The 63517-nt window shown below is 37.2% G+C and overlaps 4 protein-coding genes across 5 annotated transcripts in view; 1 reads left to right on the forward strand and 3 right to left on the reverse strand.

Annotated features, from left to right (window-relative positions):
- Window positions 1-27735, forward strand: part of LOC113226272 (serine/threonine-protein phosphatase alpha-2 isoform) — a 74907-nt gene extending 47172 nt beyond the window's left edge. The window contains exons 5-9 of one of the 2 annotated variants that reach the window (XM_026458836.1): window positions 14945-15141; window positions 18448-18595; window positions 20153-20291; window positions 24592-24623; window positions 27106-27735. In XM_026458836.1, the coding sequence (XP_026314621.1) occupies window positions 14945-15141; window positions 18448-18595; window positions 20153-20291; window positions 24592-24601 (494 nt within the window). In that variant the 3' untranslated portion in view covers window positions 24602-24623; window positions 27106-27735. The remainder of the gene's footprint in view (window positions 1-14944; window positions 15142-18447; window positions 18596-20152; window positions 20292-24591; window positions 24624-27105) is intronic. The other variant, XM_026458837.1, reaches the window with a different exon arrangement.
- Window positions 27736-31655: 3920 nt separating this feature from the next.
- LOC113226262 (putative odorant receptor 85e) lies at window positions 31656-43590 on the reverse strand. Its single transcript, XM_026458826.1, is given in 7 exon segments — window positions 31656-31770; window positions 36982-37137; window positions 38373-38462; window positions 38777-38955; window positions 39867-40139; window positions 41982-42107; window positions 43080-43590. Coding segments are annotated over 7 exon segments (1359 nt in total). The 5' UTR covers window positions 43546-43590; the 3' UTR covers window positions 31656-31701.
- Window positions 43591-47219: 3629 nt separating this feature from the next.
- Window positions 47220-56563, reverse strand: LOC113226265 (coiled-coil domain-containing protein 42 homolog). The gene is made up of 7 exons (XM_026458829.1): window positions 56335-56563; window positions 54409-54610; window positions 53989-54162; window positions 52434-52512; window positions 50761-50900; window positions 48672-48934; window positions 47220-47252 (listed from the first exon to the last, which is right to left on the reverse strand). The coding sequence occupies exons 1-7, from the start codon at window positions 56448-56450 to the stop codon at window positions 47228-47230; spliced, it is 999 nt and encodes a 332-aa protein (XP_026314614.1). The 5' UTR covers window positions 56451-56563; the 3' UTR covers window positions 47220-47227.
- Window positions 56564-58404: 1841 nt separating this feature from the next.
- On the reverse strand, window positions 58405-59178 carry LOC113226273 (peptidyl-tRNA hydrolase 2, mitochondrial-like). Its single transcript, XM_026458838.1, has 2 exons — window positions 58883-59178; window positions 58405-58777 (listed from the first exon to the last, which is right to left on the reverse strand). Exons 1-2 carry the CDS (start codon window positions 59000-59002, stop codon window positions 58412-58414), a joined length of 486 nt encoding a protein of 161 aa, XP_026314623.1. The 5' UTR covers window positions 59003-59178; the 3' UTR covers window positions 58405-58411.
- Between the last annotated feature and the right edge of the window lie 4339 nt (window positions 59179-63517).

Below are 63517 nucleotides of genomic sequence, written 5' to 3' on the forward strand. Positions count from 1 at the left end.
AACCTGCGGGCCAGCATATTCCCGCGGACCGCCAAAGCCCTGCGTTCCCTCTCGACGTCGTTAAAGAAGACGCCACTAGAATTTAAGTTGAAACAAATTGATTACACTGATGTGTTTTGATCTGTTGTTGTATAGATTTAAAGGAAAATAATGTTTGTTTTTTTATTTGATATGATACAATCATCATAAACCGAACATAATTCGCTGACTAAGGAAAGAATGGGAGAGGATCTTGCTGCGAAAAGAGCGTACCTATTTGGGGCACATAGGTTGCCCGTCCGAGATATCGTTGGATCTTTCCAGGTGCTTGAGGCTTCCTTTGGCAACTCCATCCTTGTAGTCGCCAAAGACCTGAACAAGCTAAGTGTGCTCGAAATTCGCTGACCCGAATGTCACTTCGGGTCGCTGAGCTAGCGTGAAGGTAACCAGTATATAAGTTTCTACAGATTGATGTAAGGCTGTTTGAAGTCATGTCCTTTACAATTTATTATCATTGCATTGAATGACATTTCTTTTTAAAACCTTCATAGCAAGACCATAAGATAGTTCCTTTGTCCACTGTTAACTTGGTAAATACGACTAAGCGATTGTCACCTACTTCCTGCCTCCCTTTTATTATAAACCTATTGTCTGGCGTCTATTATTGCTTTGCTGATATTACGTAACTGTTGAAGGGCTTTGTCACATAGTATTGACCGCGTAGCGTCCATAGCGGTACTGGTTGTGTAATTTGTAAAGTTATGTACTATATAGCCCGTTTTGATGAGTTGCTTGATTAGTTATTAGTTGTATGAAAATGATAAAATTTTTGAAGACCTCGATAACTCAACTATTAGCACTACGGACTCTTTTTATGATATATAATGAGAAGTGACTAACTGCCTCTGTGGCCAAATGGTTACCTTGCCGGATTTGTATAGCCTACATTTATTTCTCTTGTGAGTTTGGGTGTAATTTGTGTTTGTCTGTATGTGTGTGCGTTATTATTATTAAAAAAAAGTGATGGCACGACCAAGTCGCCAGGTGGTAAGCGACACACTTGTTTATAGCAGTTGCACTGCCACCACGCCCTTACCCTTCAAAACGGTGTTATGTATGTATGAAGTTTCGGAATACTTTTAATATTGTATTACGAGGGTGATCGTAAACAGTTTGTCTGGCAATAAACTACCCACAAGCAACACGTCCTTTATTTAGCACTCGCCACGAGGATGGGATTCGTACGTTACTGTTGACGGCAGAAATAGTTAAGATGGCAGTACTTCTCTGGACGAACCCTTTCACAAGGAGTTCTTCTGCTACTAAATCCAAATTTGGGAAATGAACTTTGTGAATTAGTTCTGATCTGGATGTTCTGGGTAGTGCTCCGGAGTGAATTCCGTTGCTGTAGTACTCATGGTACAGGGAATTCCATAGTTTGACACCCGGTAACTGTTTTGATCGTCTCATTGTCTAGTACATTATTATTAACTATAACTATTCAGCTGTACACATTAAAAATGCATTTTATGTTGAACAAGCATTAGTATCTCCAAAAAATCGCTAAGGGACTGAGTTGTTTCCTCTATTATACGTCATTGGCGAGCTAGCATTGAATGGAGACTACTGGAAAGTCCAAGAAACACGTCAATATAAACTTGTGCACGTTCCGAACTTTTAACCCGTCATGCGTCGTAAAGACAAACGGTGTTCCTAAAGATTTTGGTAATTTAATTTTATAATAATAATAGCGTATATATATAGCCCCATTGTTGAGCGCAGGCCTCTTTCCACAATGAGAAGGTTTGGACGGTAGTTCCCATGCGCGCCCTATGCGGATTGGGAACTTCACACACATCATTACATTGCTTTTGCAAGACAAGTGCGTTTTTCTTCACAGTTCATAGTATTTTTTCAAATGAAATTTTCGCATATAAATTCTGAAAACTCAAATACCCATGCCCGGGTTCCATGCTTGAGAGGCGGCGGTAGGAAACATTTTTAATCTCTTACAATATTGATTAAGTTTTATTGAATGTCAAAATGTTTCACCACCTTGATATTTGTTATAATTATTAAACAAAGATCGAACACTTAGAAAAAAATCACTTCGATCCAGTAGGATACGACCCAACGTCACCCAGCCAACTGTCCCAGACGCTATGCGAACTAAGCCAGGGAAACGAACCAACGGACCTCACGAATTTTTCCATGTGTTTGCAGATCTTTGTTTTTGGTTTTTAACGACTTTTGCCGTAACGCCGGATATAGTTTTTTAGACTTGTAGTTATAAAGCTTCCTAAAACCTCATTAACTTTCATAGATTTCTCACAGATGGCGCCACGGTACACTAGTTGGCATAGCATCTAGCACGGTATTGCTAAGAGACGTTCGAAGGAGAAACGTATATTTTTTCATAAATTTATTATTTTAAAGAGGTGAGAGGTTAGAGACAGAATTCTAGAGAGGACGCTACTCGCGCTTTAGAACGCGCGCGTGACAGGTTTAGGTATGTTACAATATCAAAAACATCCAGTTAATATGGAATCTTCCCATCTTGACGAGGTCATCCTGTAGGTCGGCATTAAACAAACCGAAGGTATTCGGCGTTAAGTCAATATTTATAAGTGACTGCGTGGCGGAACTAGTTTCGTTTACACGAGATTTGGCTCGACACGTGATTTTTGTCCTCTCGATTACAAGCACAGGAATCTTAGATTTATGCTTCACTGCTACTAAAGATACTTATCCTTTGGCAAGTGTAAAACGTTTTCGCTCTATATTTGCAGAACTAATCTTGTTCAACACTGTCTACTGTATCGCATGTGTTTCTTACAATGCAACTGGTTTAGTAATGGTTTAGTTTATTTAGCATTTCGTGTCAAATAAATCGTGAAGATAAGCAAAGAAACCCTGGAGATTTGAATGCGTATTTTCTGCAATTATTTAGTTGTTTTTATTTTGTGTTTCCGACTTTGCATCGCTTTTAATTCTTATGCAAGGCTAATTTTATCGCCCTTAATTTGAATAAGGCGTTGCTGTCATTAAATAAACTGTTTTTGGTAATAACTGAAAAAAAACCATTTTTCCTCTTTCATATGATAATACTGCTGATCCGGGTTTTTATTAGAAATAGAAAACTCATGATGCGTATTACGAATGTCGTCTTAAAAAGTGACATATTAATTGCAAATAATTCTGTGCAGTTACAGACTACAATAAGTTCAATCGATGTTATTCATAGTTTGCTAACGCAACAAACATAACTTTACATGACACGGCAAGAATCTATAACAACAAATTAACCATACCTTGACGCAACAAATATAACTGACCGATAAACGTATAACAAGAAAGTAACCAAGCGTAGATGTAAATAATAACACGGCAAGAAGAATCTATTATAACAAATTAACCATACCTTGACGCAAGAAATATAACACAGACAGAAAAATCTATAATAAGAAAGTAAACATGCGTGGACGCAAAACACATAGCACAGTAAGAAGAATCTATAGCAAGAAAGCAACAATGCGTCACTATTCCCTTAATGCAATAGCGGTAGGGTAAACACTCATTTCCGTACCCGAACCAAATGTCACGGCCGCTAGGGTCGTACACGGGCGACAACGTTATGGCAAGAGTTAAGACGTGCGACTATAGCAATGTATTAAATGTTTATGAGTTGCATATTCACGTTCGGGTCAACCAGTCCGTATTTACCCATTTATTTCCCATCGCAAGCGCGGCTCTTCAATAAGTAGTTGGCGAGAGATAGCGTTGTCAACGTTAAATAATATTTATTTCATTGGTAAGCAAATCACACTTGAAATCGCCAGATTGAGTATTGATTAAACTCTACTGCTCATTCGTAGGGCAGATTCCCCTGAAACTCCACTTATTGAGAGATTTTTGTAAATAAACATTTCAACATATTTATTTCAAACATCATAATCGAGACAACCTGCAAGAGAACGCGAAGAGTACGCAATAAACCTTTACTGCCTATAAAGATTTTGTTTCACTATAGTTTTAAATCTCGTGTAGGATCTGGAAGCTCATTATAGGAGAGTATGTTAAGATTCCGGTACGTAAAAGCATTGTATGTTGTCATTCAAACGTTTCTTAATTTAGACAAGAAAGTTGTCTAAATTCAGACGGAATCGTACATCACAAGTTCATACACACATTGAAATGACTTTGACGTGTGTCGTGATGAGTCGTTTCCGCGCTTGAAGGCGAATGTCAAGGGTGTACAATTGTGGTTCAAAGTCAGTGCTAAGGTCGGTACTATGTGTATTTGTTAATTTTATGTGTTACTATTTTGATATAGGAACACACGTTCTTCATTGTAAGTTGCATGTATTCTACATTAACTTCTTGTGAACTTACTGAAGCCTTTTTATACCTTTGACAGTGTAAAATAATTTGTAGCAGTAGAGCGCCTTGTGAAAGAGTTCGTCCAGGGAAGTATTGCCACCTTACCCATTTCTGCCGCCAAGCAGTAATGTCAGCATTACTGCGTTCAAATTTTGGAGGGCTAGGGTGCTTGTGAAATTGCTGGCACATGGGATTTGTGAGCTTATTCCTTAGCAAATAAATCTTGTATTTTTGTTTTCCTCCTTTTAGCGTATACCGATCCAACTTTTTTCTTACCTCTTCTCTAACGAACCGTATAGCACTTTCCTTATACTTACTCCATCCATTATCTGGCCGTGACCTTTTTATTGGGTTGTTTTTGCCTGAATTCTCTGGCGACAACTCTTACGGTCTAATGTTATTCTAGGATATTTGCCTGTGTGGGATTTTTTTTAATATCAAGGGTCGGAACAAACAAGTCGTGGACCTGATGGTAAGTTACACGCCTCTCCATAACAGTTGCAGTACCACTCGGAGCTTCAAATCGCAAAGATCTGAAGGGCACTGCCATCTCTGATCTGAAATAGGCAAAGTGGCAGTACTTCCCTCGACGAACTCTTTCACAAGCTCTACTGCTTCTAAAACCACTAAATGCACGACTTGTCTGTCACAAAAAGATAAAATCAGAGATGAAATGTTTGTAATGCGCTATCAACGAATCTACTTTAAAATGGAAGCAACTCCATGAAATATTATAAAGTTAAAGAATTTCGATTTCTCCTTACCACCGCGGCTAATTACGCTTATAATAAACTTCAAAATCTCACAAACTTAATTTTGTTTCAATAAACTTAACTTTACCAATTTCGACCTAAACGCTTTGAATCCGAGCTTAAATATTTCAGGCTATTTATGTACCACCAAGTGCGCACTTTTATCAAATAATCCGCCAACAAGGTGGAATAAACGCAGAAACACATTACACTGACGCCGATCGGAACCGGTTGACACTTCAGAAATCATATAAAATATCCTTCATCACACTGGTGTACGTCCTCTAATATTTATACACGCGATCACCTGTAGTGTTGACAACTCATCTACCATAATTACGATTACGACGTAACCACCAATATTCAGAAGGTAGAATACCTTGTAACATCTATCGTTATCTATGGCTTGCATTTCTTTTTTTGCTAAAATAATTTCAGTCGCCGGTAGCGGCAACCGCAATTTGTATGAAAATAGAATATTTGCTTGTAGTGGCCGGTTGCTTGTATCCAACACAAGACACACATTGCCGTGTTAACCGCCTTATCGCTTTGCCTCTGCTCTTTATAATGATTGATATATTTATACTGACTGGTGTCACGCCGTACAACTGTCAGCATCAAAGAAGTGTATTTCTAATAACACTACATCACACGTGTCGCCTCGTCACGTCATCGAAATTTGTTTGGACTTTATATCTTATTTTCCTTTAGCAATTCAGTCAAATCTGGGTTGGAATCCCGAGAATATGTTTCACATTTTTCCGATAAATCTGTGTGTTTTCTCTCGTACATATACTTGTTTTTATGAATACTATAGTTATTTGTTCCTTGAAAAGACGCTAGGTGGAGCTTTAAGAGATTACTCTATTATGATACATTTGAGGATAATAAGTTTTGATTGTGCTGTGGTACCGTCACAGTCCGGTTTCCCAAGTCGAATATATAACGCACACACGCACGCACACACTCACACACACACACACACACACACACACACACACACGCACACGCACACGCACACACACACACACACTCACACACATTCACACACACTCAACATAGACCCGCACTAGGGAACCCTGTGTCGCGGGTACCATGGGCACACACATAAACTGCCTCTGTGGCCGAACGGTTACCATGCCGGACTGCCACACAGAGATCCCAGGTTCGATTCCCGGGTCGGGAGAAATATTTGTATGGCCTGCATTTATTTCTCTCGTGAGTTTGGGTGGAATACAAAAAAATTACCACATTGTCACTTTACTACTACTTTGTTACAAATGTGTCGCCTTTGCTAGAGTCAAAAGGTATTTGTGTTCAACATTTCATACATATGTATTAAAATCAAGTATTTAATTATATATTAGTCTGTATTGAAGGTTACCACTAATGTTTCATTATATTTTCCCTTGTTAATAACATAATATTTAAAAAAAACTGGTACTGATATAAAGAAATGTGACAGAGTGGTATTAGGTAACCTTTTCTGATTTAAATGACGTGATTATTGTAATAAGAAGGTAGCTAAGAATGACTTTTAGTTTTCTAGTTTTAAGGGTAATAATAATTTTCAAAAAAAGATATCGCTTGGCTTAAAAAAACAAATCAGTGTCGTGACCGAGGTGTCCAATTTTTGTTACCATACACAAAACGTTTCAAATTTTCTGCGTGAATCGAGTAAAACTTTGATGCACAGTTCATTTATGGTATCTGTAATCATTGGACAAAGAGTATATTTTGAACAAATTGTATTTTTTATGAAAACATTTTAAACTAGTATTAGATTGTCGACAGAAAAATAGAACGACCATATACACGCCCCACTGTTATCTTATTTTTCTACTGGACAGTAAAAAAATCAAGTCATTAGTATCCGTTAAAGATTTAACTGCCGTAAGATAACACGTGGCGAACCTATAGCACAATAGACGTGAAAAATTACTTTTTAAGTGTTTGTGTTCATAACACAATGTAGCTGAAAATCCACTTTTTTCACCTAGTCACGCTTTAATAAGCTGTAATTTCTTTGTTGCCTCCTTTCTCACCGAACGCAATTTATTGGACTTTTGTGTTTGAAATTTAGCGGTCACGGAAAATTCACAAATTATATCCGAATATAAAAAACGTTTAAGACTAAGCTTGAAACGCACAAGAGAGCGGATGCGGGTCCGGTGCGTGACGGGTCTAATACCCGGAATTAGACCCGTCGCGCTCCCGACCCGACACGCGCCCGACACTCACCTGCTCTCTGTGTGTTTCACGCTTTAATGTATTTATGTAAACATATGGTCTGTTACCACCTGGTCTATGTTGTAAGTAAGTACCAGAGCATCGAAATTTACTCTGGATAGGTCCAAAACACCTGAACTAATTTCGAAAATCCGAGAACTCTTTTTCTTCTACCACAGAGGCCGTGAAATGTATTAATATAACAGAGTAGCCACCGGCTCAGGGTCAACGTAACCACAAAATGATGGATTAATCGACATAGGATCTGTTCGCAAAATGACCTATAGTAATTGACTTCAGATTGGATATTGTACTCTCTAGAAGACATTTAAACGGCGAAATGGCGAGAGGCCTATGTCCAGCTGTATACTACGTTATGCTGTTGATGATAATGATGGTAGAAGACATCCCTTTTATCATATAAGAATTGCCGAAAAAATTAAGCGCTTAAATCTTTGCTATTTTTAAGGAGTGATTTAATCCATCAATACAAAGAACTTGAGAACTCTTTCTTTATAAAATACATTTAGGGTGTTTTATACATTTGTACGGAACAGTTAATGTCTTTTTTTTGCAATTTCAGAGTTGAGAAATAGATTGTTTACGCAATTGTGATCAGAAATTGGATTGAGTACCTTTGGTATTTGTTGCCGCTAAATTGTTTCTGTTGCTATTTACTATAGAAAAATATAAGTTCGGAATATAATTCACACTATTTTATTATGTGTATTTTAAATACATACTATAATGTCAGGGTCATCTGACAAGAGTTACAACTACACGACTTTTAAAGTAGTCGTAGGTCTACTCAGTAACGTTTGTCACGGTAACCGGCTCTTAGAATTTGTTTAAGTTACTAGGTTTAATTGGTATAATTTAGTTTGAGTGACTGGACGAACAAGACGTACAAGTTATAATCAATCTATAAAAGTTGTATCTGAAATTATCTAGAAGGTACCTATCCTACCTGAAGTCGTTTTTTTCTTTTTTGTAGTTATTGGTGCATTTTAATTAGAAGTTGCCATTTAGACGTCGTAAAAAAATTCCGTTTCCCAAGAACAAAAAATACTAACATTTTACTTCAGCCGTAAACGCGTGAATGTTATATTGAAGTAGTGACGTCAAAGCTTGCGGTCTGCGACGAATCGCTCACGTGGTTCATGTGGTTCACGTGGGACCAATAATTGTACTATTATATAGCGTATACAATATTGAGTGCCTTCTAGTCCTTACGGCAACGAGCAGTTTTACCAAAATGATACACAACACAAACTGACGTCAAAATAAGACGAAAACGTAACCTTTACGAGCTTGAAACTGATTTTGCCCTAAACAATAATCTGCTTTTTTTATAATACCAAGTGACGGGACGAACAAGTCGTTGCGCCTCGTGGCGTGTGACACGCCTATCCATAACAGTTGCAGTACCACTTAGAGCCTTAAATCGCAAAGATCTAAGGGGTACTATCACTTGACTGAGCCCATCACCCTGAGACATAAGTTGATAAATCCCATGTAATCTGTAATCTGACCTATACGGAATAAAGAAATGATCCGACGAAAAAGGAATCTGACGGATGTGTACTAAATCGTAATTTCACCAGGGATTGTATTATCTAAAGTCCTTCACATTTCCTGTAACATAGACCTCGCGTATGAAATGATCTCACATCAGGGGGTCTACTCCCGATCTCCGTCCGACACCCGTCCGAAACAATTACTGTCAAATAAGTAATATTCGACAAAATTAAAAGACAAGTATCAAGTATGAAGCTTCATTCGCATCACGCGTCTTTTCATTTGGTCAAGTATGGCTTATTTGGCAGTAATTAATTAGCAGCACTCTGACCTTTCAAAATCGACAGAAATAGGTAAGGTGGCAGTACTCCCTGGACGAACTCTTTCACAGGCGCTCTGCTGCTCCACTAGTTAGTTGTGTTTGGTTTCCTAACAGAGACATCGCGTCTACCAATTATATGGGTCAACAGACGACAGGGCAGACGCTTGTGTTTGACACGTGAGCACATTAATAGCTTCATTAACAATGGCCGTTGCATTTAACGTAATTGCACTTGCTTGTAACAGAGGTTAGAGTGTGAAATTGCCGTTCTGTTTAGAAGTGAAACAAGAGTTTTACTAAGTAACTTTATTTAATCAAAATGCGATCATGCTATCTTTTACCATCTTACAGGACTACAGCCGTTGTAGCCTAACGGTTTGACCTACAGCGTCACAAGCAGAGGGCCGTGGGTTCGATTCGGAGCTTGTACCTCTTGAGATTTAATTTTTGGAATTTATATGCGAAATATACGAGTAATTTGAAATATTTCACGAACTTTTCGGTGAAGGGAATATCGTGAAGAAACCAGCAAAGCAATTCAATTGTGTTTCACACACATTGGGCCCGCGTGAGAACTACAAGCCCCAGTCCTCTCATTGTAATACTAGACCTCTGCCCTGCAGTGGCAATATAGACTAACTCATTATTATATCTTATTTAACCAAAATCATCATCAGCAATAGGTTGCGAATTGTATAAATATTATCAGCGTACGCCCAAAAAAAACTAGAAAGCTCTATGACAATAAAACTTTGCCCATGGAACCTATAAAGAGCTCGAAACGTTGATTTGTTTGAAAAACGCGATAGAGATCCGAAATTCCTAATCCTATTTTCTATTTGCAATAAAACGTTGTTAGGAGAAATCATTTTATATTACCAGGACAATAAAAACTTTGTTATTGGACCTAAAACACTTCTGTCGGCTCTCAGCCAATAAAGTTTTTTTTCTAAGTGCATTATCGCAGTTCTTTAATCGTTTTAAATTGTGTCGAGCCCTGAAATTGACTACTTTTACAATGTAGCAGGTGGACACGCTTAAATTAGAGCTTTGGGACCCTGTTGGGCGCAGCAAAAATACAAAGAGGGGGCAACATTTAACAAATAAATATGCAATAAAGTATTGAGTACAGAGCACTGCCATTGCGCCGGTCAACCTGAAACATAAGTTGAGGAGTACCATACCTGTAATATCACAAGCACGCTTAGGCTGGTTTCAGAGCAGTGCGGGTTTATCTGCGGACCGTAGTGCTCCGAGCGGAACACGCTTCGCGTGGACTCAGCACGCACGGGTGTGCGTTCATTGTAGGCAATCCCCCGTGAATATCCGCACTAAATTAAATGCTCGATTCAGAACAGTGCGGGTTCTACGCATGCGGATGGCTCGAAATCAGCCTAACCCTTCAAAACCGGGACGCAGTAACGTTATAGGTCAGGTATCGTCTTGAAGCCGTATGCAGCAGCACATAGAAACTTATCATCGAAGTTTCAGTGGCCAAGGGCGATAAGGATATCATTCGGACTGCTGTTTAATCGACCGACAGTAAAAGTCCAAGCTTCAACGCTATTCCAGCACTACTTGTTCATCCCGTCATTTCATATCATAAAAAAAGAACCTCACTGTATTCTGAACGTTAATCTCCTGAAATTTAAAACATACCCAGTTCACAATATGAAGTTCCTTTCTTGCAAACATCGTAACACAAAAAATTTTCTGTGCAGATAATGCGCAGAATTAACAGAAGCAAAACGAACCACCGTAAAAGCTCCAAAATTCAACATCTTTATGACATTAGTTTTTTCAGCCGTATTTCTTTACACGAAACTTATTATAATTTAATTGGTAAAAGATCATTAATGGAAGAATTAGAACTATTAAGTGGGACATTGTTGGCATAGATGAAGTGAGACGGAAAGGTGAAGATCTTACCAGACTATCTTGTGGACATATGCTTTATCACAAAGGGCATTATGATCCGTCATACGGAGGTGTTGGTTTTCTAATTCACAATAGACTTTATAGCTCCATCAAATGCGTTAAAAGCATCTCAACGCGTGTGTGCTACGTCGTAATTAAGCTTAACGATCGATATGCCTTAAAAATAATTATAGGTATTGATATTTGTAAAGTTAATTGGAACAACAATATGCTTGCCGGTAGCAATTTTGTAACATGTGTTTGTATCAGAGACGTATCTAAACGTGTCAAATGTCAATCTCAAAAAGTTTCATACGATATATTAAATTTTCTCACAGTTTACCATTATTAGTCAAAAATTAAAGAGACAAAACTATGTATCAGCAAGGATAATTATCAAAGAAAACAAATATCTTGTAATTGAATATCATGGTGGTCAAACTTCGTGACATTCAATAAACTAAGAATTACAGTTATTAAAGCGAGATTTCTAGTCAGCTGCTGGCAGCTGTAAAGGCACTTGGCTGAGTGAAGAAACAGATTTCTCACAGCCGCTACGGAAAAAAGTGGTTAAAAACCAAAAACAAAGATTTGCAACTAGCATATAGAAAAATTCGTAAGGTCCGTTGGTTTGTTCCGGGGCTTAGTTGGCATAGCACCTGACACGATTTGCTGGAAGACGTTGGTTCGAATCTGAACTGATCGAAGCAATTTTTTCTTAGTGCCTCGATTTTTGTATTAATAATTATAATAAATGTCATGGTGATGATGATGAATTGATTATCATGGTGATTAAATATCGTGACATGCAATAAACGTACAAGTTATAAATATGTATCTTGATACTTTCGAACCCTGGTTATTACTGGTTATGAGACTGATTTAAACAAGTCATAGGGTAGACGACATATTTTGACATCGATTCTCGATTTCACTGATCGTGTCCCATCACCACATGGTTTTGTCCAATCGAATGAAAAACATTAGGATCAGGCCTTGGTACACGTGCTGTAAAACGTGACTAATACACAAATATTTTTGTGTTAACGTTGTAAATTTTTACATAATGGACATGGAGACGCGGTCCATAAACCATGTAGGATGTTTACGAACGAACTAACTGCTACTGTTCAGATTTTTTTATTCTAAACTATTTCGTGTTCTTAGACTTTCGCAATTGTTATACATAAGAAATTAAATTATTTTTGGTATATAAAGCGCGTATACTTGATAAATTGATTGACAGCAGTCATTTTTTTGTTTGACGCCCAATTTCGCTATCACGAAAATAAACGATAAAGGATTTTTGTGGCCTTGTTAACATTTTCATCAATAAAAATCCGTTATAAAATCTCATAACACACCCGCCCGCATGCGCACATCCGCCTTGCAAATTGTATTAAAAATTTAAATCAACTTGGCGCTGAAATTATCATAAGTGCATTTATTCTTGGCCGTGGGCACGTTTGAAATATAAGCTTTGAATAAATTTAATTGCTCTTTAGAGAGACTTTTTGAAAAAAGTATATCGCTGTTTTCAAATTTTGATTGAAATCGGGTGGTGCTGTGTAGGGAGGTATGGACTAGTGTAAGCCATTTATGTAGGTCGATCTTTTTCCTTTCGTTAATAACTAAAGTTCTATCATGATACCTGCCATCTCGAGAATCCCGAGAAAAACGAGACTCGAGACTACTTCAAGCTTTAGGTTTCCATACTACACAATATTTTCGAATTCTTCTTTATGTAAACAAGTTATGAAATCAATTTTTTTTAATTTGTTGTTTAGTTTTTTTTTTGATAAGTTAATAAATAACATAATAATTAAATGTTTTTTTATTTTGTCTGTTATTTGTTCTTAAATAATTTTCTGTAAATGTATTATCTCTTTGTTACAAATTATTTCGATAACATATTTAAATCGATTTTTTTTGTCATTCGATTTTACTTCACTAGAAACTTCAAATCTCAAACGTCACCGTAATCATGCTATGTGACATGCGCTATAGTACCTGTATGATTTTGTCTGAATTTCACATCAAAACTTGTTTGAATGAGGGACAGAACATGCAAATCGAGAGACAACCGGTAATTATGAGATCATGGGTACAGGTCAAATAATCTTCATCTCATTCATGGGTATGCAAATTACACTTGAAATCGTCATATTCCTAAAGAAAAGTGTACACATTTATCATTTAAAATATTTATTTCAAACATTTTAGATCGACACTACCTGCAAGATCTAAACTGTCACATACTACGAATTTTTGTCATCCAAGTACGCAGAAGCTGTATATTATTATCCTTTAGTATAAAGTTTGTGAATTGCAAATTTTGATTATCAACCGCAATGTTATTATAGAAGGTATAATAAGATTGCGTAACTTCCTAGTTACCGTAATAGTGTATTTCATTGACCGTAGGATGGCATCACTTAATCGTGATTGCGATAGTTATCCTGTAGAACAACGCCAAATAACCTACGTCACCAACGCGTTAACAATGTTACATAATAACAACCCCTCATCGACTGTAGAAATATTATGAGTGTGTTAACCTAGTTGACCTTCAACCCTCATTCGCATTAATGCGCTTGTTTACAAAAAAAAGCTAGAACTATTAGCTCAACTTACACCAGGTCTGTTCTTTTGGACTCTCGCCAAACGTCCGTCATGATCATATCTCATTTTTTAGTGTTTCGTACCAAAATTTAAGAAACGTAACTCATCATTTTTACTTTCAATCTGTCGGTTAGTTTATAGCAGCTGGTTTTCTCAGCACAAACTATTTAATAAACCATTTGACTTTGAAAGTTCAAATTTGACATAGTGATGGAAATTAGTCGCCCTATCACCTCATATCTCTCTATCTATTCACAGCCATATATATACATATAGTAATTTTCTAAATGAAAATAATGGAACAGAAAACATTTATTTTGAAACCAAACTACGGAATACTAATTACGAGAATTCGGCTTGTGCAAGCCCTGTTTTTTTGGCTCAATAACTCGCATTATAACGATACGCTTTATTATTACGTTTACTTTTTGTTACTAAAATCGTAGCCCACTGAGATCGGACGTTTGCCAGACAGGTTTCAATCACATCGGAACAGAAACAAAATATAATGGTTTCAAACTTACCTTAATAAACTCATTTTCTGTTGCGGTTTCTGAAAATCGCCAGCGATCTAACCGCATAAAGCAAAAGACAGACGATGACATTGTTATTCTACTTAGTCTTATTTAATCTTTCACGAATAAACAGTGGCCGAAACGGCTCCACTGAGTCGGAAATATTAGTACCACTGGGTAGTCTTTCACCTCGCGTGGTTAACCTGCTACGGGTCTTTTGGTACTTACAGTTTTCCTCGATTTTTTTACGATCGACAGTGTCGTCAGATACAATCGAGGAAATATATAAGCAACAAACGATCTCTCGATTTAGTAGCAGCAGAGCTCGTTATGAAAGAGTTCGTCCAGGGAAGTAACACAACCTTACCTGATTCTGCCGCCAAGCAGTAATGTTAGCATTACTGCGTTCCTTAATTATAATTATATCTTTATAATATCTTTACGATTTAAAACTCTGAGTGACACTGCAACAGTTATGGACAGGCGAGTCGCTTACCACCAGGCGCACGACTTGTTCGTCTCATCACTTGGTTGTTATAAAAAATAATCTATAACGTACTTTTTGTCGATCGACATTGTAGAAATTAAATTTGGCGTGGGCTTGGATTTATGATGTAGGCGTCTAATTTCAAGAAGTTCCTCTAAAATTCGCCTATTTTGTAGTACGATACACGACACAATGCTTTACCAATTTATTCTCATTGTTACAGTGGACGAGAAAATCTTCTGCTGCCACGGCGGACTGTCACCTGACCTACAAGCGATGGAGCAAATCCGGCGGATCATGCGACCGACAGACGTGCCCGACCAGGGATTGCTATGTGATTTGCTCTGGTCCGACCCGGATAAGGACACCGCGGGATGGGGAGAGAACGATCGTGGTGTCAGCTTTACTTTCGGCACTGAGGTTCGTACTTCTATGTCATTTCACGGATATATAAATATCGGCAAATGGGATAAGGAGAGAACGACCGATACGTTGTCAGCTTTATTCTAGACTCGTGAGGTTTTTGCTTGGTGACTGACACGTGTCAAGTTTCGGGCTAATACTCAAACTTTTCTTAGTATCAGTGAATAGTCTATCACTGAAAAAGACAAGAACAAAATAAAATTAAGCTTTATATATTCGTTGCTAACGATTTTTATATTTTATATTATTTCTTGTATTCAAATATACACTGTTTTCTTTGTGTTATTTATCGAGACTATACCAATATCGTGCTGTTTTTATTACCAGAATAGTCGCATATTTTTTGGGAAAATACTCCTCTAGTTTGTTATTATTGGTACAAAAATCGGACAACACAAAGAAAAATTCCGTCGATATGACTGGTCTCGGATCAGTGTCTGTTGCTACACCGGGGCCACCGCTCTTACCAACTGAGCTACTTCGAGTCCAGTCATATAGAAGGAATTTTTCTTTGCGTCCGATCTTTGTATCAAAAATAATGACTAATAAACGTGTTTCGTATATATCTGCTAAAATTTAAAAACGGGAATTAACGCGTTTTCACACCTACATACCTATTTTTCTGACGTTTCGGCCAGGTTGCACTGGCCGTGGTCATTTGCTGACTGTTGATGCGGTGTTACATCTCTATCTCGGAGGTGGGATCTTCATCCACTCTCGCAATATTTCATTAAAATGCCACCACACGCAACACTAACGATATCGTTATTCTGTACCGAAGCCGTATTCTGGTAAACAGTCGATCAGTATCTGCTGTCAATATCTGTCGTGCCACAGTGTCTACTCGTTATTTCCTAGCGACCATTGAAAGTAACAGTTCTTTCGACATTTTTTCAACGCGATGGTTCACATTGAACCGCTACATTTCGGCAAATTTCATTTCTTCCAATCAGATTTCGTCATCCTGCTGTAGAGATTTAACGTGGATACGCCAAATCTAGTTCTTAGGTTTTTGCGATTGTTACACATAGGAAATGAAACTACTTTTTCGGATCTAAATCGCATATTTGACTCACTCAGTCGTGACTATGGGACCTGTAAAGGGTTCAAAACATTGATTTGTTTGAAAAAACAAATATATGCAGACGCCAAAGCTACTCAACTGAACTTCGGTAGGTGTGACTCTACCGTCGCTTAGTTGATGGCATTGTCCGGAACGTTAACAAAACTTAAACGTGTGTTGAAATAAATTGAAAAAAAAATCGGATAACGTCGCCGTGAGTTACTGAACTGTTTATCAGTGAGTAAGAATCGATAATAAATGTGGTGTTGTGACAAATGACGATCGCCGTTCACGATCGGTGACGTATTGACATGTCGTCAGAACGTGTGCTTGGGGTCAATATTCTCGCTTTAATGTAATGGTGTATTGTATGGGCAAACATTCATCATCGATTTGGGACTGAACCTTTATTTTTATTTTATTTATTTTATTTATTTATTAGATTTGCCAACAGAAATACACTATTGTACATGAACAAACAATAACATTACTTAAAATACTCGAGTGTAAACCCAATAATAGGCAAATACAGCATGCACATATCAGAAGCTCGTGTCAAAAGCATTTTTTGTATGTTACATTACAGACAAATTGATGGATAAAACAAAATCAATAACTAAACATGCTAAATTAAACTGTGAAGTTATGGTATTTTTAGTCTGACCATTTATACAATAAAGTTTTATATTTATTTAGTGACAAGGAAAACAAATCTAAGTCAATTAATCTATGTTTACATATTTTAAGAGAATTATTGTACTCTCGGCAAACTCGGTTCAAAATAGCATTGTAGCCAACGTTAGTTCTGAACTTTTTGATTTTAAAAAGACGATAGTTACTTGGTCTGGCGTTGCGACGTGGAATAGAAAACTGGAGTTGTGATAAAAGTTCTGGGCAGTCAATTTGCCCCGAAATCAAACGATGTACAAAAACTTGAACGGCAATCCAACGGCGACGTTGAAGGGTGCACATTTGAAATGAACTTAGTCTGTCCTCATATCCCTTCAATAAGTGCAGCCTTCGTTGGTGGACTGTGAGGAAAAAGAGAAATCGCTTTTGAACGCTTTCTTTGCCTAACCTTTAAAGCTCCGCGCTTTAAGAACACAAGAGTTCTAACCAGTCGTCGCTATTACGACAGCGAAAGCTATCTACTTTCTACGGAAAGCTACTGCCGAGGTCCACATACAGGAGTACGGGATGTAAATGCAATCCGCATCGTGTTCGTGTGAAGCTTATAAAGGATAATTCAATGCACGGCTGCGTCCACTTAAAATATTCTTCACAACAAAATTTAAATATTCATATAATTTCCTTCAATTTCAGTTTGGTAATTGGTTAGTTTAAAGCGCGGCTCGGAAGTGATAATTGTCACGATAATTATTACTATAATAACTTGATATTTATAATATTAATTGGAACAACAAAGTGTATAAGTGTGTGTAGTGTCGCTAGCAAACTCGTGCCCTGTGTTTGGATCCAAAACGTATCCAAACGTGTTAAATGTTAATCTCAAACGCAATTCTAAAGGCGGCTTCCCCAGGCCCGGGGGCTTCACCGGTGCTCGCCCGTGGAGGCCTGTTCGGATCCGACGACGCGAGAGCGCGCGCGGTCTAAAGCTGCTAGCAGATTGACTGCATGTGTGCAGTTAATGCGTGAAGTCGTAAAACGACTTCATGCAGCCGAGACCTCGACGGCATGATGTTGAAAACAACTTCACGTATCAAAGTGCACGCAGTCGATCTCTGCTGCATGAAGTAGGTTTCGACTGCTATTATTATCCGATGCTGCTGTTAAATTATCCGAGACGTCGACTGCATGAAGTTGATTACATCTGTGGTCACATACCTGAATACGCGCCGTGAGAGTCGGCCCAAGGCCGCATGGAGCTAGCCGGTGACGCGAGCCCGCCCGTACAAATCGGCCCGTTTGAAATCACGGGCCATGAGATGCGAGCGTAATAGTTTTCCCCAAAAAATTTTCATTTTCAACTGTTTGTCATTTTTATTCGAAAATTAGATTAAAAAGGCAAAACTATGAATCAGTATGGGTAATTATCGGATATTCCTCTAATGATTGTCACATAAAATATCTTGATTCATTCGAACCCTGGTACAAGGCACATATTTTAACGGTTGATCTCCTAACGCGTATACACTGTGGTATCATCTACTTTGAGATCAAGTAAAAGAATATTTTAGTCACACAAAAAGTAATAATGAAATTTGTCTGTTCGTTTGCAGGTGGTAGGCAAATTTTTGTCGAAACACGAGTTCGACCTGATATGCCGCGCGCACCAGGTCGTCGAGGACGGCTACGAGTTTTTCGCCAAGCGGCAGCTGGTCACGCTTTTCTCCGCGCCCAACTACTGCGGAGAGTTTGACAATGCGGGTATGTACAATAATAACAATGGAGCATATTCGTTTAAACGACATCCCCAAACAATCTATTTGTATCATCATTTATTTTATTGTGAATATCATGATATTTTACTACCACGATATTCATATGTGTTTTATATGAAAATACTCCACTAGTTTATTATTATTGATACATAGAAGAATAGGTAGTAATCTAAACTTCTGTACCATAGTTTTCCCAAAGTGGTCGCTACCGCCCGCCAGTGGGCTCTGAAGAGTCCTAAGGGGGGCAGAAGTCTCGGAAGCAATTGGCGGGCGTTGATGCTATTGATGATTGTTCAGGGGATGCTACCGCATTAGAAAAAAAAACTTGAATATATCTTTTTCTTTGTGATTTTTTTATTAAGTTAATATAAAAAAAACACGTGTTTTCAATGATTTTTTGTGGTGGTTTTTGGGTGGTGGACGCTAAAATTTTTTTTATCGCCTAAGTGGGCGGTGAGCTAAAAAGTTTGGGAACCTATTTTCTATACTAATATTATAAATGCGAAAGTAAGTCTGCTGTTACATTCTCAGGCCTCGTACAGCGTCCGCAGTGCAAACCTTTGGGCCACCGAGGTCGTCGTTATTTCGAAATTCTTCATAATCCCTAAGTATCTATTTTCCATTGATCGTTCTATTGGTTCGTTGATCGTCCCTGTCTATGGACCCGAGAGACTACGGGCTCGACGGCAACACCAGTACCGGCAACTATCTGGGAAATAGGGAGGGTGCTGTACGTGCACCCGAGGTGGCTCATCTAAGGCACTAGCCTTACAGAGAACCGGATGAAGTCCGTGCAAACGTGCTGATTCGGGGCTAGGACCTGAATTAGATGGTCCCTGTGCGGGTTCGCTTGCACAGGTCATAGTGCCCTTCACGTTTAACCAAGAGGTAGATAAGGAGGGGCACTATTAACAAAACTCATGTAGAAAGATATCGTTCTGTTATCACAGGGACTTTGTCTAATTTTATTATTCTCTATCGCGATTAGTTGGCAATGTCGTGATTTACGGAAATTTCACGATAACATAAAACATGAAGAAAATATTTCGAAATGCACGAAGTTTGTTCAATGATTAATATTTAGAAAATGAACATTATCTATCTAGGTATCTAAATCAAAATCCTTTATTGGAATACCTTGTATCTAATCTAATCTATAGTAGCAGTAGAGTTTCTTTTGAAAGAGTTCGTTCACGGAAGTACTGCCACCTTATCAATTCTGTCGCCAAGCGATAATGTAAGCATTACTCCGTTCCGGTTTGGAAGGGTAAGGGTGCTTGCGAAATTACAGGCACATGGGACTTCTCAACTTATGTCTCAGTGTGACGGGCGCAGTGGTAATGCCCGTAAGATCCTTGCAATTTAAAGCTCTGAGTGGCTGTGCATCTGTTATGGATAGGCGTGTCGCTTGGCACCAGGCGCACGACTTGTTCTTCCCGTCATTTGTTATTATAAAAAAAAATACTTTTACATTCAAACTTGTAGTTTAAAAAAGACTATGTATGGATGTGCGTGCTAATTGAGTGTCTGTTGTTACTTCCAGGTGCCCTTATGTCAGTGGACGAGACACTAATGTGCTCCTTCCAAATCCTAAAGCCAGCAGACAAACGCAAGCTGTACTCCGGCCTGAACATGGGCCGGCCCAACACACCGCCCCGGGCGCAGCCCAAAAACAAAAAGAAGTGAGTGGCCGACACACACGACACGCGCAATCGATTGTACATACACGCACACACCTACACCGAGCAATACGGGATTGTCGATTTTATGTGCCAGTGCTGGTATCGTATTTATCGGTTTGCGAGAGCGTCTGTTTAAATCAGTACAGCTAACAGAGCCCGCTTACATTTATACTTTAAATGGTTCCTTATAATAGAGTTGAATTTACAAATCGAAATGTAAAATCCAGCGTTCTGTTGACTGTACTTTTTAACTTTTGCTATGTAACTCAAAAATGTACATGGCCTCTGAGGTCCCCGACACGTCTACGCGTATAATAGAACTGCAACATTTACTTTGCAATTATACTGGCATACCGTAAAAGTTAACCTGGTATGCTAGTATGTTGTGACCCTTATGTACAGGGGCCTTACTCACGAAGCACGAAATCCGTAGTTACGGCCGTTTTCCCACTATAGATGACCTACTGGACTAATTAGTCCAGTCGAAGTCCGTCAACGACAAAACGAGTCTGGGGGTCTACTCTCGATCAACGTCTGACAACCGTCCGAAACTTTATTACTATCAAATAAATAATATTCGACAAAATTAAAAGATAAGTACCAAGTATGAAGCTTCATTCGCATCACGTGTCTTTTAATTTGGTCAAGTATTGCTTATTTGGCAGTAACTGTTTCGGACGGATGTCGGACGGAGATCGAGAGTAGACCCCCTGCTCGAAACTGTCTTATCGCGTTGTCATACATTCTTAGTTCTAACCCCGATCGAAACTCAATCTGCCACAGCATGGCATGGAATGTGTGATAAACCCTTCATAAACCTTCCCGTGACATATTTATTTCAGTTGTTAAAGCTATGGTTGCCACTGTTAAATATTTTTTATTGCGAATAGGGAATCTGTAAGATCCGTGCTAGTCATTCATTCTTTCGTTTATTTGGTATTGAACAGTTGTTATACATTTTGAAGAACAAGGATAACGATATGAAATTGCATATATCTTCTTCGTTTAATTAAAAACAAAAAAAAAATATTAAGCTTCTAGTACTTTCAGTTTTTATGTTTTACTTTATATTGGTTATTATTTACGTACACACATCAAAAAAAGTTTGCGATCACTTCGAAAAACTGAAATCTTTTTTGTTACTGTAGATTATATTATGATTTTTTCTTCTTTTTAGATTCTTTATTTAAAAATAAATTAGAACATAAAACAATGACCCCGTTCAATTGTTTTTTCATATAAAAAGGCTTTCAGTCCTAGCTTACGCTCATTCAGAAATCTGATTTAGTCAATTATAAGCGATTCAAGATATTTTTCGCGGAAAGTTGTGATTGAAAAAATGCCAAGAGGATTATCAGAGGTTTTACGAGCTAGAATAGTAACTTTGAGGGAAGAAGGATACACCACGAGAGTAATAGCACGCAGACTTGCTATATCCCAATCCTGTGTCGTGGCTACGTTGCAGAAGTATCACGGAATGGGGAATTTAGCTGACCGACCCCGCAGCGGTCGCCCAACTGTTTTGACAGCTGCCCAAAAGCGCTATATTAGATTGCTGGCAGCCCGTGATCCAACAATCAACGCCACTAAAATAAAAGCAGAAGTCAGGGCCGCCTCTGGGCTTGAAGTTAGCACGCAGACCGTTCGCAATTGCTTGCACCAGACTGGATTACGAGCACGGAGGTCTTGGCGAGCTCCGCTCAATTCCCGGCAACGTCAACAACGAAGATTGCAGTGGGCTAGACTTCGGCAAAATGAAGAAGGTGAGGACGAAAACATTTGGCAAAACTGTCTCTTCGTTGACGAATCCCGAATCAGCACTCATCCAGATAACCGACGTGTCCGTGTCTGGAGAAGACCAGGCGACCGTGAAAGACAAAGAACTGCCACTGGAACAGTTCAGCAAGGCGGAAAATCGGTGTCCTTTTGGGGTGGCATTATGATTGGAGCTAGAACGCCTTTGATCCCGTATCGGGGCTTCATGACAGCAGACATGTACAAAGCAGTTGCTATTGATGATATCGTCAGACCATTCCGAGTAAACCATGGGCACCAATTTGTACTGGTCGATGATAATGCGCCCGCACATCGAGCTCAACGAGTCAATGCTGCTCTTCAAGAATACGATATCACACGATTAGACTGGCCTGCCGGCTCGCCCGACTTAAACCCAATAGAGCACGCGTGGGATGCTCTTAAACGAGCAGTATGGAACCGTGAGCCACGTCCCCAGACAGTTCCAGAGCTCAGGGAAGCCGCTATTGAAGAATGGGATAGGTTACCCCAGGAAATGCTGGATAACTTGATCCTCAGCATGCCCAGGAGGATCTTCGCATGTATTCGAGCCAGGGGAGGAGTTATTTTATATTGAATTCACACCTTCAATATTAAATTGTTGTTTAAGTTTAATTAAACAGTCTTTTTCTTTCTATGAAATTTCTATCACTATTACATTATGATTAATGGCTCAATTTTTTAAAATAAATAATAAAAAATAGTTTTATATTTTAATTTCAAACAGGGTATTCCTATTTAAAGAAAGCATACAACATAGATTTTTTCTTGATAAAGTTAAATTTAAAGAATTATAGGAGCTTATGCTATTGATCGCAAACTTTTTTTGATGTGTGTATTTCTAATTACTCTCATGGTATTAAAAATGTTCTCACCTTTTTCCAATAATTTATACGTATGTATCAATTTCTTTGATTTTTTTAAATTTCTTTTTATCTCATATGTCGCGCTCAATTTTTACGTTGATAAAACTATTGTGCAAAACTATCAAAATGTTTTAAAATCGGCAGTAACCTTGCGGTGCTCGCCATGTTAGATATTGAGTGTAAAATTTTAAAATGTTTTTCACTCGAATTTCACAGCTAAATGTGGGTATAATAGCTTTATCGCTTCGGCATGCTACGAGGGCTATAGGTCATACGTAGTGGGAAAGCTGCCGTAACATCGGATTTCGTGCTTCCAGCGTAGGGCCCCAGAATATGAAAACAATAAAGTTTTGCAAATGTGCAATCAAAGTGTACAAAAACAATGTCTTCCATATAACTGTTACATCTACCACAGTGTATATGTAAATAATGGCAGCGTTGAAGAATATCGGCCGACTCACCGCCAATACCTTAGTTATTAAGACCCCGAAATTTGTATGGAATTTATAAAAAAGAAATGTTTATTCATCCGGCATTCATTGCCTACTCCTCCCATTAACAGGTGATAAAAGTTCGGGTCTATTCAGTAGCGCACTTTAATAAACCAATTTTATATTACATTAAAACTTTGACGCCAACTAGTACATGAGAATACCACCATCTTGTCTATTTCTACCATAAGACACCATGGCTGTGCATGGTATGGGGTCTACTCCCGTACCCCATCCGATATCCGTCCGAAACAATTTCTGTCAAGTGAGTAATATCCGACCAAATCAAGAGACAATGTGAAGTATGAACCTTTACTCGCATCATGCATCTTTTAATTTAATCGAGTGTTACTTATTTGACAGTAATTCGTACCTCCAATTAACTCTACGCCATCTTTATTTTTTACTAATATTATATATTTATTTACTAATATTATGCTATGCCAATTTTGTGAACAAAAATAAACAAAATAATTGAATACCAATTCAATAAAAAAAATTAATACAATCAATAGCGACATCTCTAGCCGGGGCTGGTAGCTGTAAAGGAATCTAACTGGGTGACAAAATACCATAGAATTCTCATAGATGGTTGAAAAACCAAATACAAAGATACGACGTAACCACATAGAAAAATTCGTAAGATCCGCTTGTTCGTTCCGTGGCTTAGTTGGTTATAGCGCCTGGCACGGTATGCTAGAATACGTCGGTTCGAATCCGGCCGGATCGGAGGAATTTTTTCTGAGTGTCGATCTACATATGTATTAATAATTATAACAAACCAGTGGAGTAATTTCACATAAAAATAATTGAATATCAATTCAATAAAAAATTTAAAAATAAACAAACAAAAAACAAAATTACGAAAAAAACAAAGAGACAAACAAAATAAAACCAGAACTAGTCCAAAAATTAAGTTGGCGTTGTGTTCGTTGGAGGTATCGAATTGTTTCGGACCGATGTTGGACGGAGAACGGTAGTAAACCCCATGGATTGAAAGGCAGAGAGCGAGCGCCACCTGATGCGAGACCTGTAAATCATTATATTCAGCGATAAGAAGCGGCGGTTCATTTAGTTCTTAAAGTGCATTACAGAATCGACTACAAAACCCCTTAACTATCCTAATTTTGAGTTTTTCTACCACTTCAGAGATACATGAAGATGGGCAAACCGCATCAAAGGTAGATGAGTGTGTATTGGTTCACTCGAGTGTGTTTTCCTGTTTGTTATTGTGATTGATAGCGTATATGAAGTAATCTAAACGTCGCGTCATCGAGTAAGGTACACACCACACTTATCGACAACGTCTTTTTCAGCTCTTATTGCATTCTATACCGATAACTGTGGTCACTTAAACCTGACATATTGCTGGACATTGTCCAACGACGCAGCACGAAACAAAAACAATGTGAAACTTATGTGAAGACACTCTTAAGTTTCTCACATGTGGCGCTGACGTTTAAACCCAAAGAAGCTCTGCTACAAGCACATAGTGAAATTTAGAAGATCTGCTTTCTTTTTTCATATTATGATTCTGCCAATACGACCTTTAGCCCTGCTGATCATCTATCTAAAACTAAATTTATAAAACTTTTTGTTTCTTTAATGCCCACTATAAAAAAAAACTTTTTAGTTCATTTTTTATTGTATATTTAGTCTAGACACTACATGGTAGTAGTAATCCAGACAAAATTAGGTTAGGTTTAGGTTTTCACGATTGATACACATAGGAAATTAAACTACTAGTTTTCCGGATTTAAATCGCGTATATTTATTTTTTCAAACAAACCGACATTTCGGGCCCTTTACAGGTCCCATGTCAGTCAACCGTGTCCATGGGACCTGTAAAAGGTTTATTTAATAATACGTCGACAAGGAAGAGTCGATTTGGAAGTTAAGAAGTCTAGTTCTATAAGAAAGATCTTCATATACGCTATTGGTTTTTTTTAGCATTTGGCAACTCTTGTTTTTCGCAGCTTTAGCCCATCACGAGGAAAACTGTCGATAAAATGAACATCCTTATATACATACATACTGCCTACTGTCACCTCCGCAAAAGCATGCGTGTTGCCATGCCTTTCTGTTCTGAGTATTGTGATTTTGTCTTGACTATGAATGAATTTTGAGATAAGTTCATTTATTTGGATTCTAAATGCAGTTGAAGTTCTCGATTTTACTTTCGAATGACGAATTATTATTTAATATGAGAATTGCCCAAATGTAACGTGGTTCCTCACTTATCGCGGCACGCGTCAGTGCAGATGCTTGATGACAAGTGGGACTTTACACTTATTTATTATCTCGTAATTCATTCATTTCGCGTTACTGATTTGTTAATGAAATTCTGAAATTACTTATAGAAGACAAGTTAAAAAAAAACATTGAAATGCATTAGCTAGTACAGTTGGAAATTCAAAACGGCCAATCACATGAGTTCTATTACTGTGGTATGGCAATCACGTACTATATTTATTGTGTACAGGTTGTTGGGTAGTTTACAACAAATCTTTTGAACGGGTTTCTTTTGGAAACGCAAATAGGCTTTCATCATCATTGTCAACCCTCCTCTAAGGATGGATTATTTAAAGTTATGATAAAATGATCATAACCTTCAATAATGCACACATTCTTTACCTAAATAGGCATTAATAGAAAAGAATTTCAAATTCGAAGAAAGGTTTTACACGCCTATGGTGCAATTTTGTATGGAAAAGTGAAATAACGAGTTCTTAGGTTTTTGCGATTGTTACACATAGGAAATGAAACTATTTTTCCGTAATTAAATCGCGTATATTTGTTTTTTCAAACAAACCGACGTTTTGGGCCCTTTACAGGTCCCATGGTCACGGTTGACTAAGGTGTTACAGTCTTCAACCAACCAAAAGTTATGTCTAATATTGATGCAAACCACCCTTTTTTTTCACTATAGTTTCAATAGTTATTAATTGAATACCTTATTTTAATTTTGCAAAGAAAACATTCCAATTTACGCTACATTAAGTTTTACAAATTACTTTATTGAATGAATTTTTATTAAGTTCAATTTATTATTAATTAATAATAGAAATTAGAATAAACTAAAACATATTAATTAGTACTGCAGTCTTATGTCTGTTTGGGATTTTTCATTAGAGGAAATACTGGATCCCAAACTGGTGGTACGGAGAAACCATCTTCCCTGTTGAAATTAGGATGTTTTTTAATTTCAATTGCCTCTCGCGCAATAAGGTATTTGATTAGTAACTATTGTAACTATAGTGAAAAAAAAAATAGGGTGGTTTGCATCAATATTAGACATAACTGGTTGAAGACTGTACCACCTCAGTCAACCGTGACCATGGGACCTGTAAAGGGCCCGACACGTCAGTTTGTTTGAAAAAACAAATTACGCGATTTAAATCCGGAAAAATAGTTTCATTTCCTAAAGTGAAATAAATTAAGATTCTTATTTTACCTTTATCAATATCTAGGCTGTTTGCGAGATCGAACAACCCTATCAATGGTTTGCTGTCAACCACCTAACATAGTACGTTCTTTACTAGAGAAGAATATAATATGCGCCCCTAAAATATTAGCAAACGCGGGAGACATGCAAATTCAAACAAATCAGTACGCCTACAACCTCTATAACCACAATTCTGACGTCACCATTTTGTCCCCCAGTTAACCGCCCGGGCAGCGCCGACTTGCATGGATTCCCACTCCACGTAGCTTCTGTAATTTTACACCGCTCCGTTGTTTTCAAGGCTCAGAATAAATTCGTTGCACATAAATACACATGCCTTTTACCAGATATTGTTGAGCTGGATAAATATTAATTTAATTTTACATTTATGTAACTATTGAATTCAGTAATTTCTCAAGATGAAAGAATCTTGAATCTTGGAAATTAAACTACTGTATAATCTAAAAATTACAGCTGATATACACACAACAAAAATGTCTAGGGATCAAGGTATTTTTTTTATAAATATTTGATTACCCTATTAAAATATAACGAACGTATGTATATAAATCTATTTATTCTACAATTATGAAAATTATCGGAAAAACCATTGGTGTAAAAAAAACCCGATTTTCAGTCATTGGAAAAAGCGTGCTTGAACCCTGGACACTTTTGATGTGTGTACTTTTTATGATTATACATATGTTCACGGCAACAGTATCTTTCTAATATTTAAACATTAAAACCAATCATAAAGACAACGGACGGTGTACTTTTTTACCAGAAACTTTGTTTTGGTATAAGTTTTTATTATGAAATTTGTAAATCACGCAAAAAGAGATACCTGCTCTCTCAGTAACAATAATTTATATTAACTATGGAAACCCGTTTTAATATACAAACTGTCGTTATGTCATCTTCTGAATTTCGCTTGTACACTGAAACTATTGGCTGGTGTTACCTTAAACAGATTTAACTGGAAATGGAACAAATTTCAGATAAAAAAAAAAGATGGCCGCCATATAATTTTTAGTCTTGTGTTTTGAACTCTACGGGAGGTGAGGTGAGTTGTGTTGGTATTTTAAGTGTAGAGTTTGCAGACCGATCTAATCGAATTTTCGCGGCAAAATTACGTACAGTCGGTGCTCCACGATACCTGACCCCCTAATCGACTTTTTAATTACATTTACGTAATGTAATTAAATATCAAATTGGCCTAAAAAGTTTCCTAAAACTCATTCACTGATGAGGCAATAAGAAAGTCATACCAAAATGGATTTTACGCCTCACAGGTGAAAGGTTAAGTTTGTTAAACACCTTCGTTCACACAAATCTACTTCGCACCAAAAGACAGTTAGGTCAGCAACTTAGAGCGTCGCCTGTACGCGTAATTTTGTTTTTTATTGACAGGACAAAGAAAATACATCGTACAGATACAGCTCTTGCGATGTATTGTAACTGATCACTATGTCATAATTACGTATGCGTATTTCGGTGGCGTAACTTCCTTTAGATTTGACTCTCGTCTGGAAAGTGATTTTTGACAGTTTGGTGTATTAGAGCGTTGGTCCCTCCGAATGCTACACTCGTTGTTATAATTCCCGAACGAACTTTACATGGCATGTCAGGTGAATAAACGTTCACCTGCTGTTCAGACCCGCTACTGGGTAGGAATGTACCACACCTGTATTTACAGTGATTTGTAAACACTAAATTGATTGTCTCAATTCATTTACGTCCACTGCCAAGTAATCCCAGTAGCTCTAGAACAGTGGGTCCTTTGACTTATTTTTAGGAATTATAATCACGAGTGTTATTTGTAATTTAAGTTTTAAATTCCAATTGTTAAGGTTCATATTTGTTCGCAAATAACAATTGCTGGACGATTGTTCGGCTTTGACTTGGGCAAACATGAACTTGCAGTCTTTACACATGTAAAATGAATCTTAACTCCATACCATTACGTACTGTTTTTATTGTGACGTAACAAAGATTTAACGTCAATGAAGAAGCTAACTAATACTTAATTAGGGTCATCATGCATTTGGCGGCACACACGCGTTTGTTACTATGCGTGCTGACAAATGTAGCATAATTCTAAACAAGTTCCTAATACAATGGACAGAGTCTAAAATTACTTAGTGTAAACGTTATAGCAAAGATTATCATGTGTAGAGACTAAATTCTCAATGTACCTCCAATAAGGAGAAGAAATTTTTAATAAATGAATAGCGCAGGTGAAATAATAGAACAGATGAGAATTGTAGGTGGATATTTGGTATCTAGCTGTTTAAGTTGCTAATCAGACGGCAGAATAATAGATTTTCTCTGAACCTTTTACTTCAATTATCCAAGGATAACAGAGAAACAAAATATAATAATCAAGCGTCTACAGGTATCATTTACTTTTTGGTATTATTAACAAAGAAATAGAAACGTTCAAGACGATATTCGTGCATATTAGCGAAGGGCTGATACATGAGGGACAGTAAAAGTAGACCTTTAGTTTCTCCACATACAATTCTAGACAAAAAAAATCCAGTGATTTGGCTTTGGGAAATCCCTGTAGGGTGATTCACAGCGGATGGATGTCAGTACGCTACGAATGTTTGTATGACTGCTTTTGGATGGATGTGCATTAAATATCCAACGTTAATATAAGGTAATACAGTTTCAATCTTGACGAGAATTCGAGATTAGTTCGAACGTATAATGGCCTGTGAAAGAGATGGAAATATTTAATTTGAAAGAAAAAATATTATAATCAACGTCTTTATTTTTATCTTACATTTTTCTGCAGAGGACATAATTACAAATCGTTCGTTGCAAATATCATTTAAAAAAATGTACAAATCCCTCGTTGATATACTTCAATGGCATTAAGAGGAAAGTACTATTTATTAACTAACAATACATAAATCCCCGGTCTTTTGTATTTGTTTTTGTAATATTTTTATGGAAAAAACATTTTTTTTTTATTAACACCAATTCAGATGTGTGAGATTCTTCGCAATCCACTATAACTCGAATGAATGGCGTTAAGGTTTTGTAATTAACTGTCAATATAAGCTTTGTAACCTCATTATGTAACTAAATTATACGTATTTGTAGTCTATTTAGTATTACCTTGTATGCGCTTATATAAAGGTGTTTGTAGTTTAAATCAAGTAAAACGCCATCTATTGACAAAGTTTGAAATTTGAACGCTGAATGTCAAATAGTCATTTGCATTTCGAAGACTGAATCATGAAAGGTTGACACACACTTGTTGATATCGTAAACTTTCGGCATCCAAGTAATTTTTTTTTTCCGGATCAATAACAAATTAAATATTCCGGGATTGTTTCGAAAGTTTGAATTGTAATAATAATGATAAAATGTAGACTTAGGCCATTCGCAATAATATATGTGTAGTTCGTATAAGTAAATTTTGCATTGCAATATTTGGTGTCATTAATTTTTAATCGTAACGGATAAATACGTAACTTACCGGATTGTTATTTTCCGTATGTTATTACGAAAAGTGACGGTAAAGTAACATTCCGGTAGCAATACAATAGCTTCATTGTGAAACCCCATACATTTTAATCTGCTAAATATTGCAATGTTAAACCCACTCGTCAAAATTGAAACCGTAAACATTAAAATTTAATTTAATGACATATTGAGATAAAAATAATGATAATATTACTTCGTAATGGATACAGTTATGGATAAGTAGTAAGCATAAATATGTAAAACAATGTAGTTGAGGACAGAACAAAAATGTCTGCCGTCACTGGGCGACATAGAAATACATTGTAGAACGCATAGGCTGGCACTTGCATTTTGTCAGTACATTGGCGGTTTTTGGTCGCTGCACGTACCCTCTAAATAGTGACATAACAGAAATGGATGAGTTGAATGAAAAATACCATCGCCGTACGAGGGTCTTGTACCCTCGTATGGCGATGGTATTTTGATAAACTTATACCGACAAATTACTATATATTTTTTAAGTATTTCACATACAAAAGATACATTTTATTTATGTACGTCGATAACATAAGTAATTACAAACGTATTAATTGCAGCGTATGAAATCGTCAATGCTACATACGTAAAGACTTAATGTAATGCCTACAATTTTAGATGAAAGGTGTAAAGTTGCTCCTCTTCCATACTATAAAGTACGCTTTAGCGTGCTATCTAAGAAAACGGTCGACATACGTTGCGTATTGCGTGCCTGGCACGCTACGGTTACATGTCTGACGACCCTTAAGTATGGAATTAAGTGTAGCAAGCAAAGTACGCTAAGCCCCGATTGTTATTTTTTTGCTAAAAGTTTTAGACTGACCCGCTTGGCCCGCGGCCGTATCTTAACCAACGTTTACTGATGTATGAACAAGAATTGTATATTAATTTCTTAAATAAAATACTTTCCGATTTTTTTTTATCTTTTATTTCTAGTAGCTGTGTAAGCCTAAACACACATTGTACTACACTTTTAAGCAAAATTGACACTGTACAGCACACATTTAAGCAAAATCATTTTTTGTTTCTTCTAAATTAGGTGCTATTACAATATCGCTAGTAAAAATATAGATTTATTTTTAAATTAAAACTAGACGGCTATAATCACACCTAACGCCAAACGACGATGGTGCGTGTGTCAAAAAATTTGTATTCATTAGCCATAAATAATTTATACGATGTATATTTATTTGTAAGTCAATGGATGTATACCATTCCTTTGCCAAACACTTGGGGAGGAAGCAAAAACCTTGGTGCGGAGTGTATTTCAACGACAAGAATTGATAGGTATTAAACCTTGACTAATTTTCATGTTTCTTCTCGTTAACATTAACCAACAGCGTGTAGTATGAAAATGATGTTTTGATAATCTGCAACGAAATTAAGTGTTGATAAGTGTAGTTCAACCCTCAAAATTTTAGATGACTGATGTATCTTCTGAGTAAAGGGCGACTAAGCAACAAGCTCGTATCCAGTTAGTACGCTACACAATTAACCATAAAGTTCAATATGCTAGGTACAGTATCGTTACAAAAATCCGCTACCGTCCCGTTCAGCCGCAATATAAATTGAGCCTAATTCTAAAATTTTACGACTAGAACCATTGACTTACAAATAAATGGACGACGGGTCTAATACAAAAACCACGAAAAAAATGTCACAAGTCAACCTATTCGAAATTTAAATTGTAATGTCATCGCAGTATCGCGCTGTCAGTAGAACAAATGAAGACTAAAGCGGAGGTAGCGCTCTGTATACGATTTTAGCGCCTTACAAGTGCGGACACTTTTTAGCGCGGACCCGACGTCCATATAATTGTAAGTCAATGACTAGAACCGTCTAATTCACGACTTCTGGGTGCAACCAGACCTTAGGAGCTGCGATTCTCGAGTTCGACGAACGGTGCCGCTAGAATAACCTTTTCCAGCGTGGACAGTAAACACCCTTATAACTTGAACGGCGGACCGACTAAATCTATTTTCCTTGTGTTCACTCTTAAAGAAAGAAAGAAAACTGTTCATTGCACAGGCACAAACACGCGTATAAATTTGATATAATGAAATGTGTAATTTTGTGAAATGTCGCGTCCACGCGGATATTACAGGAGTTAGAAGCAGAGTGCGGGAAGTTTTACCTGACTAATAAGGTTTCACAAAAACTCTAGGCTAGTCACGCTGAATAAGGAAGTCTACCATCTTAAGTAGAAAAATTAGTCGAGTAAAACGTCATTTAATCAGTTCTAATCGTAAAAAACTAGATTTAGTCGGCTCACCATTTCAAAGTTATAAGGGTGTTTTACTGTCCACGGTGGAATAAACTTATTCCAACGGCATTATATTATAGAACCATAGCACCTAGCTTAGATTGCATTAAAAAACTGTTTTAGTCGTAAAAAACAAGTTATTACGCCCGCCGTTTAAAGGTTATAAGAATATTTTACTATTCACACTGAAACAATGTTATTCCAGGCGGCACGTTTGTAAACCTCGAGAACGGAACACAGCTTATTTTTAACCGAAATAAAAAAAGGAAGAGGTTCTCAGACGTGGTCCCATTTAAATTTGAAGAAAATATTCCACCTATAGCAGTTGAAGTGCCACTCAAAGTTTTAAACCGCAAAGATCTTAGGGATACTGCCACTGCGCCATCCACCCTGAGAGATAAGTTGACAAGTCCCATGTGCCTGTAATTTCACCAGCAACATTAAACCGAAACACAGTTGCTCACATTACTGCTTCGCGGCACAAATAGTTAAGGTGGCAGTACTTCCCTGGAAGAAGGAAGGAACGTGGTATATCGATAAGATTACCCTGAAGTGTACATATCGACATTTGAATGACGTGAATTAATACCGGACTTAGGTGATCTTTTCTTTTAACAATACGGAGGGACTAGAACGAGCCAATATGTATGTTTAGTCTCTGAGGTGAAAACTTTTCACTTCAATTGCGAGAAAAAAAGATATTTCAATCGTTTTCACTCTACAAGAAAATTAATCCTCCAAGCTTAGCCTCCAAGTTACGAACCAAAATTCGGACGTTTTCGCGGTATTTTTTTTTTATTCAACCAGACAGATACAACTAACGCGGGAAAATACTATGGCGCCACCGATGCGGAAAAAGCACGGAACTAAAACCGAGCATACTACTGACTGTTTGAGTTCGTTCACTCGATGTAATTTAAAAATTAGTTACTTTTTTACTCCGTAGGGATTAATAATGCCGGGTGCACGATTTTGCAGTTGGCCGCTGATGGCCTTGACTGCGCCACCGGAGAAAAGGGCGAGCTGAAGGCTCATAACCCCTAAAATAAACTTAAAGCTAAGTAGCGGGCCTGAGGGCGCCCAAGTGGGCACGGACCTCGGCTCAGGGCGCTACTGGAGACTTCCGCCAGAAGGGCGTGCTGTAGGAGAGAATCTACCAGTGTACGTGCTGAAATGAGGGGTTCTGCGACCTCGCCGGCGAGGACGGTTGGTGCGTGAGGGACGGGACTGACTAGCGATCTGTAATGCATAACGCCTTGTCTTTGTTTCGGTTTTATTGGACGCGTGGACTCTGTTGCTCTGTGATTGGCCAGTGGTGCTGTCCTCCGCAAACGTTCCCTGTTGCTTGCGTGGAAATATCAAACATGAAATTAAATTAAATTAAATTATTTATTGGTAACAATATTTATACGTTACATGTCAGTTATCAATACCATTCAACATTTGTAAAATGGACGTTACATCAATATTACATTTTAAGTCATTCACGATTAATTTTAAAATAAACCAGTACGTAGCATTCCATTTACAATATATTATTATAAGTCACATTTACATTATATTACATGTTTTAAAAATAAAAAAATAATAAAATGAGTACAATGTCAAATAATCAAAGATAAATCATGATACGATAGAAATTACATTGTGACGTTTGATTTTACGAATTAAGAAATTCTTTAAAGTCATAGAATTGTTCTTCTAGTAGCAACTTCTTCAACTTAATCTTAAAACTAAACGGTGAAGCTGCATCCTTGATGTCATACGGTATCTTATTGTATACTAATGTTCCTATTACGTAAACAGACTGTTCTGACTTGGTTAATTTGGACGGAATCTTTTTAATGTCGTTAAAGAGTGTGTTGCTGCGTAGTGCATACCTCGAGTTAATCCTATTACGCTGAAACTTTTCTAAGTTGTTATGGACAAAGGTAGCTATTTGCTGTATTAGTAAGCCGGGAAGGGTCATAATTTGGTATTTTTTAAAATAGTCACGCGCCGATACATTATCAGGTACTCCCGCCATTGCACCAACCGCACGCTTTTGGAGTACGAATACTCTGTGCCAATCGACAGTGTTTGCCCACAGCTCCGATCCATATGTTAGAACGGAGTGCACTGTGGCGCAGTGGCATGTCCTAACGACGCCTTCAGTCGCAGTGTTCGCAAGACGACGCAATGCAAAACACGCTCTGCCTAGTTTGGTCACAGCTCCTCGATATGTGTGTCCCATCTGAGCGCACTGTCGATTGTAAATCCTAACAGTTGAGTACATGTCACTTGCTTAATGCTAGAGTCACCCACGCTAACTACTACTGCCTGTGGGGAGTGACCATTAAGGCTGAAGCGCATAAAACACGTTTTCTCTTTATTTAGGGCCAGTCCATTCGAATGGAACCACGAACACAGTCGCTGAACCACGATACAGAGGTTACTCTCAAATTCATGTAAGTTAGTCGCAGTGACAACTGCGGTGACGTCATCAGTGTACATAAAATATCAGCTCCTTCGATCGCTTGAAGAAGGTCATTTAAAAGGATACTAAATAAGGTGTTAGACAGGCAAGAGCCTTGAGGTACGCTTAGTAAATTTTTCATTTCAGACGATTTTATACGCCCACTCTCTCCAACTACAATCTGCGTTCTTTCACTCTAGAATGAAACCAATAGTTCAAGCGCCGGTCCGCGTATTCCGTAATGCTGTAGTTTTATAGAGACAAGAGAATGGTTGGCTGTGTCAAAAGCGCGAGAGGTCACAACACACTACAGCAACATGCTGCGCAGCCCCACGGGCACTCAACACACGCCAGACCACTTCTCGTCTAGTACGAGAGTCGGTAGTAGACTTGCCCTGCCTATAGGCATATTGTTTATCTGACAAGACGTTGCGTGGTATCCAAAAGGACAATAACGTTTTATTAAATTTATTCCCTACCTCTAATATTTTTACTAATCGCTGGGACTGGTGAAATAGGTCTGTAGGACTTTATGGCTGCCCGCGAACCTTTACCTTTATAGAGCGGTGATATTTTCACTTTTTTCAGTGCGAGTGGGAACATTCCTTGCTTTAGGCAGCAGTTAAATAGTTCGGATACGATCCAGCATAAAGACGTGCATGCAAATCTTAACACTCCTACTGAAATATCATACACGTCAGTGCCCCAAAAAATAGTTTTTTTTGGGCAATGTGTTTTGTTGTACAGTTAGAATATTTTCCACTTCATTTGGAGTAAAGGGTACAAGTCGTAAGGAACTATCGCAGGCTGACGCGAAATCTGACAATGTTTACATTGCGCTCCAGGTATCAGGGGGTCTACCTTCGATCTCCGTCCGAAACAATTACTGTCAAATTAGCAATATTCGACAAAATTAAAAGACAAGTATCCAGTATGAAGCTTCATTCGCATCACGCGTCTTTTCATTTGGTCAAGTATTGCTTATTTGGCAGTAATTGTTTCGGACGGAGATCGAGAGTAGACCCCCAGGTGCAGGGGCGCAAGATAGTGTCGCCGCTGTTATAAATTCCTTATTTAACGCGTCAATTAATTGATGTTTGGAGACGAACGGAAGACCGTTAACGTCTCTGACTAAGTCTATGTAATCGATAACGTTGTTACTCGTCCTGTTGAGCTCTGGGTTTATTACTTGCCACATGCATTTACTCTTATTTGGATTTTTGTTTATTAAACGAGTGTAATATTTAATGCCCTTATGTTTTATTAAGCTACAGTATCGCACGAATAAGTCATCAGCAAATGTTTTCAAATCAGTGTTGAAAGGAAACTTAGTCTTTAGGTAAACTCAAAGGTCAAATAGTAACATTTTCATTTTAATGACGTCAGTGGATTTCGTAGTTTTTCGACTCACAGTTTTTTTTAGGAAAACTGGTGTCAAATTTGTTAGTTAAAATACGTGTAAACGCATCTATGAAATTGTTACAACCCTCAGAGTAATTTGACACAAACTCCACTCAGTCAACTGACTCAAGAACAGTGCAAAAATTTATTTTATTGGCCCTGCTAAAGACCCTTTCAATCAATGCGCAATGGTGTGTCTTCGCCGCGAACGGCACGAGTGACACACAGTCTTTCATGCTAGATATCAAACACACGCAAGGCAAAGCAAGCGGCGGGCACCTACGCGCACAAGGCAGATCTTTGCGTATGCGCGAAACGAGTCACGTAAGCAAGCGAAAAACACAAGTGAAAGATTCGTGCACCCGGCATAGGATGCACTTTACTCCCGTTACGTAACGTCAATGTAGCCACATTGACGTTTTTTTAAAGCATGAGTATTTAATAAAGTTTGGATAAACTTACAAGAATGTAGGTATGCAGATCCATACGTAAGTAGGAGCCAGCGCGTACGACGACTGGCCGCTTATTCGAAAGCAAGACATTTAGAAGTAGCCGCCTCGGTTTCACACCCATCGTGTGCCACGGGCTTTGGTATACTGCTTTTGACACGCGGTCCGCCTGAATGTAGTGAGTACCTTGTTTTGTAACTTGCTGTATTAAATTAGATATATTGTATCCAAGCGTCTGAGTTATTCGATTTTTACGGAAGTTGACCAAATTTAAATAATCTTTATTTCATATGTAACTAAATTGCACTTGTAATCATCATACTTATTAAACTCTACTGCTTATTCGTAAGGTGAGATTCACCTGAGTAGAATGAGCAAGAAACATTTGAATACATTTATCATTACAATATTTAATTTAAACATATTAGATTGAGAGTACCTAGCAAGAGCTAAACGGGTCACCACCACGGATTTTTGTCATCCAAGTACGCAGAAGTTGTATAATAACCTTTAGTATAAAGTTTTTGTTTTACTATAGTCCTAAACCTCGCAAAAGGTAAAAAATATCAATCGGAATCTTAATAAAGAAGCGTATACAATTGAACTATATTGTATACAACTGAAATCGTACAGTAGTAGACAATTGCGGCAGCGCTCGCCGCCGCGGTTGCAAGTTGCAAGACGCGTTCCCACTATGTCGTCACGTTTTATTATCGCTGGACGATTGTCGTTCTTGCTATTCCCACTGTGACGACAGTTTGTCGTTGTAACGATAAAAAATCGTGAACGAGAGTTAATCATGTCGTGCTATATGTGAACAACTTCATTTAAATATACAAGCTACGACACTGTAAACTGCACGACAATCTGTCGTCACGACATAGTGGGAACGCGCCCTAACGCCACCGCCCCGCGGTGCGCGTATGAAAGTGTGAAAAAAAATACAAGGGCGACTACAACTGCGGCTCCGCGTTGCCACTGTTGTTACGGCGCCATGTGCAATCAGCCTAACAGACTAAATTTCGTTCGCCTTTTTCCGGAAAATTCGAATGACTCAAAAGCTTGAAGTTAGAAAATCGAATAGTCGTTTTTGCGTCCAAAAATGGCACGTATGTAATGTTAATTCGTTTTTTGAAAAATGTGCAAATTAAATTAAGAGTCCCTACACATTTATGAAAAGTAAACGTAAGGTTCTGTTCTTAGGGCGCCTTCAAATTAAACGATTATAGAAGCTCTGTAACCGCGCCACTATTATATTTCATAAAATATTTAGAGGCGCAGTTGCAACGCCACTGTTGTATGTGACACGCGTACGCCACGTTGCAGTCATAAACTAACTAAACGAGCTAAAAATTACTGAAACTCTTTTACTAGCGTATAATTGTAACATATCTGTTACGTTACCTGTAAAGTAATCTGATGTCCGAAGTAGCAGTAGATGAACATGTCCAAAATGACAGCGCCTAAATACTCCACAGTTGCCATATCGAATTTCTGTAACAGATAAATGCCAAGTCCAAGACGTTGTTTTTTGTGAGGAACTATGAACTGATATCGATGACGATAGTGTCCCTTAGCTAGAGAACAATTGTTATCTCCTAATATTTGTTGTATAAATTAATTAACTGGTTTTTATTGAAAAATGAATATGAAAGTCATGGCTACGACGGCAATAACGTCGTTTGCACCTAATCAGCATAGGTACTAATAGTACTAGGTAAAATATTTCATCCATGTGATTCAACTCGATGCTGGCATGATTGTTCTCCAATCTGTGGCAGATATAGCAGAAAAAGATTCCCACATACCAAGGATACAGCATACAGCAGCGTACACAAGTACAAGGTGACTTGAATCACGCGCAACACGAGCAGCGGCGATACAAACCGCTCGAAGCGATCTTTGTAAGCGTTGATGGTACGATAGATCCTCGCACAGTCTCGTAGGGCGAAGGATGTTGCCTCGTCGAACTCTTCACTGTTAATATCTATTATAGAATAAGAAATTTTATGTTAGGTCCATTGCACACCGTATCTTTGTGCGCGATTATTTAAAATTGAAGGTCACGGTCACCATACTGAGCGGGACAGTCCCGCTTTTAAACTTCGGGTCCCGCTGCCCCCAAAATACTTGTAAATATCCCGCTTTGCCAAAACAGGATACACGTGACACGTTAAAAAAATGGAGCGATAACGAAAATTATTTAACGCCAGCCTGTCATCAACAGACTATAAAAGATAAGCTAAGTTTTTAATTTTTTGTTCTTGTTAAGTTCTTTTTAATTTTTTTTTATATTTATACATTTCCACTAGCTTGTGTTTTATTTTTAAAACAATAGTAAAATTCAAGCGTCCCTCTCTGAGGGAAGAAAATAGTGGTCACGTTATACATACCATATCTTCAATTTTGGCTCTTACTTACCAAATTGGGTCCTCTGATCCGACAAACGAAGAAACTGGAATCAAGCCAAAAGAATACTATACACTAACTAATACTATAAACTAACTCCATTGAGCTTCATGACACCGCCTATTTCACATTCAATGATCCAAACTTTAGTAAATGGGCACGATGGTAACTTTCCCGTGATATTATCAAGTCTCAATCACCCGAAAAATGGCATAAAGGCAGTGACGTAACGTATAACATATTATAGTACGTCGATGCAAAAAGGTGACGGTTTTCTGTGAGATAATATATGTACCTTAGTGAAGTGAAGTACTGCTACCTTGCCTATTTCTGCCACCAAGCAGTAATGTGAACATTAGTGCGTTCCGGTGTTGAGGGTCCTGAGTGCTGATGAACCTACCGGCGCATAGGTCTTGTCAAATACTATTATAGGCGCACAACTTGTGTCTCTCGTCACTTGCTATCATAAAAAACCTACATAGGTACGACCAAGACGCGATCAAGAATCAAAGAAAAAAAGAATATTGTGTTCTCAATAACATACCATCTGCCGATCGAAATGATATGCAGATTCAGTCATCTCAGCTTTGTTATAGATATAATTATGCTGCTCGTCCTTTAATATGTCCTTGTACGCCGCAGCCAATGCGGCATGGGGCACACCGTGCTGCAGCAATGCGGTATAGCGCACATTGCGTAGACAGCAACAGAGTAAATCTAGCTGCCCGCAGATGAGAATTGCGTTCGCTACAAAGAATACTCCTGGAAAAGTTCATTTATAAAGTTAATTGAAATAATTTAAAGACAAGCTATAGGTTACTACATAAAACAAAGCAAATCGCAACTTTTGTAATAAGGGCAGAATGTAGTAGTAAGGTTGTAAGTAAGGTTGAATGGGAATACATAAAAAAATTACAAGAATTGCAGGAAAAAGAACAATTTCATTTAGCAAACAAATTACGCATTACACACATTCAATTTAAGCAAAACGTTATGAAGGTAAAACTAGCCGCCCAACTATAGGTATAGCCGCAGCGTAGCAACAGCATTGCTATTTTGCAAGAATGAACTTAAACTACTTTGCTTTCCAAGGCGTAGACGCAATAGCTAATATGCTACTTATTATCAATGACTTGTTTGACATACTGGATTCAAAAGTTCATAACTATGGCTTTGAACGGGCACTTAATCACGATAACTCACCCATTGTTTTCGAGAAATTAGAACAGTGCAAAGATTTTCTTCTAACCGTGAGTGCCAAAAAAAACCAAACCTGCAATATAAAATTAAAAAAATCGCCTCGAAGCACGTGATTCCTCGGATTTTGTGTAGCAATACAAAGTGTGAAAGGAATATATTGTGATTTAATTGTAAATAGGAGTTCCTGTATCCAGTATATACCCTTCCAGAAGATCTCACAGGACCACATAGAGTTGTTTTTTGCCAGTATTAGATCTCACGGAGGGAGCAATGACAAGCCGACACCACGTTTATTCGAGTCCATTTACAAAAAAATATTGGTACATACTGAGTTAATCGAAGTATCGACTGGTAACTGTATTTCTTCAGAGAAAATATCGATTTTAAACTGTTCATCTGCGTTGCAAAGAATCAACCTAACTACAACGACTGAAGATAAGGAAGAGTCTCAGATCGGTACCGACAGTCAACAACATTTAGAGATAGCATCGATTTGCTTATCTCGATTTTTCTGAAAGTGCTATTGAGTACAAAGCTGGTTACGTAGTCAGCTCATTAATAAAGCACTTAAAGTGTAAAGATAAAAGTACTTTGACAGCGTATAAAGACAAAATCACGTACAGTTAGAAAAGCCAAGTACTAAAGTGAGCATTTCTGCGTTCCGGTTTGGAAGGGTAAGGTGAAATTACAGGCACAAGGGACTTGGGAACTTATGTCTCAGGGTGAAGGGCGCAGTAGCAGTGCCCAAATGTGATTTGAAGCTCTGAATGGCACTGCAACTGTTACGGAAGGCTTGTCGCTTACGACCAGACGCCCGACTTGTTCGTCCCGTCAATTGGCATTTAAAAAAAGGTCTTTCTGAAAATAGTCATTTTGATACCGACCCGTTATGACGATCTTACTTAGGGGAGTTACCGCATTTATCACCTCGAAAACGGAATATAAGAAAAAGCTTTACGTCCATGCAATAAGAGCGAAAAAGATGTTCCTTTCGTATTTTTCAGACAAATTACAGTCCCATATGAGACTTTTGAACTTATGTCTCAGGGTGACTGGCGTAGTGACAGGTCTAGGATCTTTGCGATTTGAAGCTCTGATTACTCAACTGTTATGGATAGGCGTGTCGCTTAACACCAGGCGCACGACTTGTTCGTCCCGTCACTTGGCATTAGGTATAAAAAAAGATTTCGGTGATTGTTTTTCGTTGGAAAGGAGATACCTCAGTATTGGACCCATTCAAATTTGAAAAAAATATTCCACCTCGAAGGTTGACAAATCAGGAGATGAATCCGGTTTACTGATTTAAACAAAACTTGGCAAATGGATGTAGGTAATTCCTTTACTAACAGGCTAACGAATAGTGTTTAGTAAATGTATAATTAAATTACGAACTTCGGAGCTTACCAAACTGCCCAAATGCCAAACCAATAAAAGCTTGACCGACAGTATGAAATAGGAACACGATGACGTACGTAGGGCCTCTTGTGACATCCATGTAGATCCATTGTTGGATTGGCATCTTCGTCCATACTGCATAAAACATTGCAATATTACATTACAAGTGGTACAGTAAACTCTAGTGTACCACGATTTCATGGTCTCCTTTTATTTAAGAAACTATGTTATTTAGAAGAAAACAATCCTTATGGTTAAGGTTTTCGATCAGTACCTATAGTAAACTTGCACGTTGAGTCCACCAGTATCCCCTAACCCAATCCCCCAGGGGATCTTTGTGAACTCAGCGGTTCATTAGAATCCCCTAAGTTAAATGTATGTAAAGTTGCTATCACATTGCGACAATAAATAATTACTTATTGTACCGATCGAATGATCGGGATTTCTTGTCGTTTTCGAACCTTTTTTTACTTAGGTACCGACTGGCTAGAAATACAACGGCATCAATAAAATTACATTAGTGTAGAAATTAAAGGCTGTCCATAAACCTTTGCCTTTCCGCAAGGAAAAAGAAAGAAACAACAACAATCTTTCTGTGCTTTAAGAGGGAGCATGCCAAAAAAGTTTTAAAAGTAAAAAGCTTTAAAAGCATTAAAAGTACCAAATTCGTTTTAGCGGAATAACTCTGAAACTAAAGGGATTTAAAAAAATCCCTAGTGACAGTTCTCGCCGATCATGCATGAATATAATTAATTATCTAATTTTTGTCCTGATAACCTGTAGCATTTCGAGGATGAATCGAAAAAATGTGAAAATTGGAGGTCATTTCGTAATTTTTATGTATCGAGGAAACTTTATTGTTTTATGTTTCTGATTAGTGTCTATGCTTGAATATATCGTGTAGTTACTAATACAATATTTTATTTTTAACTTTAAAGTGGATATACCCCTGTAAAATCAAATCGAAGATTAGGAATTTTTCCTCTGCTCCCTCTTAAGGATAACGGTAATAACAGGCGCGTGTGGGGGCGCCCACTATATTGACATTTATTTTTGAGAACACAGGTATAAGTTTAAACACTATCAAAGCAATAAATAAATACTTACAATGCACAAAAACGGGTAAAGTAATATACATAATAACACTGAACAAAGTGCAAGCAGTATAAAAATAAGCGAAGTTCTTCGCCTTCGCGTAACTCTGATACATCGTAGTATTAGTCAATCCTTTCGCTGAGTGAAATACAAATTCCTTGTTCAAAAAGTCTAATAGCTCGTACATCTCGTTTTTATAAATAGCTAAATAAACCACGATGAGCACAGATACTATCAGAGGCAGGCCGTCGGCGATTTTGACTAGGTTTTCCATAATTGCAGTCCACTCAGTGTACAAATTCACAGTCAAGGCTATAATCATGTTAATCAGTACAAATAACACCATGCACAAGTATACATCGTTGATGATAATCTGATACTCTTTTGTTGCTCTCGGATACCATTGCCAACAACCAACCATTTTCAAAGGTAGAACAAGATAATGCGTGTAATCATGTACTTTTTCTATATCCGCCATCTTGCAGTTTTCTTGATTAAGTGTTGTAACAGTCAACCGTGACCATGGGACCTGTAAAGGGCCCGAAACGTCGGTTTGTTTGAAACAACAAATATACGCGATTTAAATCCGGAAAAATAGTTTCATTTCCTATGTGTAACAATTGCGAAAACCTAAGAACTCGATAAGTGTTGTAATGTAAAATGTGCTCAGGAATTTACCCAAAAAATGCACTCAACTATAGATTGATTTCTCGTAGAACTCTGCCACTTTTTCGATTGTAAGCTATTATTTATTTGGGTGTGTAATGTGTCATATAAGTATTTTGAACCTAACGCTCATGTAATACAGTTTTATTAACCGACTAAAAAAGGAGGAGGTACTCAATTCGAGTGTATGTTTCTTTTTGTATGTACTTATGTTACGCACTAACTACGGATTTGGATGATTCTTTTTTGTCAAAATACTCAAATTCATTTATTCCAAAATTTACAAAATGCATTTATGAACAATAATAAAATGTATAACCTAAAGATCAGCACAAGGCTTCGTCAATAGGTAATCTAATACAAAAAAAAGTGAGATTCACGTTAAATATACTTAATTTAAAAAGAAATCCCGCCCTGTATCGTGCCCGGGGCAAAAGTTCCCATTATACTGGCAGCATTGCCTCGCTGGACAGCAATGGACACCTGCTGAACCAACCACGACCCAGAGCGGGCTTTTTTGTTAGAAAGAGGATATCTCACAAGTGGTCCCATTTAAATTTGAAGAAAATATAGGGTGGCAAACTAAGGGATGAATGACTTTTGAGGTCGGTTTTATAATTTCATTTTCATTTGTAGTGTATTTTATGTATTTTTTATTATATTTATTTCAATATTTTACGTTTTGTGACATTCATTGCATATTTATCACATAATTGATACATTGAGTGCACGAGGCACACAAAGACTCTCGCTTCACAAGGATAAACATACAATTATTCCGTTGTTTGGACAAGGCTTTCTTTTTTAATTTTTCAAATTGTAAAATGTGGTTAACCTTAATTAGTTTCACTAAATTAGCATAATTCCTAAATTGTAACTCTTGTGGATGTAAACTCTTGTTGACCCGAATAAATAACATAAAAAATAAAGACTATTATTACAAACGAGAATTATATAAAATTAAATTATAGGAAATGTTTTTAGTCCAAGCGAAAATTATTTCAATTAAAATGAGCGTCATATCTATTAAAATTAGTTTATTTTATCGAGTTCTTAGGTTTTCGCTATTGTTAGGTACACATAGGAAATGAAACTATTTTTCCGGATTTACATCGCGTATATTTATTTTTTCAAATAAACCAACTTTTCGGGTCCTTTACAGGTCCCATAAAAAGATAAATAGTTTCATATCCTAGTTTATTTTATTTTCACACTTATGGGGCACGTTCTTTTACTTGACCGACTCGACTATGTTCTAATAACTAAACAGCGATGTCAGAGGTACCCGGCGTGTCTCACTTCGCTTTTTTTACTTTTAGGGAATTAAATCTTGTAATGTATAACAACACATTTGATAAGAATTCAGACGTAACCTTACACAGAGTAAAACGTTAGTTTTACAGTAATTATTAAATACATATAATCTAACGTGGTATATTAATCAAATGTAGTACACTTGTATTCAACAATGGATAGAAACGATAAATGACAACTTCATTATAAGTACAGCTAAACCAGTTAAATGTGTAACATGTTGAAATACTAGTTGTTTGTCTGTCTGTAATATTTCAGGTTGGTAGCAGGCAGGCAAGCCCGCGCGGAGTTCTACACAAGAAGAGACGCGGCCCCAAGTGCTCATGAGGCCCCCTAATGTCTACCTTAATAGAACCACCAATCCTACCACAAAAAAATGACTGAATATTGGTTTAATAGCAGCTGTTAAAACAGTTTGGTTAAGAACATTTCACATGTTAATCAATTTTTGGTAAAGAAAATCTCTGTTAGAAGAACCCTATATCTAAAAAAAAGTTATAAGCCTCCACTTGGCTAACGACGGTGCACAACAAAACCTGTTTTCAGGTAACTTGAAGTCAACTAATAATACTGTAACTAAACGATAAGCAAAACCAAGTTACAAACAAGTAAATTCACATTATAGAAATCAAAGAAATTAACAAAACCAATTAAAACTTTTAACCCTTTAACTTTAACTACGGAAAGTTCAAAGATAATTGTAGTATTAACTAGAGTCAAGATTTGCTTAATAACTATTTATAATTGTTAAAGTCCTTAAGTAGCTAGTAATTATGCACTAATATGAAATTTTCCGAAGTCCAATTTAAATTTGCCTAAGTACGTGTGTTTGAAGTTTTTACTAACAATATAGGTAGTGTTGGGTCATGGAAAAAGTTCTAATTTGCAAAAATATTTCAGAAACATAAATTTTTTTTTTTCGAATATCTTTCCAATACTATTAAATTTATTTCCATATTTAATTCCATATTCCAAATTTCCCAAATTGTACATTTCGAGAAACACAGATGGCGGTAGTGAATTTCATTCCTTTGCTCGTACACGTTAGGGAACTACACTTATCGACGGCATGCGGCATTGCTTTAAGCCGGTCAGTAAAACTATTATGTCCATGTAGTGTTGGATCATGGAAAAAACGTTATTTTATCTAATAAAAAGTATTTTTAACGCAAGAAATTCCTCTTTATTATATTTAGATGAAGATAAATAGCTGTACATGCACAATTTAGGACAATCATAATAAATAAATAGAAAGACATTTATAACAAGGTAGAAGTGAATAATAGCAAGGTACGTTCGTAATAAATAAATTTAAACAGTTTCAACATCAACGTGTTGTATTTAGCGAATGGCTCACTGGCAGCCTTGTTGCCGTTCCGTCTTTGTGATCGTCAATATGCGGAGCGCGGTACGGTATCTAAAGCTAGGGAGGGGCGGAGAGTGACCATTCTCGTTACTATTTTATTCCCTGCTTTGGTCACTTTGGTGAAGGGTCACTTATCTACTGCATTTTTTTATGACACCATTAATAATACTTTAAAATCCAATTTCGACTTCCTAGGTTAGTAGTTTTGTCCTACGATGCTGTAAAACCGTTTCCGGAAATCCGAAATTTAAAAAGAATAGTTTATTAATATTCGGTGGTTCTAACAACTTATAACACCTTTTTCCGATCGTTGCTCATAAGTAAAAATGGAAGTAAATTAATTTGCTACTTCGTGAAGCCAGTCGGGGATAAGTCGTGCAAAATAGCCGTTAAAAATGTCAAAAAAAAAACAACACACGCGCGGCTGTTTTGCACGATTTACTTCCATTTTTAATAAGTAATAACGCTTGAATAGATTAATTACTTAAGAGCTCGTAATATGATTGTTGTACTAACATATCTGAAATAAATGTATAATAATAATACATTTATTATTATTATGATTTTTATCTCTGACCAGCTCGAGCGGATCACGCGTTAATTGGTGTGGTAAGTCCCTTATGAAGGAGGAAGGAAATTTATTCGTGGGAATGAATAATATATTAATAGCATAAATAAAGGAGGTGAAATAAAACAAACACAAACATTTGGAACAATTTAATAACTTTCGCATGCAAAATACAAAAATAATGTAACAAAATGTATCAATAAATATATACTGTATTTATGTAATACCTATTATATTATTTAATTATTAAATTTGGCCCGATTCCGCCTCTCTGTAAATAACAGATATGTTTGTTTTAATCAACAGCTGTTTAAATAATACTTTGTCAGTTATAATTACTTATTTGTACACGGGTAATTGTGGCGAATGATCCATATGTCGCAATGTTCATAGTCTTGTATTAAGAAACACTACATAACTCGGGTTTAAGCATACCTCATCGACAATGAAGTATGGCCTACACCCTCTATTTAAAGGAGACCCGTGACCCACCGTGAGACGTATTGTAAATTGTGAAATAAGTTTTACTGTGGGAACCTTTAAGGTTTTAAGAAACTCCAATACTTTGAGATGTTTCCCTATGGGTTGTGTTGAAGAATTGGAAAAAAGAATTGACGCTATTGGCATTAGTGGTATATCTGTTTAGAAACAGCCTGAGTTAACGGGCAGAGATGGGCAGTGGGTTAAAACCCAATCAAAGGTAGATTGGGTTTTAACCGAGTTTTTGAGGAAGCCAAAATAACTTTATTGAAAGCATATTGCCAATCCTTCTACACGGGTGGTATGTGGGTTAACTATACGCAGAAGGAACTCGGCGCCCTGCGCGTTCAATGTAATAACGGTTTCAGGGTGCTGTTGGGACCACCGCAATACTGTAGGGCATAGTCGATGTTTGCTCAAACTTTTTTGCTGTGATGCGGAAAAAGACGGCGTCACTACTCTCTAGACTGCATTCTAGTCCTAACAGCATCCTGAAAACGACTCAAACGATTCGATGCGCCAATGCTTCGTCATTTCGTCCAGGCTCTAGTGAGGTGATGCGGTAGTCGACGGGGCCTCAAGCGAAGTAATGTGTGTATTTGTTTTGTCTCTGTATCTACTAACAATAGTCATAAGTTTAAAAAGTCTGTATTTACTAACAAGTGAGCCTTGGATGCCAAATAAATTATTTACTACTTATTATTATTATATCTATTTTAGACTCTTATTATTGTTATTATTTAATCCACTCCTGCGCAAAAACGGCGAATACGGGATTTGGTATAATACCAATATACTATTTACAAATTTTGATGATAAAAATATTTTTTAAACGAAAAAGAGGCAACTCCACACAATTACCTTGCAATCCTGTGGAATCTCACTATTAAGGATGTAACATTATGATTCGAATTTTATGAAAATCGATTCAAGTGCATACGATCTAACGATTTTTTGTATCGATTTATTTCAATGATATTTTCAAGCGAATCGAATGGTCTAGGTCAGAAAGAAAGAAATAAACATTTTTTAATAACATCATTAAATTTGAACAACTCGATTTACTGTACTCGACTTCGGGCATTAATGGGTTTTAACCCGCTTCATTTTATTTTGTTTTATTTTCTGCTTACTGTCTTTGGTCACGGATTTTTGTATGTTCGCTTAATCATTTTGTCGTCGACTGTAATCACGGGATAAAAATACTTACTTCTCCTTGGATCGCCTCTGCGCGATTCTATAAATTCTCCTCAACTCCAGCAATGCTCTCATTATCACAACCAATTGCTGTTCGAAATCACTCTTCTTTATGTTAACAGTCAGACCCTTGTGCTTGCATATCTTCACATAGAGACTCCATATCGCTGAACGGACATGACATAATTCCACGTGGCGTTTGGCAGCTGTTTCTTTGAGACGGTTGAGTGCTAGCTCCCATTTGATTACCCGGTTCCTTACTTTATCATAGCGCCACTGCGAAAATGCAAAGAATTAGTGCTAGGTTTTGACGTGAAACATTTAGAATAAAGACCCGTGGCTTCTTGTTTAAAAGATCGACTGTTGCAGTAACTGTGACAAAAACACCTTTGCCTTTAATTTGAAAGTTACTCTACATTTGTGGATGTTTATTAGCAATACTTCTCGATAAGCCAGCAAGGCTAACGTGACCATTCTATTTTTCCTTCAGAGCGCCTATAAATTTATTATTGTGTTAAAAATAAAATACATGTTTATGACAGTTATATACGGAATATCGTTGCCTTACTTTCTCAAACTCGTATCTTAAAGCACAAAGTTACTGAAATGCAAAAAATGGATTGTTTATACAAATTTTGCAGGCTTATGTCACATCGCATTTCCTTCATATTCACACTGGCTTTTACCTATTCCTAAAGTAATGCATACAAATGAACACACTGGATAAGAAACTTAAAATAAATAGAAAGTTTTGCCATCTCCTGAAAACTCTTTATAAGATACGAGTTTGAGAAAGTAAGGAATCGATATTTAATGATAATTTTTTTTTTAAAGTACTAAAAATGTTTAGTAATCAAAAATAAAAAAAAGAACTAACGTAGTGTGGCTAGCTTTAAATATTTTTAGGGATGAGCAAATTTTCTTTAATACGTGAGGTTTAGATTTTTCCATCTATGCCACGGCAATCACCGCCAAAAACAAGACACGCGCAGTACGGACGCACAAACAAAAGAACCGGGCGTCAAAGCTTTTTTTTAAATAATCACCTATATTAAATTTATTTTTACCTGTTTTGTCAAAGCGTCAAGCTAACATTTTTAAGCCTTTTGGGGGTAGCGGGACACGAAGCTTAAAAGCGGGACTGGTCTGGACGTATGGTCACATGGTAATGAAATAAATCGATCGACTTAAAACGTTTCACGTTAGAGCGATGCCACAAGATGCTTTGCGGCGGCGTTGCAACGCATGTGCTGCGACGCTGCGTTTTACTAATTTTTTTTATAAAATTTTAAAATTTATAAGACGCAAGGGTTAATGGGCGTTAACTAGCCTTAAAATAGTAAGGGCTGTTAAAATGAAGATGTTAAAAAAAGATGTTTTCAAGAAAGTCAAAGCTCTTCACCTGCAGAGTCACAGATGGGTAGCAAATAGAGATAGTAAGCGTCCGGACCCCACAGATGCGAGAACCAAATAATTAATTACCTTGCCATTGTGGCAAGTTTAATGGCTTATCTCTAACCAATCACGTGAACCTGTGTTTTCTCAGTATTAGCTCACTAACTAAACTAGGGTATAGATATAAATTAGAACTACATGTCACATGCGTTGAAATGGATCGCGGTGACGTAAGGAGTACGTGACACACAAGGGCCAGGAGAGGAAGCGGGGACGGGTGCTACGTCGTTACGTTGCGACACCGCATGGCCAGTGTAGTATCGCTCTTATACCAGCAATCGTGTGCATCTATCATTTACAAAACTACTGTTTTTTTTTTAAATAATTATGAATACTAAGATTTAGAAAAAAAATCCTTTGATCCGGCCAAATTCGAACCAACGTCTTCTAGCAAACCGTTGTCGGATCTTTGTATTTGGTTTTCAACGACTTTTCAGCCGTAGCGCCATCTATGAGAAATCCATGAAAGTATTTCGTCACACAGTTAGGCACCTTTACAGCTACCAGCCCTGGCTAGAGATGTCGCTATTCACTGTAATTGTATTGTTTTCTTTATTGGTTTTATATTAATGTGAGTCGATCACGTATTGAGGAACCGTATTGTACTACAATGTGAATTGTCCATGATATAGTGATAAAATATTTACTCTCAGATTAGCGAGCGTGTTATTCAGCCCCATGATGAAGAGCTTCTTCTCCTCGGTGAGAGCTGCAATCTCCTGACGAGCGTTTTCCAACATCTCCAGATCTCGCTCTTGACGATCAGCCAACGTGCTTTTGGCGGCAGCTAGAAACCACGTTGTTACTAAGGCATACCTGTTTCTCATACTGCAAAAGCCTGGAGTTAGTGCATAATTAATTTACATTTAGAAATTCAAATTGTTCAATCTCATTGATGTAATGTATTACAAGATAATTAGCAACCGCGTTTTTAATCGAATAGAAAGATAGAACTATTGCTACTCAACGCAGAGGGGAAACGTGGCGATCCTTTAAAATTAAAACAAAATTACACATTTTTAAAATGTACGGAGTATACGTTATAGAAAAGATGTAGTTTTGTTACTATTAACAAACTGATGACCTTCCTTGAAGTATTTACGCCGCCGTACTAATAAAGGTTTGTTTTGTTTTTTATAGATAACTTCGGATTTCTATGGAGGAAACTACAAATAATCGTGTTTCTAAAGGGCCTGATTTATAGAGTGAATCCTTAAATAGGTACATTAATTTCATAACTAAAGCTTTTGTAATAACGATAGAGCAAGGGATCAAACGAACGCAATTATTTCGCAATTACGTATCGCTGCCTCGGCGCAGTCTTCAAGTTCAGTAGCCCTTTTCCCAGTTTCATGACCAATCTACTTGAAAATTTGCTTTTTTGCTATCCGATAACATATTAACCTTCAATTTTTAAGTTCTTTGCGTTCGACCACCATGATATATAATATTTTTATGAAATTACTCCACTAGTTTGATATAATCGTTGATACAATGATCGAACACTTAAAGGGGGCATTCGTTATCCTGCATTGCAGTCTGCCTTGTCGTCCGCCGCGTAATGCAGGGTTATGAATGTAGACGCAGGTTGAAAGCCATCCTGCAATACGTCCTGCGAGACTTCATGCATGGGATATTATACGAAGGATAGTGTGTGGCAGTCTCCTGTCTGCGCGGCGCAGTGACATGCAGGTAGTGAATTGACCGTTTAAGAAAAAAATCCTTCCATCCGGCTGGATTCTAACCGACATCTTCCAGCAAATCGTGCCAGACCAATTTATCTATATGCTTGTCGCAGATCTTTGTTTTTCCTTTTTAACGACTTTTTGCCGTAGCGCCATCTATGAGAAATTTATTTCTTCACTCAGACTACAAATAACCTTTATTTCTGCTGTGACCAGGATAGCCTGTAGACCACCCAACTCCTCAACTACTTCCAGTAGAATTAATGTCTCTGGGCTCATGAAATTGATCTCGTCGAGTTGTTGGCTTACAGATCTATACCTCCAATGAACTTACGCCATCTTTATCTTTTGGTCACTTTCTGTTATTTTGTAAACAGCCATATTTATTTACTAATATTATGTTTCCCGATTTTTATAAGAAAAAAATAAAGAAACAAAATTCGAAAACATACAAAAAAATTAATTTTGTGAAAAAATAAAGAAACAAAAAACAAAATAAAAACAGAACAGGCCCAAAAATTAAGCTGGCATAGTGTTCATTGGAGGTATCGAGATGGTAGTTTTATTTGACTTTTTGGGGTTATATACACTCAGGTGTATTGTGAATTTGAAAAATCTACTCCAGGAATACTTACCTAATGCTTCATAGCGATTCAAAACATCCAGAGGTTGCTTGAATTCTGGGTACGCGTGCACGATTGACATGAGGTAGTCCTGGAATAAAACATGTTAAAACATTGTATTCTATTAAACCTTTCCGTACTTAATCGACTATTTTAAGCTTTAAATCATAAAGATCTGAGAGACACTGCCACTGCGCCCGTCACCCTGAGACATAATTCGACAAGGGCATGTAATTCCATCAGCACCTTCACCCTTCAGAACCCGAACGCAGTAATTCTTGCATTACGGTTTGGCGGTAAGGTGGCAGTACTTCTCTGGACGAACTCTTTCACAACGAGCTTTGCTGCTTTTTTGATTTGAGAGAACTATTTTGGTTTCGAACTTTTTTATTGAAAAGCAGAAGTTACGAATATAGGTATATTCGTATAGGTTCCGCGGTTCCGCGGTTACATGTCAATTTCAGAACATTGTAAACGTATAAATGAGTGTGTGCATTATTATAAACGTTTAAGAGTCCAAGTTAATATTTGAACATTCCTTTTACTGCTACGATCAAATATATTGAATTGAAGTTTTGCTGGATTATAGAGTTTCTCTATGTTAATTAGGTTTATTCGCGTGTTCCCATGAAGCTTTAACGACTTCCGAAATTTGTATTTTTACAGGAACAGCAAGAAGTGGTTATCCGAAATCTCGATTGCATGAAGTTGATAACGACTTCACGCATTAACTGCATGCAGTCGAAACCGACTTCATGCAGCCGAGATATCAACTTCATGCAGTCTTGGTCTCGGTTGCAAGAAATTGATTACGACTGCAAACATGTAATCAATCTTTTAGCAGCCTAAGATTGGGTACGTGAATCACGTGAGAGCGGCACGAGCGCCACCAACAGCGGAACTGAAGCAGTTGCCATAGCCGAAAATGGTCAGGAGAATGTATTAATGCATTGCTCCACAACCACAGCCCAGGGAACCAAGGAAAGGGAGGAAGGAACGGAAACTCATCTCTGGAGCTGTGTCGTCAGTACCACCGAGACGAGGTGTCCAGTTCGACGAGGACGGTTTCAAAAAGGTGGAAAAGAAAAAGAAGTACATCAGACGTAACCGTAATGGCACCGCCTCGACTGGCTCCAATCAACTGTTGCGTCCAACGGTACGTTGCTATACATGTCACTTCATTACTCCACAAAGTCTGCGGCTATTGTAGAGAACACATGGGTGAAAGCCAATACTGCCCTGAGGGTCGAGCAGTTGGAGTCCCGCCACAATATGAATTTTAATTAATTTGTAGTAAGAGCACCAACTCAACATCTGTCGACCTTCATGAAGGACGACTTTCGGTTGAAGGGTGTCATATTCCGGCGTTTCCGAGGACGGCTACCGGACACCCACGTTGCGTTACACGTCGCGGTCCATACGTGTAAATACACAAATAGTGTTAGTCTTTTTGTATTTATTTATTTATTTTTATTGTATTATTATGTATGTTAATCTATATAAGGTATGTATTTATGGGTCTTTTGTAACCTGGACATAAATAATAAAAAAAATCCTACTGTCTTACCTCGTAAATAGTATATTCCTTGACTTGCTGCTCCATTAGCTGCTTCACTTCTTCCATCTCAGCGACACGCTGCCTCATGGCTTCCGTCTCTTTTGTCTTACGCTCCAGAACTTCAGTATCCGCCTCCATCTTGCGTTCTGCACGATCACGTTTTTCTTGGTTTTCTCTAATGAACTGTTTAACGCATAAGTCAATCATACTGATTATCAGTCCGATCACGTCCACAGCTGAGTCTGTACAAGACTACTACGCACTAGCTCCAATGTTATAGTTAAGAAAACTAGATTTAACGTTTTAGTGTTTCACAAAAATATATTCTATTGCGCTAAACCAAGACTCTAAGACTATCGAAGAATAAAGGGTTTATTCATATAAAGTGTGTTGCAACAGTTTAGTGCTGTTGCGAACATGTCTTCAAACCTTATTGAAGCTGATAAAAGACTCCTTCAACAGTAGTTCTTTTTCCCTCAAGTCCTTCCACTTCTCGTCCATGATGAGACGGTTCCTCTTCTCTTCCTCGCGCTTTTCAGCGAGCTTCTCTTCGGCGTCCATGAGGTCTCGTCGCGCCTGCTCCATGAGGACTTGAGGCGTGGGACGGGCCACGTCCCATACTGGATATTTTCTACGGTTAGTAAAGAAAAACATACCGTTTAACCGCCCTAATAAGTACCCGCATAATAAAGCCCACTGTCCATTAAGATTGAGAGAACCTATTAAAAATAAGTTATTTTGACTAAAGAGATCACACAGGGAGAGCTTTACCACGAACAATCTTGCGAAACCTATACATTTGTGTACTCGTAATGTGTCAATGTATGTGTATATGAGTGCTAGCGTTCTTTTGAATTGTTTATACCTAGGTAAACCAATGAGAAAGTATTGAGAATGGTAGACGAGAAAAGTACGATCCTGAATACTATGGAGTACAGACGTGGGAAAATGATTAGATATTTGATACGACATGACACTTCTTTCGAGGGGAAAAGGGGAAGAGGCGCAGTTATATAGACCAAATAAAGGAAAAGGCCGGTGTCGTGTCGTAAAAGGAAGTCAAGGAGCTGGCTTATAAGAGAAATGACAGGAAGATGCTCCACCGACAAGAGTATAATTCTTAAGTTCGATGATTATACCTAGGTAGGTATAAACAATCTAAAACAGCACAGGTATAGGTACGGTATTTGAAATAACTATTACAAGTGATAAATGCGAACAATATTTAAAAGTGTTTTTCTTAAGGGGAATCTGTTCTGTCGTATTGCATGTTCGTTATTTAGACGTTTTCAATGACGTAATTTTTTATCTATGAATATAGAAATATTAATTTTGAAGTCAAGTATATTGAAATGTACATTGTACGTAAACGTAGTAATTAAGATTTTATCAGGTACTTGAACATTATCAAAAAAGTTATAAAATGCATTGACGTCATAAATAAGTTCACCACTAAAGAACTTCAAAAAAAGGTTGGCATTACCGTCACCCTTTGGTATCAGGGTGGGAGATTATAAGCTTAACCTGCAATCGAATATTAGGAAACATTTATCCCAGCCCTTTGTAGGTGGTACATTAACCGAACATTATGAAATTGTCCTTTTTTCAAAACCATGAATAGGCTCATTTTTGATACTCTTCATCTGCGTTTCAAGTTCTGAAATTTAGAATTGCTTATGGAGTTCTTAGGTTTTCGCGATTGTTATACGTAAGAAATGAAACTATTTTTCCGGATTTAAATTAGTAACTATTAATCACGTTTGACCTTTGGACCCTTATAGGTCCCGAAACGTTGATTTGTTTAAAAAAACAAATATACGCGATTTAAATCCAGAAAAATAGTTTCATTTCCTATGTTTCGCATTGCTTGAAATTCAGACTAGTTTTGACTATCTCGGTGGCCCAACGGTTTGCAATATGAGGTTTGGATTCTCGGTAGGACCAATTAGGGAAATAAACTTTTCTTGCCCAGGAGTGAATTTCGTTGCTCTGGCAGGTACTCATAGTACAAGGAAGTCCCTAGTTTCAGAACCGGAAATTGGTGTGCTTCTAGCACATTCTTCTTCTTCACGTCCTTATCCCACGCTAGGTGGGTGGGGTAGGTTCTTATCCACATCATCTTTCACACAATCCATCCATCTTTTCTTTGGCCTTCCTTTCCCGCTTATCTAGCACGTTGTTATATAAAAAGTTAGATGGTTACTGTTCACGAACCCCCGTCCTAGCCACCAACCGCCACAACAAACATTTGAACCCAATCAGTCGTCGTTGCAACCTCGTTTTACCACATCCACAGATTTCTCCACAGAACATCGCCGACGTCCAGTTGATCTTTAGATATGCAAACAAACTTACTTAACCATATTCCCGCTTTCCATCTTCGACTTGAAGTATTCATCAACAGCCTCCACCGGTGGGCCATGGGGAATGGCGATGGGAGCCAGATCTTTTAATTTCTCTTTCGTGAACATATTTCTAGTTTACTACAACTTTGTGATCTCTTTACAATACTAGCTGTATTTGTTTCTTTTGGTAGAAGGTACAGGTATCTATCTGTATTTTACTTAATCCGGTTTTTTTTTAAATTACTGGTGGTTTGCTTCCAAGTGTGGCAGAAAATGAATGGCAACTAAAAATTAAATAAGCAAATAAACAGACTGGTTGCTTAGCAACTGACATAGAAGTTGAGATAATAATAGGCACCTACCTACCATAGATTTAGTAAGTATACTAAATTTATGGTACCTAATTACCTCGCTTGAAAATCTTTCGAAGTAAGTTTTTCCATCCTTTAAGTTCGATACTGACACTGGCCCATCTGGCCTTTAATGGCCGCCATTAAGGAAATAATCTTATATTATACCTTTAGCGTCCAGTTACACGAGGCGAAAGTTTTGTGTAGTTACCACGCCTTTACGACGCTTATTTAAGTTAAAACGTAAATGCTAAAAAATAGAGCGTATTTTGCCATGACAGAAGAGTCGGCGACGGCGCGGCGGCCGCGCGGGGTTCAAAAAAAGAGTGTGTAATGAATCATCTTGAAACACTCTTTTTTTTTAAGTAAATAAACATTGTTATTTTATTTATATTTATTTTTTAAGTTTAATGTCATTGATTTATCACATTTGATCACAGTAATTTATTCTCAGCCGTCGTCGCTCCCCTTCCATTTTTCATTCAGTCATAAGTAAGATGGCTCAGCGCCTCTTCGATTTTGAACCATTTCCAAGATGTTTCTGCGCTCCTTTTTCTTTTGTTACCTGTGGTCCCTAAGCTAACTAACTTAGTTTAATATTTATAAAATTAAATCTCAAAACTTGATGCCTGTATACAATGTATATCTCTCGTCTATGAGATATCTATGCGTAGCGTGTGGAGGTCTGTATTCACTGCCTATACCTATGATTCACCAAGGATTCTGATTAATCTTCTTGATTTTGACATGTAACTAGCGTGAAAACTCCTTGTTAAGTAGGTAATTAATTATTTCCTTATAGGATGGAAAAAAAATAAGGCAAATAATTTCATCGCGCTGAAAAATTGTTCGAAATGCTTACGCCCTTCGAGTTCAAAGAAAAAAGTTGCAATGCAAGGCAAAATGTAGTACTTAGCAATATACGTAATATACTACATTAACAAGAGAGAATATATTCAAGCTCATGTGATTTTTATAAAAAAAAACATGTTAGAAGTACTTATGTTTAGTCCGTTATACAAGTAGTGCATGTGAGTAAATATATAAAATACCTTATTTTGTTATGACTTGCGGCCCCACTGAATAAATGTGTATTATCAAAACTCCAACTTTACAGGAAAAATAAATAGAGTATGTAAAAACTTTCAAAAACTTATATTTTATAATAAGTAAAAACTTCAATAGCTCTGCATTAGATACTTATTTCGAGAAAATGTGTATTTGAAAACAATGCAAATAAATGAACCTGCATTTATATGTCATAAATGGAATTTTAAGTTTTTTATAGGTGTCATATAATTTATTTATGTTTTCCCTCCTTACATTTCAACGACTTAAATAGATGAATAATTATAACAAACTAGTGGAGTAATCTCACATAAGAAATAATTGAATATCAATTCAATAAAATATTTTAATTGATTTTCTTTATTAAAAAATTAGGAGATAAATTACAGCGTAGTAAAAAAAATTGAGTAAACAATTTTGCACTTTCATTAGGGGGATGCCGATGACTGCAGAGTTGTTTTAGGATAAGTTTGTAAAATCAAAGAGTTTAAATTACCTAAGAACAGATGGCAGCGCTTCAAATGGCTACATTGACAAAACTTGTCCCATTGCACAGGTGATATTTGAACAAAAGTGTACAGCTTCACTAAATGTGGAAGAAAGAATACAACAGACACATTATAATCAAAAGCAGAGAATAAAACAAAGAACTATTCATATAAGCTTTATTTACAACAACTTCAAATGTCCAGTAACTTTATCAATCACATCCTTAGGAGCCGGTCCCACACCCAACACTGTTATTGAATTGGGTGCTATCTGAGTTCGCCCTGCATCACGAATTAGTGAAGTGATGAGACCCATCTTCTTCGCGTTATCTGCTATTTGCTTTATTTCGTCTACTGTGTCAGTTTTAAGAGCCACTTTTGCTTGTCCAGTCATTTGCCAGCACTTTAGACCTTCTGGGTCTCGTTTTTGCGCCTTTTCAAACGCACCTACCGCAGCGTGACTGCATTGTGCAGCGATCTTGCCTTTACCCATATTTAAGTCTGTCCTTACCACTAAAACTAGCTTGTATTCCGAGTTTGAAACGAACTGAAATCAAAGTTAGGTTATAATTTATTTTGGTGAAAATCTATATGAATCCAGAGTGACAAAAGGAATTTATAGATATGGTAACCAGGAAATGGAGTAGTGTACCTTCTTTACAGCCTTTGCAGAGTCAGGAAGCGTACCAAAATACTTCTTTAAAGCGTACATAGAAAAACCTAGGCAGATACCACATCCTAAGCCGGTCCAGAACGAAATGTTAAAATCCATTTTTTTACTAGTGGCTGAAATGCTGACAGTGTTTAGTGAAAAATAGCTTTAAGTAATTTAACAAGCACGTTTTATTTCAATAACAAATATTATAAACAGTTTAAAAATGCAGGCATAACTTTTTTAACATCGCTAGATTGACGTATGAATGACATTATTCATTCTTTTTGTCCAAGAAGGGGTAGCTAGGGTCATACGCCATACTGCCTCATCAATTGTTGTTGAATTAATTTTTGTTTTTGGTCATCTCAAAATGTATTGATAATGAATTTTCATGAGAAAATATCCATTACTATTGAACAGTCTTATATACATGTTCATTGATAGTTTCAATCAAAATTAATATAAGTAGGGCCCATGGGCGTACTCAGGTTCTGGGTAAGGTGGGCAAATCAGATATTTTTGAAGCTGGGTCTCGTGCGCTTGTTTTGCCTTACACACTACACGAAAACACCTAGTACCTAAGTATAAACGGGAAACACCCGCAGGATACCCTGTTAATTCTTTATAGGTGCCTAGTCAAATAAATAAACAAATTAAAATAGGTATTTTTTATTTAAATTCTTTAATTATATAGGATGGCTATTTTAAAAGTTACTTTCGAGGATCTTCAGCCAAACGGTTTATGATGTCCTCCGTGTAAGAATCGCATATAGCGTTAACAAATATTCTATATATGTATACACTGAGCATATAAAGCCCATTTAATCTGTCTTCGATCATAATTGATCTCAGCCACGTTCTTACGCGTCTGAATGTGCTGAATTATCTTTTAATTGTAGCAATTGAATAATTAATTAATTAACGCATATTATATCGTATCGTATATTATATCGTATTGCAAAATGAGAACTTTTACCGACAACACTAGATAGTTTGGAGGTAGGCATAAAATATATATATAAGTAGTTACAAAATGTACAGCTGCCCCTGGGGTACGCCCATGGTAGGGTCCGCCTGTGGTGTGCAGGCGCCGCCGCCGCGTTTTTAAATGCCTACACTTCACATTTTATTTTATTTTTACATCACAGTACTCTCGTGCTTTACAGAAGTAACCTTTGTTCAATGCGGTAGGGTAACTTACGTAACTATTTTTATACCAACATCGCGGACTAGTATCTTGATTATGAAATAGAAACAAAATGCTGAACAATTCTAAATGTAAAGCACTCCTGTTTAAACTAATATTAATACGTAATTGTCAGACCTTAAAAAGTATCTATTATCTTATAAAGTATATAGTCGGAGAATTAAGTACCTCATCATTTGATGACTGCTGCGGCAAATCGCACATTTGTTCACCTTCCATGTCGTGGCACAACTGCGCCAAGCAAGTGGCACATTTGTCATCCGTCAATGCTGTGGCACAACTGCGCGAGTATAATACTATTATCTATACACAACTGTTGTTTAGTAAATATTGAATTCATTTTCTTTTATTGGTTGGCTAAGTTGCTTTATATTTAAAAGTATTAAAAAAAATTTTTTTTCCGGAAATGTAAGTACATATCCGTCACACCAAAGTTTCACTTTATAGGAATCTTAGTGGGTGTCACAAAATTGATGATGCTCCATTAAAGCACAGTGGGGTTTGTCTAATTAAAAAAAAGAGTTATTCGGAAGTAACATTCTTTATTTATTATACAGGCGGTTCAAAGGCACTTAGTCGGACATATTGTGCATTTTACACAAGGAATACAAATCCAATTACAAAACAAATAAAATTGTTTTTTGAAAAACATCATTGTGTGTATGTAATAGGACTTTCAATACCTACTATCATTATTGTAATTAAGGAACTAAAAAATCATAAAAAGTATTATAAACTATCTTAATCATAAATGACACAATTTTTATCTGTATATTCAAAAATGTAATGTTTTTATAGGATTAGTGTTGACCGAGGAGAGTGTTGTTAACCATCTAATTAATTAGGCCTGTAGGAAACAAATAAGGCGCTGGCGACGGTGCTACAAATTGTCTTGTGACCTTTTCACCCACTCACATTATTAATAATATTAAGTACGACGAAGTCTGGCGACGACGCGACACTTCCTCAGATGTCCCTGGCAACACATGTCGCAAGTCAATTTCCTTCTAGTATATACACCGCTTGGACTCTAGTAAAAAACACTCCCCTTTCTAGATGTACCAAATACTGTACTTATTAATTGGGACATAAAGCTATGGGACCGATCTAACCAAAAATTGCAAATTGCGCCGCGTATTTACGCCACATTTATCCTTAACTTTAAGCAGTTCTCACACGGCGAGGTGACACGCGACACTACGATTTTTGCATAGTCTTATCTGTAGGTTCGATCATCCAAACGCAAACACAGAAACAAATGCTACGCTAAAGTCATAGTGCCGCGTGTTGCCACGACAATCATGACCACGTGAGAGCAATCTTTTTCTCTACAGATTTGAGCACCAATAAAATAGTATTACAACATTTAAAATGGATACAAAATGTACCTATTAATGTACTGGAAACACAAAACTTACAAAACTATAATTAAAAATACAACAATCAAAATCCTAAATAAGTACTCGGTAAAAAGGTTTCTAAAAATTAGGAATGGGCTGTTGAGTTACATTTTGACTCTTGCCTCTGCCGCGAGTATACAATGCCGGTTGTCGCTGGTGACCGCATAAAGTACACACACCGGTACAATTAGCGGAACATTAATAAAATACTCAAAATAATGCAGTGTATTTTCAAAGGTCTGGTCCGTCCGTTATTTTATTTATTTTTTAATCTACAAATTAAAATTTTAAAATAAAAAAATATTAACTGTCATTTTATCATTCTTCTTCTTAGTGTGCCGCTTCTCTACGAAGGTTGGCGGCCATCAAAGCTATTCTCATTTTTGAAGCTGCTGCACGAAAGAGAGAACGTGTGCTAAGGAACCAGTCTCTCAGAGTCTTCAACTACGAGGTTTTCCTTCTATCACAACTGCGCTTTTCTTGTAATTTTCCCTGCATTATTAGTTGAAGAATCCGGTATCTACTTATTACATGGCCAAAATACTGCAGCTTCCTTTCCTTTACAGTTCTGAGATATTATTATTAATTTATTCTGATTTCTTAGTAATACACGTTTGTCGAAAGTTTCGAGAACGATTTTGCGTTCTTGTAAAATTCGTAAACTGTATCTGAACAAGTTTTATATTTATTAAACTTTGATTTAATAAACTGTTACAATGTTTAAATTTTTAGCCAACACGGCTGATTTTGTTTGTTTGTTTAATTACTAACTACGATTTACACTAAACTGACGTTGAACGATATTAATTAACATGCAATTTTACGTCCAATACTTATTCATTGAAATGAAATCGCTACTATTTTATATTTTCACTCTTTTGTTCTGCTAAATGTGCCAGTACTGTTCAGTATGGCAAATTACTGCGCCCTTGACCGTCACAAAATTAAGAAGCATTTTGTTACATTTTACGTTTAATTTGACAACTATCATTGTAAACTCGTAGTACGAGGCGACATAAGAGTACATAAGACGAATGACATCTACAACTAATGGCATCATGAGGATGTCGAAATAACGAAATATTCGTTGCTGATCCAACTTTTTTTTACTCGGCTTTGATTGATAACAAATGACGTAACCTAAACTCAACTGCGTAATTACGTCTCTGATTGTTCCAATCAGACAAGACAGACGAAAAAATATTTTTTTGTAATTGGACGTAGTTAAGCAAAAAGGATCCAATCACAAAATTATCAAAAAATGAGTTATATATACCAAACGGTTCCTAAAGTCTAACCTCTTAGATCAGCAAAAAAAATCTTAACATATAAACATACATAAATATATCTGCAGTTACATTATAAGTTTTGAAACTTTTCAACTTCAAACTGCCATATCTCGAAATTGACTGCATGTGCATTGGTCCCTTTTTGTTAACTACGTCCAATTAATACGTCGTTCTCCATACTAAAGCAATTTTGTCATATTTGATAAATAGCATACTATTATTGTGCCAGGCAACCACACGAATTTGGTCTCAAACAAATTCCCTTTACTACGAGTATCAAAGCAACGGAATTCACTCCCGAGGCTCCAGCCGAAACACCCCGACCGGAGCAAATTTTGAAAAGTTCATATTCCAAATTGGTCATGCCGGGAATCGAACCCGGAACCTCCGAAGCACCCAGTGCAAACCGTTGGGCCACCGAGGTCGTCACGTTGTATATGGTATTTTAGGTCTTTTATCAGGCGCCTCCGTTTCGTTCCGTCATTTTATAAGCAAAACAGTGTAACAAATACCTTGAAACGAAATATTGAAAGATATTAACTAATTTTATATAATTAATACGTTTCTTTTAGTCATACTATGCGCTAAAGATTAAATGAAACCTTTCTATTTTTACATATTTAATCTATTTTAAAAACTTGCACTGTAAAAAAACTTGAAGAAACAGAAGCTCCAATTTCATCCAGATTTTTTTCTATAAAATAATAACACATTACTATAGTGTGATTTGACTAAA

This window comes from Hyposmocoma kahamanoa, unplaced genomic scaffold, assembly GCF_003589595.1.
Source record: "Hyposmocoma kahamanoa isolate Upper Pololo Valley unplaced genomic scaffold, ASM358959v1 185, whole genome shotgun sequence".
Classification (NCBI taxonomy): Eukaryota; Metazoa; Arthropoda; class Insecta; order Lepidoptera; family Cosmopterigidae; genus Hyposmocoma; species Hyposmocoma kahamanoa.

Bases quoted from the DNA above. Each gene is read 5' to 3' on its own strand.
- LOC113226265 (XM_026458829.1), bottom strand. From the start codon at position 56,450: ATGTTCACGAAAGAGAAATTAAAAGATCTGGCTCCCATCGCCATTCCC. The intron at 54,611-56,334 runs GTAAGTTTGTTT...TACTAACCGTAG, and splicing joins GAAAGCGGGAATATGGTTAA to AAAATATCCAGTATGGGACG. The intron at 48,935-50,760 runs GTAAATATTTTA...GCATTTTCGCAG, and splicing joins ACACGCTCGCTAATCTGAGA to TGGCGCTATGATAAAGTAAG.
- LOC113226273 (XM_026458838.1), bottom strand. From the start codon at position 59,002: ATGGATTTTAACATTTCGTTCTGGACCGGCTTAGGATGTGGTATCTGC. The intron at 58,778-58,882 runs GTACACTACTCC...CTTTGATTTCAG, and splicing joins CTGCAAAGGCTGTAAAGAAG to TTCGTTTCAAACTCGGAATA.